Source organism: Epinephelus fuscoguttatus, linkage group LG6 (genome assembly GCF_011397635.1).
Source record: "Epinephelus fuscoguttatus linkage group LG6, E.fuscoguttatus.final_Chr_v1".
NCBI lineage: Eukaryota > Metazoa > Chordata > Actinopteri > Perciformes > Serranidae > Epinephelus > Epinephelus fuscoguttatus.
In genome coordinates, this window is record NC_064757.1 from 16,408,144 (window position 1) to 16,473,633 (window position 65,490).

Genomic DNA, 65,490 nt, shown 5'->3' on the forward strand with positions numbered 1-65,490 from the left:
TTGAAGGAATAGCTTAAAATCAAAAATACACATTTTTACTCTTACTTGTAGTGATATTTATTAATCTACATTGTTTTGGGGTGAGTTGTTGAGTTTAAGAGATATTGCCATAGATTTCTGCCTTCTCTTGCTCAAAGCACCAAAACAATACCTTTGAAGAAGTCAACAGCAATGTCTGTATCCATAAACCATGACCCGGTTACTCATGATAATCCACAAACCTTAGTGTGAGCAGTTTCATGCAGAAACTATTTTCTGTCTACCAAGCTACACCTGCTAAGTTCATCAACGTGCAGAGGGAAGCCTTTGACCCCTTTAAAGCCTAATTGTTAATGTGGCTAACACAAAATTGTTTTATTGGCGAGTCTGTGATTAAAGATTTAGTGATATAAGGATCCATCTCAAGCTTTGTTTCAGCCAAGCCTATACAGGTACAGTTGTTACCTGAAGAGGATGGGTTAACCAGATTTATAAAGGCTAGACAGGTGATTACAGGCATGGTTAAGGTATAGCCCTGCTCTGGAAATTAAGTTGATGTCATCAAGTTACAAATTAGAAATTTAGATGAAATTAACTTAATTAACTGTGTTTTTTGTCACATGCTTTTCCTAAAAACACACACACACTAAAACAGATCAACACATTCTCTCAGTCTGGTGCATTCAGAATAGAACAATTTATTCATAACAAACATATAAAAATGACAAAAACAACCAGGTGGCAAGATATAAAATTTTCCAGTTTGTACAAAACTTCCAAAACCATCATCAGAGATGCATTACTCACTCCATATGAAGACTTCATCTGGGTTATTTAAGTAAATATAGTACAAATCTTGAATCTTAGCTACAAAGTTATTCTTTTAATCTGTTGTCAGCTAATGTAATAAAAACAGCCTTTGTCATTTTTTAAGTAAACAAAAAAAAGTAGGCTAACGGGCACAAATTCATTACAGACTTCACAGCAATTCAAAAACAGAATCAGAAGTCGATGGTATATTCACAGTGTTATCTTCACATCAGAGATGTGAATTGTAAACATTGTTGCATATCATAGCTCACCTTAATAAATATACAGAAATACTCATGTGAGCAAAACTTGTGTAAAAAAAACTCCTCAATAATTTTTAATCCTCTGATCATTTTTGACTTTAGCTTGTTAGGTCAAACCTCCCGTGGTCAATCGACTAGTGCGTGCTTGTGACATTAACAAAAATAAGGCAAAATCATTTTCCCTGTGTTTCTTATCAAGTTTTATCTGTCATTTAATCACAGAGGCAATGTTTGATCAATTCAGGTGGAGTGAAGTAGCATTTTCTCATCTCATGAAATGATGAAGTGGAATATACAGTACAGCAGGGTTCATTCACATTAAGGTACATATAAACATTTGTACATCTTGAACAAATACTGGGAGGCTATTTGAAGTGATTTGGTTTATAAACTCAAAACAGGGGAATGTTATTGTCAAAGAAAAATATGCATAAAACAGGAAATGAGTTTAGGGATCCAACAGGAAGACCAAATAACAAACAAATTCTTACTTTCAAGACAGTAAATTACTCCTTAGAGTAACAAAGTTAGAAACTAGAGTTGCCTAATCATGTGATCCTTAAGTCTTATTATTGAAATATTTTTGTCCAATTCAGTGGGAGATGGTGGTGAAAATGCTTCGAGCACTGTTTGACTGGTAACACAAGCAACATAACAGATAACAGACATTTCCACATACGGATGTTAAGTTGGACATAGACCTACATAATTGTCATTAGCATTCCTTTATCATTAAAGGGAGGTTGTTGATGCGATAGACAAACACTTGAAATACAACGTTCACCATGTAGCATGCTGCTGCTTTTATAAAGCAGATCTTTCTCTACTATCAACTGCAACTGTCTTAGTCAAGGGCGAGCATTTCATTTCTCAAAGGGGCCCTGTGTGCCTGATTGTCAAGGTTTGTTTTTTTTTTTTAAGAAAAAATCCCAAAATACAGTTGCACAAGCTTCTTAGAAAAATAAATAATCCCTTCTCAGCTTCATTATGCAAAGCACAATGGAACAAGTACAAGGAAAAGAATTAAGTCATCTGGTAACTGAGGAGTTGCAGTCTGTCACATTTGATGGCGTGCAGCATATGATGCTGTCTCTTTAAAATGCTCTACTTTAGTCTGCTGTAACAGAGGATAAAAACTTTAAACAATGAGTTCTTTCACATGAGAGAGCTCCAGTGAGGTGTAACAGTGTCCAGGACCACAGTGCTGTCGTCTGTTCATTAAAACTGCTTTTTGGTTTTTGTCTTGGATATACCTGTGAAAGACAGAGAGCAGTACAACATCAGACAACAGAATAAGGTTAAAACATTTCAGCTGTAAATTGAGGTGCACAGATTTTGGCATGCACAAATCCACAGCACATAAATGACAGAGCAGCAGGCAAGAAAAGGATGCAGGCAGGCGAGCAGTGAGAGGTGGAAAAAAGAGGGAAGAGGTGAGCGGGCAGGCAGAATCACGGACCGAGTTAAGCTGCTAGAGCAGCGCTGAGCTGGAGTCAGAGTCTGAATCGTGGCCAGGGGTGAGGCAGGGCTCACGGGAACAGATGGATTCCTGAGCCTGCCTGTACTGTTGGTACTCCTGGCGGAGAGCGTTGAAACGCGCCTCACTTAGGGAGCGGCTGTACTGGCAACGAGGTGGGTTGGAAACTGGCGGGCTGACTGAGGGACACGGGCCTGGGGAGGGCATCAGGGACAGGAAATGCATGGATGGGCACATCATGGGACAAGCTCACAATAATCACAGCACAAGGGGTGAAGACATGCAGCACCATCACATCAAGCGTTACACTCACAATGACACATGCAACATCAAAAACATCACACACGAAATGGGAAAGTGGTAAATAAATGATCACCTTTCTGTCGCTGGTCCTGGAGGCCCCCAGCTTGATCATATCTGAGCTCCGACCTGCCTCTCCGGAAACCCATTTGTGACTGATCAAACCTCATGGCCTCCAGGACCTCCGAGTCCACACACGCATCTGCAGAGTCCCACTCATAACTCTCATCTACTGATGTGTTCCTTCTAATGAGATACACAGAGCAAATGGTCAGATAACAGTTATCACAAACAAGAAACAAAAACAACATTGATTTTATTTTGGCAACATAAATAAATCCCTCTGCCAAGAGGACACTCCAGTGTTGTCACTGTCCAGGTGTGGTGGTGTTTCACCTTTTCGCTCTCCTCTCAGGCAGCTCCGTCTCAGCTCTGTGCCGCTCGCTTTCCTCCGTGGTTTCTGGGGAGCTGAGTAGCGTGGGAGTGATTGACAGGGACTGTCGGAAGAGACCAGCGCTACCTCTACCACTGCTCTGACTGGCATAACTGGTCCTACCTCCCTCCCTGGTCTCTCTAACCTCCCGAAACTCTGTGTCCCCTCCCCTCCTCATCATCCTGTCTGGATGTCTGTAACTCTCTGCCTCTCTGGGTGGGAAGGGGGCATAGTAAGGTGAGGGCCAGCTAATTCCCCTGGGCAGGTAGGACCTCGGAGGGCCCCTGCTGGGGTCCATGGGTCTCATGCTTTCCCCTCTGGATCCTGGCCAGTGTTGGTACTGGGCGACAGGGATGGAAGAGGTCATTGGCATGGGGGCATATTTATGCTGGGCAGACCTAACGGTAACCTCATAGGATGGAGACCACCTGGAGGACTCTGGGAAAACAGTGGCTTGCCGTCGTGGATCGGAGGGTTCCAGCATCGGGGACATCGAGGTTTGTCTGGGTGGGTACATGGAGTGAGTGAGGTAGGAAGGACTAGCTAAAGATCTATGTGCGTGGTGAGGCCTCTCTAAGCTCCCCATGCTGGGGCGTCTGAATGGGACATACTCCCTCCAGGAGGGGCCTGGCCTTGGAAGGGAAGACGGACTACGACCCAAACTGTAGGACTTCACCCTGATGTCAGGGTTTGGGAACTCGTCCCAGTAACATTTCTCAGAAATATATGTCCTTGGGCTCTCAAAGTGCTCCCACCTCTGTGAGCCTAAACTGATGGATTTCTTTAGGAAAGGACGAGGCTGTCCCATACCTGAGAGCGTCCTACAAGGGCCTATGCTTAAGGACTTCTTTAAAAATGGCACAGGGGCTTGACATATTCGTGATGCAATGTTATTAGTCCTGCTGCCCTGAGAAGCTTGTCTTTGGGATTGCTCTGATAAAGACTCACTACTGTCTACAAAACTCTGTGAGTGTTTTGACACTATGTCTGCCATGCCTTTAGCTGCACTGAACAAGGTGTGAGCTGACCTGGATCCAAGTCTGGATTCAGGTCTGTCTGTGCTTTTGTTCCCAACTCGAGTTTGTGTTTTCTCATTATAGAGCTGTTTGCTAGTTTTTTCTGGACCGGGTGACAGTGGTCTTGTCTCATCTGGAAATCTTACTCTATGTGCAGAATCTCTAGGTTCCACATAATATGAGCGTTTATGGTCTTGTTTTTTTCCAGCATAAAAACTGGCCTCTGCAGCACCCGCAGAATGGTGGCGCAAGTGTGCTTCCTGGTTTTCCTGAACATGAACCTCCCAGTTGCTAGGAACTACATCAGGCTTAGGCCCCGGGGATTTTTCTGGCTTTAGTTCAGAAGTTTGTCCAGCAGTGTCTGTGACTGCAGCATCTTCCACAGGCTCGTCCACGCTCATTTCAATGAAACCTGGAAGGCTCAGGTATTCAAGAATTGCACTTGTCTGCAGTGGGGACATTTGGGGAGATGGAGCTGCAGGCTTGGCCTTGAAGGACCCTGACAATCCCGGGACAGAGAGTTGGGACTGCTCACTTTCGACCTCTTCTACAAGTGTCAGTGTTGAAATAGGGCTTGGACTATCAGAGAAGAGACATTTGTCGCTCCTCCTGGAGCGTGTTCGCACACCCTCTCTTTCGAACTCAGAGTAAAACCCTGAACTCCGTCGGTCATCCTGGGTCTGAGTGTCTTTTTCTTTGGCCTTTGCCCCTGCTTGATGATGTTCGTAGGGTAAGGTAGAATAACTTGAGGGACTGGTATTCCCTGTGGCTGTGTAGCTTTTTGCAGTTCTCTCAGGCTGATTATACGGTGCAGAGGCTGAACACTCAGGCCTCTCATTGTCAATTAAAGGACCTCTGGCAGCTGAATCCCAGGGCTGACTGCCTGCATAAGCATATGAATGTCTGGACCTTGAAGCAACACCTCCATTCTTTGTCTTTTCCCTTAAGCCCTGCTCAGTCGTGGACCTACTGCATCTATCTGGCTCACTCTGAGGACTCAATGACCTGGCTCTATCTGGTGTTTCTAGACAAAGGACAGGGGGGCCTTCTGAGGTGGCATCAGGGGACAGCATAGGGAGGGAGGTGTTCTGGGTGACTGGAGAGCGTGATGAATCAACAGCAAGAGAGTCCTCTGTTGCTTCCCTACATATGCGAGGATGCTGTGGCCTGGGTGATGTGGTCTCCCGGGGGCTCTGGATAGGAATGAGGCTGGTGACCGATGTAACAGGGCTGATGTCCCACTGTATGCGAGTGGTAGAGAGCCGATCCATAGGACTGCTGGTGTTCCCAAAGTAGCATGCTCTTCGATAGTCAGATACCCGACTTGTCTGGCCTGAGGGCCTGTGTTTCTGTCTGATGGTAACATCTTGTGGCTTCCATACAGGTTCTTCCTCTGACTTGGGTGAGTCCCTTTGAGGGCTTTTTGTCTTATTAGAATGTTGCTCGTCTCTCCCACGACCTCGACTTCTTTGATCAGCTGTGTAGCTCTCCAGCTCCCTCTCCATTTCTTCCCTCTCCTTTGCCAGCTGGACACACTTGTTAATACTATCCCTCTCCAGCTCACTGTCAAGTTGTGAGACCACAGTGCTGTTGTTAGTCAGCTGACTCTCCATAGGCTGGTAGCCAGAATTGGGTGGTCTGTCTCTGTCTCTATCCAGCAGCTTTGTTCTCCTCCCCAAATTCGGAAACAGATCTTCAGTGTGGCCCGGCACGCGATACCTTCTGAGTGAATCACTGGTTTTTTTCTCACTGTTGTCTGAATAGAAGCTGGCCCTTTCCAATAGAGCCTCTGAGCCTTGTTCATCGTCAGAGTAAAAGCAGCCATGACGGGAGAAGTTTCTGGCCATGGCCCGTACTCTTCCAGGAGAGGATGGAGGTCTGCTCAGCTCTGGGACGTCCACAGTGAGAGGGGAATCCTTCCTCTCATCCTTCTCTGAGCTCAAGACGCTTGACTTTGGAGAGTCCCTGAATGATGTCCTGTTGCTCCCTGAGCCACTTGCCCCACCATTACTTTGCAGGACCTCCTTCCTTAAGTTTTTCTTATTGGAGGGACTTGAATTCTCTAGCAGTGGTTGGACAATGAAGCGTCCATCTGGGCCCCTGGAGATGGACTCCAGAGCAGTTGGCGATGGAGCTTGAGAGCCCAGGTGACTCTCAAAGAGTGTGTAATGTGGTGGTGGAGATGAGTTAGACAGGAGTTGTTTCCTCTGGTCGTGGTATTCCCCACGGCTGCCTTTATCAAAGGACGAGCGATCAGACTGTGAGGAGGAGGAGTTGGGGAAGAAGGGAAGCGGAGGACACAGCTTTAGCTTTAGGACGCTGTCGGGGCTGCGAGGAGGTGAGCGAGCACTGAGAAAGAGAGACAAGACATTTTTTTTACTCAAAACAAGCTTATAGCACCACAGATTCCAGGAAAAAATTATCAAAGGTGCAGTTTATAACGTTTTGCACAAACACCACGTCAAAGATGATAACGCAATGATATGTTTGTAAAGGAGTTTCAGTTCATTGCTGGTTTCTAGTCCAAATGTCATCAGGTAATATAATTAAATCATTTACTTAAGTTATTTAGTTAGATAGCTGGTAAAAGAGTATGCAGAAAGTGTGCTTTAGTATTTCACCACAGTCGGCCACAGGCTATAATAAAAACCTTGAAGCATTACAAAACGAAAGCCAGAAAAAAGCAATAGATACTGTACCATCACATGAACTTTTAAAATCAAAATTTAGAACATAAATGTTCATTGAAAATATATGGATATACTGGTAAGGACACTTACTCTGGAGATGAGCTCTTCTGGAGGGCAGATGGGAGATCTAGGAAAAGGTGAAGAACAAAGGATTAAAATAGTCAAACAACTGCACGGTTAAAATTGTCCAATCATGACAAAGTGTACGTAACATAAACTTGGAAATCAACAATTGCACTTTCCACATACCGACAAGGTGGACAACGCTGACATTTCTTTAAATCCAAAGTTTTACCTTGTCTTCTCTTTCTGCGTCGGCGCTGTCTCCTTTGACTCATGTAGCATGCTGTCACCAGTGAGAGGATGATGGCCACGAACAGGAAGCATACTCCTCCTAACACACCAGCCAACAGAGGCTCAGGGATGAACTCCAAGAAACTTGGGCGCAGAGGGTAAATCTCCATCCCTGTAATCAGACCCAAGTTAATAACGGTGGTCACAAATTCCATTGTTAATTTTGTGATTATCCACTCATACACATATGCCAGAACCTTGATTTAATATCCATGTGACGTTCATGGTAACCTACACACAGCCACTTACCTATGGTGGATACATTGACAGACTCGCTCGGTTCACTGAGTACTTTGTTACTGCGGGACATCAGCCTCAGATCGTAACTGGAGTCCTGAGAGAGAGACAGATCAGGCGTTTGATTGACTATAAACTAGCATGCTTGTGATTAAAGTTCATTATAAATCACAAAATCAGTTTGATGTTACAAAATTATTAGGGACACACCGATAATAGAAAACGTGTTTGGGAAGAACCCTATTTTTTCTCTGATAATGCTTCATTGTGAACAACAGATATGTGTTACAATCAGCAGGAGGAGAGCTAGTATACGTTAGCTGTTAGCAACCATCGGCTCGACTTAACAGCTAACAAGAATTTCATAATCTGTACATCCCCACGGTTCTTTGGCACAACTGATCTACATGCAACCAGGTTGTGAAAGCGAGAAACCTTGAGGCCATTCTGACTGACCTTTAGGAAATACAGATGCTAAGAGAGGGAAAAAAACACGATCATTACCCTTAGCAGTCCTTGTACAAGCAGTTCACTCTGATTGGCACTGATGTTGCTGCTGAGGATGAGCCACTGGCCCTGATCCCTACGGGCCTGCAGCACATAGCCCGTCAGTGGAGAGGACGGAGCCTCTGGGGGCGACCACTGGAGGAGAAAACCTCGGTCAGTCCGGTTGGTTGAAAGGAGTGTGGGAGGATCCAGGATTGGGACACTGGTGACGACTGTAGGTGCTTCTGTAGGTACCGCTGATAAGAAGAATGAATGTTACTTCAAACTGACAGATACTTACAGCAAAACAGCATTGTAGAGAGTGAGGGAAACTCCAAACACAGCAATCACAAACCTTGTGTTCGCACAGAAACAATTTCACTGAAAGCTCCAGAGCCGAGTTTATTCTGAGGTAGGACACTGAACTGATAGCCGGTGCCAGCAAGTAGCCCGGTCACCAGCAGGTAGTTTTTGGATGTCGGCACAGGCAAAGACGCCCATTCATGTTTCCCTCTGGATGCCTGCTTGACCCTGGACAAAATTAAAAACAGCCAAAATAAAGACAGAGCATAAACTAACAGGATTGTTGTTTACAGCTGAGAACTGTATCATACAGTATGATCGTATGTTACTGACCATACAGTAAACTTCTGGGTGTATCCACCATCAAAGCCAGGCACCCATGACACATTGGCCTGGTTCATCTCTGTGACGACGGATACTGAGGACACAGCGTGAGGACTGGTGCCTGAGGAACATAAAAACCCTTTTGTAAGTTACGGATGAATACATTTTAGTGTCACCCATCAACATATAAGTTTGCAGAAATAGGGTTGGCCCACTCACCCAGCACCATGACCACAGTGCCTGCACTGACAGTCGCCACACGATTGGTGGCCAAGCACTCCCAGCCCCCATGGTGATCTTTACTGAGCGGCTGCAGCAGCAGGGAGCCGTTAGCCAACACAGTGTACTGGGAGCGAGGAGTAGGGCCAATCTGGGAGGAAGGACAACAACAAGGTAAAATAACAGATTAATTAGACATGTCCATGCAGCACCTCTTTCTTTATGAGTGGAAAATCTCCTGTACCTTGCTCCAGGTTACGTTTGGAGTGGGGTCTCCACTGGCTTCACAAGGGATAATCAACTCTCTGCCCACCTCCTGGAGATACTCGGGCCCTGGAGGCAGTCGAAATGATGGAGGGTCCTGAAGGAATGAGAGAGCCGTTTTATTTCTGCCTATTTGTAACTGTGTACACTGACCGGAAAGTGTTTTCTCTGTAACTGAAATTGAGCACAAGAGCCTCACCTGCAATATAACCTTGGTGGGTTCAGACTTTCCCATGGTGCCATAACTGTTATAGGCTGTACATGTGTACATGCCTACAGCATTGTCATTGGCTGTTGCTATAAAAACTGAGCCCTCGGAGTTCACCATCCAACCTGGGTACTGGACATGTCAAAGTAGGAAAAACTTATCCACAGTGACTTACAGGTTATTTATAGTTTGCGACAATTTCCTAGTGCATGACATATTGTGTTTCTATGTTGCGTGGCTTACGTTGTCAAGGTTCAAATCATTCCCATCTTTGGTCCAGTTGACATACAGCACAGGGGGATCAGCCTGAACAGGGCAGGTAATGACCCCCTCCATGCCTGCAGGTAAGTACGTTTCCCGGGACATTCTGACCACACGTGCAGGATCTAAGATGGAGGAAGATAAACTGATCACAAAAAGTAACGCAAGAGGCTCTTGCCCAAGTCATGCATCGAAAGGCTGCAGCCCCCTGCAACCCTGACCACAGTTAGGGTGATTAAAAAAGATTAATGCAGGGTTCATACCGACATAAGAAATTTAATTCAAGGACTTTCAAATTCAAGCACAACATTTTTATTTTCAAGGACTTTACTCAAAGCCACTAATTAATTTTTAAATGAATTTTCAAAGGCATAAATCTAAAAAAAAAAAAAAAAAAAAACTCAACAAAACATTTGAATGGCATGAGAGCTCTGGTGCTTATGCTACTATAGTGCACCATTTCCTTGTGCTTTGAAAAGTTCCAAACCAGAGAAAGTTTCAGAGCAAGAGCACCAACGAACCCATAGAAACTCACTACAACTAAACTCAGCAAACAGTGTCCTTCTGCCTGCCCCACAACTACTGACTGCCTGCATGCAGTGCAAGACGAGATGGAGAGACCCTGCCACACTTCTGGAATATCAATCAGAAAGGAGTGCACATTCAAAGAATGAAAAAACCATCTTAACAGTAGATCCATCTGTAGCACAAGGATACAATACCAGCTGGAACTTGAGTTTCAATTTAAGTTTTCAGTGGAGCTATTACTTTGGAGCACTGCTGAGGAGAGAGGAATCCAAATCATGGTAGAAACTAAGTCATGTTAAATTTAGCCATGCCAACATAGGCCGGCTAGTTTTGCGAGGTCTTAAGAGTGGAGTGAAGTAAAAATAAACTATGATGTTTGACAGGATATCATAAAGGCGAGGAGGAAAGGAGAGGGAGTGTCATATCAGAATTTAACAACAACAACAACAACAACAACAACAACAAAAAGAGCAATTTCTGATTCTGAGTAATTTCATAACTTGTGGAACAAAACTTCATTCAGAATTCAAGCACTTAAGCACCTTGTGCGAACCCTATGAATGGGTGTATGGAACCCAACAGATGCTGGATCTCACAGAGGACTAAACCCTTACGTTTCACTTTCAGGTGCGCAGAGGCTGAGGGCGGGGTGAGTAGCCCATTAGTTGGGATACAGGTGTAGTTGCCAGCGTCCTCTGGGATGAGATTAGGAATGAGAAGTGTTCCATCCACCAAAACCTTCACTCTGGACTTTAGAGACCTAAAGCCAAAAGATACAAAATACGGTGCAATTAAGTGATCAGATGTCAAAATAATCTGAGGAGTAATCTCCTTTGTCTTAAGGTTTATAGCGTGCTGATGACCAAACGATACAAGTCTTAGAAATAATCTAATTAGAGCTGATTGTATTAGCAGCAGGCACCCTTAAATATTCTTCTCGGTATTCTACTAAAGTCAATTAAGATATCGTAATTGATTAAATATGATTGAAATAGACACTGCATTTTATCCTGTTTTTATCAGTTGCTGTTTTAACAGTCCTTCTTTTATATTTGTTTTAAATGTGTTTTTAATGTAAATCGGGTGTATTGTCGAGCCTTGTCTCACTGTTGGGACAGACAATAAAGTTATATCGTATTAACTACATTTTACATTCGACAGAAAAAGTATATCAATTATCTTGGGTTTATGAATGCATGAATACTTTAAAGAGGAGAACTCACTCAATATGGTAAACATTCTGTCCTTGTTTCATCCACTCATAGGTGAGGTTAGACGGGTAGGCATCAGCCTGACATTGTAGTACCGCATCCTGAGACATGTTGAGAGTGGTGTCCTCTGGGGAGATGAGGATGATTGGAGGTCCTTTTAACAAAATTGGAAGAAAACACAGTACACCTTAATGTTAATATTGTGTTTATACAGTGATGCAGTCAGTCATTAATGTCTGGAATGAAGAGATCAGTGCTGAGTGTTGTCAGCCTTAAATCAATGCTATAGCAAGGGATGGTCTGTAGGTGGCAGTGTAGACTTTGTAGCCATGATTACCAACCTGCTCTCTGGGTTTTTGGTAGTACAGATCATATAGCTTCTGAGAAGACCAGGACTAAGAAGACATCTTACCCTGGATAGATTTTTTGTCCCAGAAAAACACAAGTGGTGTATGCTATTTTCAAAAAAATAAATTCTGTGTCTTGTTCACCAGGACATCACAACATATGGTAAACATGCGATAAGGAGGAATTCTGTCTTTCCCTGATGATTGACAGTTAGACACTGACCTTTGACCTGCAGCTGTGTAGAGTGGGTCAGATTCCCCTCTGAGTTGGACACGTGACATTTGTACACTCCTGAAATATTTCTTGTGACGGAGGCCATAGACAAGGTACCATTGAGTACCTAAAAGGGGGCGAAGGTAAGAGAATGCGGATCAAAGAGTAAAAGTCGGAGGAAGATCACGAGGCTGTCATGGAGAGGACAACAAAGCAGTTTGCTTCAAAGGAACATCAAAGCTACAACTCCTACAGAAAATGCAAATTATGAAGTATTTAATTAAAATACTGCAAATGCCATCTGTTAATCCACCTCACTTTTATTTTTTCATGTTTCTCGATTCGGCTCTCATCTTTATGCCAGACAACAGTTGGTCGAGGGTTGCCATGGGCTCCACAGCTGAGAGTCAGTGAGTCTCCGAGCAGAACCTCCACAAAAGTTGGTGGTGTCTTGATAAACACAGGTGGAGCTAGAACAAAGACAGCACAGATTAAATATTTATTTCTATTTACATATTCAAATGGCACATGAAAGAATATCAGAGCACTAAATACTGACATTAACAGCCAACCATGGTGTCTTCAAGGTGGACAACTTCTTAATAAATGCTTAAAAAGGAAAACTTAAATAGATTTGGTGTGATTTGCTGTAGCTCAGAGGTACTTCCTGTAGTTCATGGTTTGATGCTTTGGAAATATTTTTTATCTGGATCCAGCAGAATTTCTTCTGTGTGGAGATAGACAGTTGGTGAATATATTTGGATGTAATGTTCTCATTTAAACTGTTCACAATGAAGTTTATGGATGTTGATCTCCACTGTATCAACATGTTCTGTAAGAGATCCTGTTAATACTTCCAAATGTGTTGTTTTGGGTACAACAAATGTATATGAGCACAATAATTGAGATATTACTAGGGCTGCATCGATTGATTATTTTAGTAATCGAGTTTCTACCAATTATTCTATCGATTAATCGGATAAGAAATACCTTTGCTTTATTAAAGAGCAATAGTAAATATACAAAAGAGAAAAAAAGGCCGGTCTCCCGTGTGTATGTGTGACTACTTTGCACAGAGGAGAGCTGACACCAGTACTGGGAGAGAGACCTTTATTTAGCAGGTGTAGCAACTCCCAGCACTAAAGGGCCTTCATTTCAACTGATAGTCATATTGATTTATGTTAGCTAAATGCTAAAGTTAACGCTTCCTTGTGTCAGGTCCACTCTGCAAGTTTTTCTTCATAGGATGGTGAAGGTATGACCTGCCCTACTCTGCCCTACTCTGCCTTATTCGACCTCTGATTGGCTAACCCTGACATTCTTACCCTAACCCTAAGCAATCACTCCTTATGCATAAACCTAACAAACCCAACCATCATAGGCAAGGAGTACCAGCCAATCAGAGGAGTAGTAGGACAGGTCATGCTTTCGCATCTTAGGAAGAGAAGATTGGTATCCGGTCCCGGACTGGATGCTTTTTGCTAAGGTGCTGAAGCACTGACATTGTGCTGTTGTGGTTGGCTAGTTCAGCTTTATAACAGATGCACCGCATTTTTATATTGTTACAGCTCAAAATGATCCCAAAAGTCTCCCATACTTTCTGTTGTTTTCTCTAGCCTGTCTCCTCTCTTCGCCCCTCCCTATTTTCTCTCTTCTTCCATTTTGTGATTCCATGCAATCAAATCATGTCACCTGTCCACAGCGTAAGCATGTTGTGTCACAGTAATAATCATTTTTATTGACCAAGTTACTTGAGTTTCTCAAGGCATTGATTCAGCCACAGATACCACCAAACCTCAGCAAATCCCACAAAAAACTATCTGGAGTGACATAATTTTATGTTTTACTGTACATTTTTTATTTTGCCCGCGTTACTGAGAGGAGAATATGTTTTTTCCCCCCAAATGGGACCATCATTGCCAAAAATATATGCACTCATTGAATTGGAAAAGGATTTGGATAAAATATCTCTCTGCGTACAAGGCTCTGTATCAAGTTCGGTTTTGAGATTGCAAAAAATATTTTTAGGTAATGTGTTCATATGATACTCAATACATGCACTGATGTAATGCTATTATGTACAAAGGTGTCCAGTGTTCACCTGCAACCTGATGCAGCACATGTAGGCCTTTCATTCACTGCAGTACAATCATATCAAATCCCTACTTCACACTTACAATGGAAACCTCACACTCCACTGCAGCATAACTAGTGTGTGTGCGTGTGCGTGTGCATGTGTGTGTGCGTGTGTGTGTGTGTGTGTGAGAGAAAGAAGAGAGAGACAGTGAGTGGGAAGTAGTTAGGTTAAAGAGACACTGATTTAAGCATTTAACCTTAATCTTAGGCCCACACAAGCTACACTTCCACTGTCCTGCTCCTATTATTCTTAAGACTAACTCCTACGTTGACATCAGCTCAAAGCAGGCTGGGCAGAGACAAACACAAGATGTGATCACCGTGTCCACAGAACGTCACACAACGCCCTTATATGCTTCTGTAACACTACAGCTTGCCAGGGCCTTCGGAGACCCAGCCAGGCTCCATGCTGTGGCTGTTCAAAACAACAACAGTGCCAGTGATGAGCAGTGAAAGAATCTGCTCCCGAGCCCCCAAAACCCTGCAGTGCTGCACCTGTGATGGAGAGGAAGGTCCACGTGCCGTTTCGAAAGTCATCTTTTTCTCTTTCCAGAAGCAGGATGCGGCATTCGAACCAGCCCTCGTCCTCCAGGGTCAGCCGTTCCACAAGCAGAGAAGCCCCCCGGGTCAGAGACACACGGCCTGTGGGAGGAGGGGTGAGGGTGGGAGGGCAAAGAGGAAGGGGTGAGAGACAGGAGAGAGAGAGAGAGAGAGAGAGGGTCAGCACACACATACACACACACAACCAGACAGGCAGAGTCAGCACATGCAGGAAGAGGGCTTACCATGCAGAGGACACAGGCATCCAGTGTCACAAAGGCCACAGTTAAAGTCAAAGACTTTATGCTAGCAGTCAAATCCACACACAGTGTGAACATCAACTGTAGCTTGAATGTTTGTAGCAAATAACCAACCACATAATTAAGACTTAAGAAAGTAGGGGAGGTGGCAGACAAAATATGCTGCTCAGAGGATGAGAAGTCAGAGGCCCTAAGTGCAAACACATGAATCACTCAAGTGATGATTGTAATGATGCAAGATTACAGATGAAGCTGGTGTCCTGTCATTTAGGGTTTGGATGGTGGTGGAGTGCAGAGTTGGGATGCCAGGAATACTTAAAGGCGGCTTCATTAAATCACTCAAATAGAGAGTGTCTCATTTCTTCTTTTGATTTTTGTGGTTTTCAGCAAGTCACTGGTTTGTATTTATCAATGAGGGACACTGGGCAGAGATAAACACTGAGAAGGACGGCAGATGCACGCTCTGAACGTGTGTGTGAACAGCCAGAAACACACAGATGGATTCATGCACAAGCACACACACATCTCCCTATCACTCACACACCCGTACCACACTCCCTCTCCTCCTCTCTGTACTTCTTACAACTCCTTGTCAGGCTTTGAAACTTGATCTGTTGGTTGCCTGGTGACTGCAGCCTGGTTTTCAGGGTACTGAAGTTACCCTTCCCCACCCAACCCCCCTCCTTTTATTCTGCCTCTCAATGAACTCTTTTTTCCCCCCTTCAATCTCAGGGCTTTAAACGACAGGAGGATGCGTGCAGGGGGGAAACACACACGTTGCTCATACCAGGCCCTGGCCAAAGCCGTTTGAAAGTAAACAGGGGAATGTGGAGAGGTTTCCGGAATCTCCTCATACTTTGCAGCTAACAGGCTGCTTCGATGATGCGGGCATGCTCCATCACATTCAATCCTCTGTGCAAAGTAATTAACTAAAAAATAGAAAAATCCTTAAATTCTCGCCCAGTAGACATTCTGTATGTAAGAGCAGAGAACTCTTCAATGCCCTGCAATCCTGAAGCAATAATATCACGGGAAACACAATATCCTCACCATTCACACTGCTTTCCCTCCAGACAGCAGTGTCTGGAGCAGAGCCTAAAAGCTATGAAATTCATTCAGCTCTATACATGGCCTTAAGACAGGGTGAAACACACACTGAGAGTAAAGGCAGACACAATGGCTAACAATTAACCCTGCATTCCTGACTGGGGCTGTTGCTGTGCTTAATAGTTAGGTTTAATGTTTGACTGACCTCCTAAACGACAGACCAGCGTTTGATGGGCGGTGTTCACTTAGAGGCACCATAAAATGAATGCCTCTCATTTCAGGCAGCATCTTTCAAACAACTGGGCAGGGCAAGGAGAGAGGAAATGTGCAGGCAGATGATAACAGGTGTGGGGATAACTTTAGGCATTTTCCTCTTATCTCTCTATGAGAGATCCTCCCTGAGCTGCCCATTTCCTAATATGCAACCTTTTCCAGTCAGACGTGGAATTAACTGCCACACTGCAGGCTAAGAGGAAAAACACTTTCACGTGCAAAATCACACAAACCCTCTTTAACATACACCTAATCCTCGTGTGGCTCTATATTATGGGATACTTAAAGATCATTGTGGCTTATAGCACCTCTTGTTATGTTTTGTAATATGACTGAAAGGCAGCCTATGGAAATCTGTCTGACTGACCATGTGCACTGATCTCGTGGGTTCAGAAGCACGTGGGTGTGTATACATGTTGATTTTCAAAATCTGAAGAGCGCCCTGCCCCCTGGGTCTCCACAGGGGGAATTCTGGTTTCACTGTCGAACACTTAACCCTTTCCCAAAGCCTCCCACTTGTCCATCACTACAAAGAGACGGCAGCCCCCCACTCCTCATTCTCCTGGGTTACCATAGTGATGAGACCAAGAAAAGCCCGGGCTGTAGGTTTAGATTTGAATTCAGTTGCTGTAGAAACACGACGGGGCCAAACATGGTTAGGGGAGGGCTGATCACACGGGGGGGTGGGTTTCTACTGTCAGAGATTTGAAAAATTACAAGTGAGGGGAAAACATGTTTCTTTCAGCCTGTGGACAGACAAAAGGCTGACGCTGTGTGACAAATGTTGCTTTATTTAAATTTGAATGTTGCATCATAGGACATGAACTGAAATCTCGAAAGGCACTTGGCAGGTGCTCTGCCCTAAAGATGTTGACAAAAAGGCTGTTTTTTTCACTCTGATGGCCTGATGCACAGAAACAATGCAAATATGCAGCAATAACAACAACACTAAGGTTGAAAAATGATCAGCCATATCAGGATAAAACCCACCCTGTTTTTAAAATCCAAGAGGAATTGAGCGAAAGGTTACAGGGAGGTTACATGAATTGTGTGTGCATCGATAATCCACTGACAGCCTATGAGAGGTTGACCTTTCTGACCTCTGTGCTCCGTAACTCCCCAGCAGACACATTCATCACTCCCCCTGGTCCTACATTTGCACAATGTCCACGAGTCCTTCTCAAGAGACAAACATTATTAGACTCTATGGTGGACAGAGAGAATGGCTGAAACAATAGCTGCTGCTATTTTCTCGTGTCCTCCCTCCTCCTCCTCCTCCTCCTCCTCACTGTTTTTCCTCTAGCAGCTATCACATGACAGCTCCAGTCTACCTTAAAATGAGCCCTTTTTTCCAACAGGTCGATGCTGCAGTGTAGCCAAGGGTAGAAAATGGAAACGCTAATCCACCAGTGCTGTGTGAACCTCTAAGATACACCCTCTTCATATCAGCGAGAGTCAGGTTCTTGCCCAGTGGGTGGCAGGTTAGGAATAACTCAGCTTTCAGAGCCGTGCCACTGGCCAGGAGCTGGCCTTGTCTCACGGTTTCTGATCTCCTATTCTTTTCTTTTTTTTTTGAGGATAAGATTGATGAGGCTTTTTCTGCAAGTGATACCGCTGCAATGCAACCGAGCTCAGGACGCTTTACACCGAATACATTTTTACTCGTATAATTCTGCTTCACTTTTGGTTACGTTTAAGATTTACAACACTTCCCTGGCACGTGTATTGTATTTTCTTCTCTGGCTTGGGGACAAGGATTTTATTGCTCCAGAGGAATGAAATCAACATGTGATTTTTGTGTTGGGGGTTCCCACTGGTACTTACTGACACAGTAATACAAGGGGTGTAGTGAATTATATGTGATACCATCGCAGGGGTAACTGTGGAGGAAGACAGATTATTCTGTTTGGAGAAGCATCCGCAGTGCTTTTCTTTGTCCATCCGTATGTGCATAAGAGAGCCGAGCGGAGGTGCATTGTGGGATGTGTTTTGATTTGAATACAATCATAAGTCTGGGACCGGCCCCCTGCCTCTGACAGCTCACCCCTCCCGCTCCCCCAAATTTCTCTCTTCAATCCTCCTGTCTCCCTAATCAGTTTAACCCTCTTATGAATAGCTCTTTGTCGTGAGATAGATTACAGTTAACTCTGTCCCTCTCGCTCTGTCCAGCTCTGTTAACCCTTGCACCAGCAAACTAACACATAGCTCACGTGCCAAATTTTACTGCAGTGGCTACTCAACTTACCATGGGCCATTAGCTCTCAAAAACGATCACGGGCCAAAGCATATTATAGTATAGTAGTGGTATTTGGTCCAGTGAGATTACGAGAAGTGTTTGAACATTTTTCAGTATAGGACTTGAGCATTAACCTCTGGTCAGGAAAAGATAACACTGATGGTAATAATTAATAGTTACCTAAAATTTTACTTTAGTTTCTGTTAGTAGTGACCATAAGGAAAATGCTTAGTGTCTTCACATTAGTAAACATTGATTTTTTCAAATTATCGTAATAAATGTTAATTACAAAAAATGAAACCCAACGTACAGGAGTAGATATATGACAGAAGAGACACTTGGACAGCACTGATATGACACCTCAGCACAGCACTGACTCTGATCTCATGCTCCTCATATGAATCTGGACAGTGACACACCTATGGCATGAGGTAACAGAGCTTTTGTAATGGCCTGTTGCACTAAGCCTGGGAAAATTCCCAAGTGGCAGCCATCTATTCTTCTTTCATGTGTCATTGTTTGCCACACACCATCCTGGTCTAGTTATAGCAGAAAAACTGGTTGGTGATGGATAAAGGTCAGATCCATCAATGATCAGTTTCACCTTTCAGCTGGGCCATTTTGTGCAATAAGATGTATGTTTGCAAAAGCTTAGTTCTTCAAAGGTTATAGAGTTCAGGGTTTGTGTGTGTGCATTGGTAGATTTAAGTGTGTGTGTGTGTGTGTGTGTGTGTGTGTGTGTGTGTGTGTACGTGACTTGTGCATGTGTGTGACAAATGCAGGCCTTAACTTCTCCAGTCTTCAGAGGTCACACTGAGAGCGTGATGAAGGCCTGCTGAGATCTGGGGGATTGCCCATTGTCGTTCTAACCTAAGGTCAGACTCCCCTGCTCACGGTCGCTACTGATTTACTTCAGCACACAGGAGACATTTGATCTAGCCCTGCAACAGTAAACCATCCTGACACCGCAAGACTTCAACATATTGTCTCAACAAATACAACTCAAACAGACTATAATAGTATGTCAGTCAGAGTTTATCCGGCTGTTTCCTCTTTGTTGTGAGTTGACTAATGTTCAGCCCTGCAGGGCATGCTGGGTGTGAAACAGAGAGGAAGCGGGATGAGCACTACCTTCCCGATGAACAGACAAGAAAAGCTCTCTGAGACCTAGACAGGCTGGTGTGGCATCTAAAGGGGTCGACAGGAGAATGCCATTCAGTAGCCTTGTCACTCCTCAAATAAAGAGTGCAATCTCAAATACACCTGATATCGTATCAAAAAATGGTGGTTTAATGGACGACTGAAATAGTCCTCCAAGATATCGCTTGCTTTATTCTTTCATCTCAGTTTCTAAAATTGGCCAATAGCATCAGTGAGTTTGAGACAAAGCAGCAGACCAAGGACAGACAGCCTTTGGGAATGCTTTTTATGTTTTATTTTAGCTCACTTAAATGTGCAGCATTTGCAATGCAATAACTCCACCAAAGGAAGGACAGGAGAGCGCTTACATTTAGCAATACATAGTGAAGTCTGACACTTTACTTAGCATTATTGGAAGCAGCCATTATGCTGTAAATCCACCCAGCTCTTAACAACAGTACAGGCCTCATCCCGCTTGTTCCTGATCTCAGACAAGCCAAGACAAAAATCAGGAAATGGTCGCCTACGTGACTGTCTTGCAGTTAAATCTGAAATCCCCCAACATTTTAATTTGAGGGTAGAATACATTAGACCCACAGCGCTGACACGCTTCACATGCTGCCATCTGCCTCCAGTGGGAGGGGAGATATGAGGATCTGAGGCAGATAGGGGTAAAACCCAGATCAGACAAGTGCATACAAGTACACACAAGAGATACAAATGGCAAAATATTAGGACATCCCAAACAGTCTTCTACTCTGAGCAACATCTCTGCAATGTTGTTTACTTCATTATGGCTGCTTGTGCATCAGATGACTGCCCCGAAACAATGACATGGTTAACGGCCTAACATGCCAAACACATGTAGCCCAATTGCCCGGTGGAGGCAGCCTGTTTGTGGTTCAGCCCATGTAGACCTTAAATGCAGCTCCTGAGTTATCACGATGCTGCAAACGTGTCTGAATCAGAGGCTTTCATTCTCTGTGGGAGTTCCTGTTAAAATAAGTTCTAATACGACAAATGCAGAGGGCTTTTAAGCCATGTTCCCTGCTGTACATTTCAGTGACCTAGTTGGGACAGTATGGGATTTTGGGTGTCCTAGTAGTTCTGTTGGCTTTGGCAAAGCAAGGGGAGGTTGTGATACCCCTCTTTGTCTTTTGTCCTCTGCTAGACAATGACAGGATTATAGGGCTCCAGCAAGAAAACTCCCATTATTCCCAATGCTTCATCCATCCTCCTTCCAGCACAACAATCTCCCCTTACTGGGTCACCCCTCAGCATACTAATAAAACACTGTCATCAGACCACCGAGCCCCCACCTACACTCCTAATCCCCCAATGCACAGCGTTACTGGTAGCCCCCTTCTTCCTGCTCAGCTACCCCACCCCCCTTTAACAACCTCCATTAAAACACATCCAATCTCGCCCTTCCTCTTCTCCCTGCACTGCAACTGCAGCCTGGAAACATACAGACTGCAACACCAACAGTAATTAAGGGAATTGTGGTTTAGATGGATTACCTATTTGGGATTTTGTTTCATCCAAACTTCCCCTTCCCAAGTCTTCGTAAATACCAGTGTCACCTCCTTATGCCTACCTTTACCCACAGAGGACAGATGCATGTAACTCGAGGTAAAAGAGAAATGTAGCCACATGGATACTTCGCCTCTCCTCACTGAAAACTACTGAACCATAATTAGAGAAATCTGTCAATTGGCGGTCAGTCTAATTAATCCTTTCAAAAAGAAACTGCTATGATAGCTCCAGAGTCAGTTCTTTGTTGTCCTACTGAGAAATGTTTTCAAAGCACCACTCTATGATCTGTGAGTAGTAAAATTGCTAAAGCACTGAAAAAAGATTCAATCAAAGAAAGGTCTTACAGGTCTGCTTCAGTGGAAGGGACTTCAAGTCAAGTAACACGTGTTGTTACAGATACAGCATGTTTTTTTTAATGTGTGTTTTCTGAAAGGAGTGGCTGAGCACATCTGAGTAACTCTTACCCTTGTAGTTTGGATGAACACGAGGAGCGTACACTCCAAATTTGATGAGGATAGGAACGTTGTAACCGAGGCGCACCCACTCCACCACATGCAGAGGAAAGAGGTTTGGGGTGGTGGCTTCTATAGATGTAGGAGTGAGATTGCAGCTCAGTTCCGCAGAGCCCCCCTCTCTTGCACGAACCAATGTTGCCGCACCTTGAGACACACCTGTAAAAGCAGCAACAACATATCACCAGGAGATAAAGCATGAGACTCACTGTGGACAGTCACTGATAGCACAGAAGGCAATAAACAGTGAAAATGTGACTAAACACATAAATCATGTTTTACAAGGGCTTGAGAAATATGGGCCTTTTACAGAGAGTTATGGCAGCCAGAGAGGCCGGATTAACCTCTTTGGAATTTTTTTGGTCATTCATTCATGTGAAAATTGTTTGCTATGCTGTGAGCAGTTCATAAAGCATTAGCAGCAATATCTTGGGAGGGATAAGAGAGAGCAGGACAACACAGACAAGAAGAGGTCAATGTTGAACTGGATCAGTCAGCAACTACGACATCCCCAGAGTGTTCCCTGATAAAACTGGGGCTGTCAGAGAGCATGTAAAACAATCGTGTGCCATTTGGTGACAAGATCATATAGCTGCAAAGCCTGCAAACACACAGCAATCCCATTAGTGACACCTGGAGCAGTCTCTCCTCTCCCTTGCTGCCATGTGCTCACGTGGGTGTGTGCGCGACTGGGTGCCAGTGTTTGCTCTACTACTCATCTGGCCTGGTGATTACTTTAATCTCAGAAGGGGGGGTTGGTGGTGATACTCTGATGCAGGGCAGCAGGACCCTCTGTGCTCTCTCCAGCCGACCTCCCACCACCCCCTGGGGTCCACACATGGTCTGCGGACCAGCCACAATCAATCCCACCAACCCCCCTTACAAACACATGCACGCACACAGAGAAGCGTGCCTAGGGATGGGAGTAGCATAAATCCCAGATTGATCTAAATCCACACCCAGAGATATTATTTAAGTTGGATTTTGGCCCCATTCCCTCTCGTCCACTCATGTCTATGCTGCAGCCCCTCCTCATTACTTTCCCCAATGTGAGGCAATGGGAGCTGTGCCAGATCCATCACGGTGTCACTCCGACTGCATGTAGGCAGCTAAACGGCGACATATGCCAACTGCTTTGCGATGCTTTATCATAACAAGGGACAGACTGTAGGTCTTGTTGAAGTTGGTAAACAATGAACTTTTGGTGAAGCAATGCAAACAAATGGCAAAGAAAAATAGAGGAAAACAACTGGTTGCCTTACAAACTAAAAAATGCTTAACCAGACAGTCTTTGCAACTTTGTTTGAATATATGACATGATATAACCAGACAAAGCATTTTATATCGTTTATGTGATTTAATTTTTCATTACCACTTTGCCCAATTGGTAAAACATCTTGTTTTGTTGAACAGTTTTCAGCTGATTTTAAACAAAGATAAATGTGCACAAATTCAACCAATTATTTGACTAAACTCAACGTGGACTCATTTGTCACTCATCATCACCCACCAGTAAAGGTGTATCTATAAATCGATTAGTTGTCAACTATTAATTAATCGCCAACAACTTTGATAATTGATTAATCTGTTTGAGTAATTAAAAAAATGCAAAAAGTCTCTGACTCCAACTTCTTAAATGTGAATATTTTCTGGTTTCTTTACATTTAACTGAATATCTCTGGGCTGTGAACAAAACAAGACAATGTCATCTTGGGCTTTGGGAAACACGGATTGTCTTTTTTTTTTTTTTTTTTAAACCATTTTCTGATATTACATAGGCCAAACAATCGAAACAAACAACAATCTAATCGATTAATCAAGAAAATAATTGACAGATTCATTAAAAAAAGTTTGGTACAGCCCTTCCCACTAGTAAAGCAGTGTACAACAAAATCTGCCAAACTCATAATCCAAACCTAACATGTACAGTTAAATGTGACAGCACTTTTATAAATAATGTATTAATGCTGCATAAAAGACCAGCAGTGACATACTGTAAAGCAGTGCCACCATCATGTTCATGTAAATATGATCCAACAACAGCTGCTAATCTGTTCTGTACATGTGAAAGTCCTATAAACACATGTTGAGTAAATTTTCTACATCTGTATTACATAACAGTGTCATAATTATTTTGCTGTGGGTGTTCGGACAAGTAGGACCTACAACAATTATGTTTTGTTGTTTGTGTCATGCTGTAATACCTGACAAAATGCTTAGCTCAAAACATCACAGTTCTTTGGATGAGTTATTCAATTTTGGAAAAATGTATGTAATGTTTTAGTAATATTAATGTGCTTTGTGAGTGATCAGTTTGTTGAAAAAGCATTTAATTGTTGAAAGTAGTATTACACAGCTTTGACCAACACAACTCAGTACTGAGAAATGCCTGCAATCATTTGAGGAAGACTCTAAAAGTTCAACAAGGAGAAATTAATTATGGAAATGTATTGTAAGTGTATGCAATGGATCCATATTTGCATTAGCATACTTACTTAGCAGACAGATGGCTACAGCAGTGGTGACAGCCTGAAGCCACCGTCTCTCCAGTCCCATGGCCGTCCGTCACACTCCTTCACACATCTCCCAACCTGAAGGAGAAGACCACACATCCCGTTCACTCTTTAACAGCAAACTACTGCACTGTTCAAAGATTCACCGCTGCACAAGGACATCTCTCACATCCCCCCAGGACGAATGTAATCCCTAAAGTTAACATCAACTCATAATCCAACAACTACACTACATTCCAGATGCTTCTTGGTTCATAAATAACTGTATTCTTTGAAAACACGTAATCCTCTAGAAAATTGCATGTCTGAGCTGTGGTTGGATTAAGGCAAATAAGCTATTCCAACAAGTGCCCACAGTGTATGCGTGTGTGTGCGTGTCTGTGAGTCCATAGAGAAGACAAGGCTGTACTGTAACTGTGTGTACAGATTAACCTTATGCTTGTGATTGGTTCAGCTCACCCAGAAGGTCCCATCTCACACTTAACAGGCCAACGGCAATTGACAGGTGACATGAGCAATATTAAAGTTGTATCTAACCAACTCCAGATATTATCTGATTACCACTGCTTAAAAAAGAAACTTAGCTGGCACAAACAGACTGCCATATGACAACACTCTTAAATTAACCTGAATTCAAGACTCCCTCGAGTACAGTACGTGCCAAGCAGCTGACGGCAGCAACTGTTGTTCACCTGACTATTAAACGCACAAACAGCACATGCAAACACACCAGCACAGCCCACTGATGTGTTCAGTATCTCCTAATGAGCCCCACAAACAGGACTGCAGTTACATAAATTGTGGGCCTACTTCACAGTCTGAACGTTGAGAACAGCTGCAACAATTCGTGAGGCCCTCCACTTTAAATTGGAATGGAAGCACAAATTTAAGTTGCTGCCCTTCAGACATAATGGAAGACATCACCCCCTTCCCTTAAGTCACTCCATTCAGTACCCCTCATATCAGCTTATTACTTTAAGTTCATTTAAGTAATATAAGAAGGAGGCTATTCTTAGTAACAAGTAGGTGTGGGATATTAGCTGCTGCTATAACCACAGATGCCCTGTAGAAAAGGAGGATAACTGAATCCCACAACGGCCATGTTTAGTCTCTTAGCAGTTATGTTTGCAATTGAGTAAACAAACATCCCAGAAAAGAGCAGCAGAAAGATGCATTTATCTCCTTGCACTTGACCAACATAAGGTTGAGAATGTTGCTGCTGGAGCTGGCCATGAAGCACTGTAATAACTTCTGTTTAGCACCTTTCCAAAACAAGCAGAAATACAAAACCAAGGCTACACAAGCACTGAAGAGGAGAGGGACAAAAACACTTCAGTGTGGGGTTGGCTTTACAGTAAAAGCCGATGAAGAGGGGAGGATGTTAGGGCACAAATAAAGGCTGAGGTTAATAGTTTTTACACGACAGTTTGTTAATGAGGAAAGGATTACTCCAACTGAGCAAACATTATTCGCTCAGTGGGGGTGTCGGAATAAACAGGACTCTTATAATGGATTCAAGATAAATAAATAAATAAATAAATCTTTTCCGTCTAATCATCACCTCCAGCAGTCACAAGAATGATGGAAGTGATTGCACATCACTGCATCATCTCGGCTGTCATCTTCACAGTCATTTTAACAACATGACAGCACAAGTAATGAGCAAATCCTATCATACATCTAAAATTCCAGCTCAGATCCAGGCCTCAAGTAACTTTTGACAACCTCAAAACATAACAAATCCAAATCTCTTTTCTCCTGCCTGCTCTGCTGCGCCTCCACACCAGAATATATGACTGGCTTGTGGCAACCAACAGACAGGACTGCACCCACACTGAGCCAGCATATTACAGAGGAAGCCTGGAGGGCGGCTTTGTCTGCAGGTGCAGGAGTAGATGGAAGACAACCAGGTTATTTCCCCAGGCAGCAGAGCAGAGCAAGGGCCCATTTAATTGACACGTACAAAGATACCCCTTTTCCACTAAATTATCTCTGGTTCTTGAACCAGTTTTGTTCAGCACTCTTGGTACCTTGGTGCTATCTAGCGAACCAGCCCATGTTTCCACAGGTTTTGATCAGAACCACTGTAATCAAGCATACCTTATTAACAGAGGGTGTTGCACAATGCACAACGGAAGTAAACAGTAGTAGCAAGATAGCAAATCGCACCAACTACCTGTGAGTTTTTGTTCTGGTATAACATATATTTGCTTTTATCAAAAAAACAAGCATGGGCCAACTATTGGAATGAATACTGCACTCGTTTTTCCGATGATTTCTCAACTAACATCTCTACTGTAGCCTTCTCCATCCACTATTTCCAACCTGTAGAATATGACACGCCGACTAATGTTGCCACACTTTGCCCTTTGGGCCAAGGAAAACCTGCTTTTTTTTGGTTCCAGCTGGGAACCAACTTTTCGGGTTCCAAACCAATTTGTTTTTGGTCAAAATGCTCTGAATGGTTCAAACGTAGGTACTGGAAAAGGGTTGAGAGGCCCCCAGAGAACAGCCCAAATGTTTAAGACAGAACACGGATTCTGTGACAAATCATAAACACTCAAGCAGCAGCAGTACTGTTGCTATTTACATGACAGCAATGTAATAACAGACATGTGCAGCAATTAAGATTTTCATCACTTAAGTAACTTACAAAGAAAGAAAAACTGTAGACAACTCCTATTCAAACTTCAGCATGTGAGAAGTGAGAGGGGTTTACTCCTGCACACTAATCTCCTCACAAGTATATCTGAGAAAAAGGACAGAATTAACAACTTTGCAAGTTGCACACAACCATACCGAACTCAACATGTGCAAATGGGACGAACATTGGCAGTGAAATTTTTGGAGGTTAAAGGTGCAAAGTGATGACACAAACAGCTTAAAAGATAAAAGAAAAGCTTGGAAAACCCAACATGAACCCTTCTCGTCATAAGGTTAAGAAAGGTTAATTCACCTGGGGAATAGACATTTAGCTCTGCTGTCTAATGTTTCACTGGATTTCAATGACACAAATTGCTTTAGATCTAGGCATGACTTAGCCTTCTGGTCTGGATGTTTGTAACACCCAGTCTAATCCCGCTCTGCTGCTCTGAGTGTTAATAGTCTAATTGAATTACAGATCAAATTGGTGAGACAACTCAAGGACGCTCTTGTCATCTGGCTATGCAGTGATCAATCACTTGAAAATGAAGTCACTAAACACTCCAGATTTGTCCAGCCATTGCTGGAGATAACATGGCTGGTTTATTTGCTGCAGAGTCAGCAGGTTATGTTGACCTAAGGCTGGGCGCTGAGAAGACAATCAAATACATCACAGTAATTTTGACAAAGTATGTCATTATCGGTATTGTGACAATATTGTAGGTTGACTATTGATGTTTTCACAGAATATTTGCACAATGATATTTTTGATAAATAATCATCAGTAATGTGAATAATATAATAAGTATGTAGGTGAGGACAAATAATAGAGCAGCTAGAACAGTCTGGTAAGTTCAGGAAATTACATCACTTTACTGTAATGCAGCCTTAAAAAACAGGACAAGACAACACTTACGCTTACGATATTACCATATCCAAAATCTAAGACAATATCTAGTCTCATATCTCTACAATAACACTATATTACCCAGCCCTATGCTGACCGCATTTTATGGGGACCACACACGACAGAATGTGGACACTGACTCAGTAAAAAGCAACTTGTGTATCGGTGATCTTCTCTAAAAGATCACTTATACACTTCTGATCTATTCTCTGTATTCTCATCTCCACTGCTAAGCAATACCTTTACAAATGCAGACTCAAACCATCATTTGCCAAAAGTGGAAATCTGTAACACCCTCTAAAGAACTCAAATTTCACTAAATAATAAGCAAAAACAGGTATTTCCAAAATCACTTAGGTGGATGGATGTGTTGTGTAGACTGCATGTAAGAAGCAGATTTTAAGCTGTCGGCTGTAACAGCTGGTAAGCCTGATCGCTCCATATGCATCTCCTCTGAATCACGCTAGAATAAATTGATGAGGAGGCATAAACTGAATAATGCAAAAGTTAAGGAGCACTTTGTGATGAGTTACACTGTGCAGGAGTAAACTCGAGCAGTCTTTCAGCTATCTTGTTCACTTGATAAGTGACAATTAAACTGTCACTTTCTCTTTTCAGTCTAACATCTTCTCTGACACTTACAGAAAACCCAACACAAAAGTTCAACTTTTGACCTACAGTCTGTGTGTGTGTGTGTGTGTGTGTGTGTGTGTGTGTGTGTGTGCATGTGTGCGAGTGTTATCCCTCAGTACCTAAGCAGAACCATCAGTGATGCCAGTGACAGATACAGGCCTGATAAGAAGTAGCATTACTCTCTTAGTAATCCTTGTTAATCCTGACAGAAGCTGTAGCCTCAGTGCAAACAAGCCTGTACCAAGACCAACAAATGTTACTCGAGCAGAAACTTTTACAGGTGAAGAGAACAATCTCATACCAAGGCAGAAATGTGATGCAAAAGAACAAAGTAAAGATAACAGATCTGCACAAACAGTACATGTGACAGTTGTTTACATGGGACTGGGTTGTAAAACCCATCAATCCAACCTTGACTGGTTAGACCAGCCCTTGCAACTCTGCAATCAATCAATGGATTTTGTCCCTGGCACTGCAACCCAATTTGGTATCTGTATTGATGTTTTTTTAACTAAAGGAAATGAGCTGGGCACACACTGGGCAAGGGTGAATACTAGTGTCGTGAGGGGGAAAGTCTGCTGTATGGATTAACATAGTGATCGCTAGTAGTCTAACGCATGCTGCTACAGGGAATACTCTAACAATATTGACTGATGAGCAGTGATTGAATGCTTTTAATTTACTCACACACAAAAACTTGAATAATGCTACCTTTACTATGCTATGCAGATTTGTAGAAATTTAACTGTGCTGCAAATCATATACATGCATATATGCCCCACACATATAGCTCAGTGGTCTCAGGGGAGTGGGGAAAGACATGAGTCAAGAGAAAGTAAAGCAGGTAATATCCTTCTTGTAAATCCTGTGTCTTTGTCCCTCCCTGCTCCCGACTCTAAGGAACAGGTCAGTCCCATAAAGCTACTTTCAAGACACGACAGTGAGAGGAACTGAGGGTCAAAAACCAAAGGTAACGAACTCAAGAGCTGAAGTCTACTGTTGACGCATAGCGCTGGATTTATTTAAGGACTTGGACATCAGTGAGAGATGTTAGATCCTTAAAGAAAACATGAAATATTTCATTAAAAATGTCAAGTGATATGGTTCTCATGTCTTCACTTAGAGAACATCTGCTATTGGCCAGATGTAAAAGGCTCTTTCAGACAGGTCATTACTAATGAGACGTAAGACACACAATGGTAACCTTTTATGGTACGGTGCATGGCCCTTAAAATCTATGAGGCACTTTCTCTACTCTCCCTTCGCTTTGGTTTACTACATTTAACTTTTATGTGTGTGGGTTTTTTTGGGTTTTTTTTTTGCAATATTTGTATATTCTTTGGTAAAGCATGAGCTTCGACACAGTGCCACTGCATGCTTTTACTGTACAAGAAAAAGAATCTATCTTCACTAGCAAGAGCACAGCAATTCAGAGTAACCACCTTCACCTCATGAATAATTTGCTTCTCAATACAATCAATTTCCTCCAGCATCACTATCTGCCTACAGGGCGCAGTTAGCAACAGTGTTCTGAATAGTGCAATACACTGATGAAACGTCAAGGCGTGCTAAATGTTGAAATATGTGGGATATTATTGTGTAAAATGACACCTGGGCTGGTATCTGACGTGCGCAGACTTTGTTAAGCTGGAGGGCCTTGATGATATGCTTAATGTTTACTTCAAGGATTCTTAAGGAAAAATGCAGAACGGCTTCTTGAACGTTCATGTCACCCAGTAAATAATGCAAAAGCAATCACAAAAACGGACTTGCACACTAGTGTTTGCCACAACGCCTAGACTGGGAGTATATATTTTTCTCTGGCGTACTCTTTGAGAAAAAAACACATTACAATTTATCTTTTCTAGAGGTTAAAGGCAACTGAAACCTTTGACAACCTACAAGCTGGTTAAGGAAGCTTATTTTTTCAAAAGGAAACAGTGTTCCTTCCTATACAGTCTTACATCCAAACACAAGACGTTACAGACATCCAGAGTGATGTGTGTCTCTGTGCACCTCATGTCTTACCAACCAGTATCAACAAGCACAACAAAAACAAAGGATGGGAGACACTAGAGCAGGGAGTATCTATCATGTCAGAAGCACAAGACGGCTGCACTCATTGCAAAACAGCTTAAATTAGGTTCTGCCCAGCACACTGCACTATGTGGAGCCGCAGACAAATAAACTGTCTGGTACATATAACATACACCAAGCCTCAGGCTCTATATTTATGCACCCTTACAGTGAATTGGGATGCTCAGCCCTCCATGTCACCATACAGATCTCCTGTAATGCAAAACAGGTGCATCTTTTGTCTGACTCAGTGAGTCTGACACCAGCTGAGAGGAGGGAGCTGTGAATGAAATTAAAAAGATTAAAAAAAACACTATTTTGGCTGACTGTTGTTCTCATTATTTTAATCCTGGGAACAGAGTTCACTTTTGGGTCATTACAGCGTGTTAAACCTATTCACTATGGTATTAGAGAACCCCCCCCCAACACTCATTCGGAGATTAAAAGTGGCGCATGTGATACCATAAAACATAAACAAAGGCGCGACATGACAGTCTGTCTCAGTAGTACTAGAGTACATTTTGCAGGAAAACTAAATTAATGTCATAGCAAAATACAGGGCCTGTTGGGGATGATTTTGGCTCTGCCTGCACAGCTCCTTACCTTGCTTGAGGCACTTTTCTCTTGAAGCTGAAAGTATAATCTTTCAATCCATTGATGCTCTTCTTTTAGACTCGTATCACAGACCAAATTTACCCGATCATTCCTATCTCTTCAAGGAGACGTCAGATTAAAAACACGACTAAAAATAAAAAGAAGAAAGTGTTGGATAAAACGCAGGTGGTCACATTTTTTCTTCTCAGTCCGTGCGTGGATCAAAATAAAATATAATTAATCATCGGCATCCATGGTTAATGGACTTCCTGGGAAAAAAAACACTTCAATAAAATCCATAAACCCAGGCCACCTTCATAAGTCCGACATCAGCCCATTTAAAGTCCATTTAAACTTTCCACGCCTTGGCTTTTATATCGGCAATCCTCTTTGTCCAAACTTGCTGGAAGTAGCTTCAGTCATAAGTGAGAGTTTATAATTAACATCATAGACGTATAGAAATGGCTCTCGGTCGACGCTGTGCACATTTATCATCAAACAGGCGCAAATTTCATCAGAAAGAGAGCACACACTGCACGTTTAGTTACAGCCCTGCTGTTGATACTCTCTGTGTCTCCCCTCCCATTATCATCAGTCCCTCCTCCTACTACAGGCGCTGCTTGAACCCCCAACAAGTCACACACAGTACAACCACTACACTTCCTGTTTCACCTTTCAGAATAAAGCCTCTGGTAAGGAACAAAACGGTAGCAAGAAATTGATTAAATTAACGCTAAAACGATTAGTTAGTTACGCAATTTGTAGAGCAATTGAGTAATTAATTGAAGTTGAATTTAATTTCAGCCATTTATAAAGAGTAATTGCAAATATTTTTGCTCTTTAGCTTATCAAATGCGACAAACAGCAGTGGGCTTCTTTATATCAGTGTACATTAAACGTTTATTTACATTCTGATGGTTGAGTTGGACAATACAATCAATTTCAAGATGTCACATTGGGCTCTGGGAAATTATGGTGGGCATTTTCATTGTTTTCCACGACATAAATCACTGATAACTGCAAAAGTAATCAGAAAATTAACCAATGAAGGCCTTTATTAATGGAAGGCAATTACAAAAGTCACAGGTGTATAACTAGAATCAGTGGTGGCTGGATTACATCTAGCTGCATCAGTTTTAGGGTGCTGGTGTTACACCTGCCAAAGCCTGCTGGCTCACTGTCACAGAACAACAGTAACTAGGACCCTTGAGCAGTATGGAGCCATCATTAATGCCAATACCAGCTTCAGTCTAAAATGAAAATTGCTGTGCTTTCCATACTTACTCTTCACTTTTTTTTTAATCTGGGGCCATGTGGGCTTTGTCGCTCAGCACTGGATACAATGTAAAATGCTGCCAAAAACAAGACCAAACCTTGAAATTCTAAAAAACAAATCACTTTTTTTGTAAAGGCTGCAAAATAGTGTACTGAGTTTATCTGTAGTCAGAGCATACAGCCTGGGTAAACGCAACACACAAAACGCTTTTATGTTGAAGTTAAAATAATCCACTTCCGTTAGTTGCCACCTGTCATTGTGTGCATTGATGCTGCTGGTACTTAAGCGCCTCAGACAAAAGCGCCTTTTCGTGGGAAAGACTTGCTTCCTCTAACAAAAGGCAAACACACACCTAAAGGACAAATTTAACTCAGACCCGTTTGGTACAGCATCCAGCATATATATAAAAATACATGTTGTTTAGAGATATCTTCAAGCCTCCAGCGAAGAAAATATTTCTTCTGTATGTGATATGAAAAACGGGCGTTAAATATTAAAAATGTTTCAAATACAAGATTCCTGACAGGTTTTACCCACTACCAACACCAAATCATTACAGTCCTACAATGACTAACATTAGTGAGGATAACGTTAATTAATACAAAAAGCTAACGCTAGTAAGCTATAACTTAAGTTAGCCTTAATTGTTAGTCTTCCATAATATTCAGACTATCATTCCCTACATGGGTATAAGATGCCTTCTTCACAATTAAGTCTAATATTTGACTAATAACATTATTCTAAAAACCTGAATGCCAGTGAAATATGTATGTTCGGGGAAAAGCTAATTTTTGTAACATTCTTTTTTCTTTTTTTTTTTAGCTAGCATAACGTTACTTCACCCGCCGTTACAAACTGCAACTCAAATTCAAATTTTTAGCTAAGCTAACGCTATGGCTGGCTAGCTAGCTTCCCCTTAGCTAACAGCTCGAGCTAGCAAGAACCGCCTTTTATTGTCTGCATAAGTCTTACATTAGCTAATGGTTAATTATATTAACTAATTATTTATTAAATATATAATAATTATATATTATCATTATACAAAGATGTAAAGCTGCTAGTAAGTTAGCTATGTTAATTTAGATGTTATTTTACCCTTTAAGTTATGCCAAGTTAGAGGAGTAACTTTAGTCCCTAACTTGCCCACTGTTTCTTGACTCTTCTGTCAAAACTATTTCTTCTTTCTTTTTACCGTAATGCTGTCAGAGATAAGAGTAAGATAAAGTGCTTGTCATCTTTTATTCAGTCTAATTTGGATGACATTTAATATAGTTGTAATGATGGGCCACCCTTTTAAAAAGAGAGAGAGAGATAAAGTGGGGAGTAGTATAAATAAACTATCAATATTTTCATAATCTTACCTCAAAATTATATTTCCTTAAATGAGCTGGATGATACTCACATTTACTTTGATATGAGCTGATGGAGCTGTGGTCGGTTGGGTCACTGGGGCTCTGTCTTGTTTACCCCCCAGTTTAAAATAGCCAATCCAGTGCCACACAGACTGTACCGCCACAAGGGGGAGACACTGTCCATCACTAATAAACCACTTGTGTATTCATGCAGGGTGACAGACACACTGAAAATATAATATACCGGTAGCTTGGGTATGGTTTCACACTGTAAGCTTTAATTACAAGTTTACAGGGATTTTGCCTTGATAACTTGTTGTGATGACAAAGATATAAAGTAATGTGATCTCCACTGTGGACACACACTGTTAAATTACTATAAAATTCGTACAATATAACACTCTACAACACTTTATATAATAAATAAATAAATAAAAGGTTTTTAGAGAGCAGCAGACATTATTAACATATAGAAAATATGAGATTGTTCAGTGGTAAATTGTTCAATCTCTGTATTCAGTAAGTGATGTTTTGTATGTGTGTGGGAGTGCTTCCTGACAAAGTAGGAAGCATTCAGACAAAAAGGATCCTGAACTCATATACAGTCTTTTATCTGGTCTGACTAATGCCAGGTAGTTTGTGGTTGGAGGCTAATTGAGTGGACACATTTGTTAGAAACAAACTGTCCTTGAAAATATCCACTAAAAACAGCTGGTTGCCAGGCATCCAAAAGGATTACACAAGCACAACCTTTGCTGACAATGTGCTTTACATGTGACATTATCCTGCAAAGGAAATGGAGGTGGTAGCCTTGCCTTTCACTAGCACACTTTCCAATTATGATGAAATTGATGAGTTAGATTAGAGGAGGAAAGGTTTTAGGCGCAGGTTAATAAAATGTCAGGTCTTAATAGCTTGTGTACTTCCTGCTTACTCTCACAGGCCAGGTGCACCATATGGAGATCAAAGGATTGGCATTAATCACATGAAATCCTCCATGAAAGACCAACTCTGAGCAGTGAGGAAGAATTAACCGGAGGTTAAGGCAAACTTTGGTGTACAGTATAATGATCCTATTGTGGACAAACCAATACTAGCCTTTTACTAAATATCTATTATATGCTAGACAAGAAACATAATATGTTGTATGATGCAGGTTTATCACTTAGTCTGGTGTGTATAGCCTGAAACATTTTTATCTTAATCTTACTGTAAATGAATTCATTGCAAGCCGGTTTATATGAGTTTTCTCTACCATTAAACAGACATGTGGATCAACCCAAATTAAAGAGTCCACTGAATAGATTTTTGGTTTCATTTGGCATGAGAATAATCTGACTTTAAGAGTTGGCTTGACTTTAAAAAGTGTGTAAAATTCTCATGTGTTTCAGTGTGTTAGAACCACATTGGTTAGATCCCTCTTTATTTTAAGCTACAGTGTGACCAACTCAGTTTTTCCACAAATGATCTTAATGATATAAATATCAATATGCAAATAAAAGACACTCATCAAATTACAGTTTTATTAATTTGTCAAGCTAACAAAACATATACAAAGTCTGGTACTGATTTGGCTTCATAACAGCAGGCTGGCAACTACATAGGAATGCTACCCCATGACAATAACAGCAAAATCATTCAGATTTAGAGTAAGGTGATTTATAGACTCTATTTTCTTATAAGATATCAGTGCATTTAAATTATTACAAGCAAAATATTTGGAGTACATGTGAGTACAGGAAGACAGTGGCTGTAGCTGTGGTGTTTGTCAGTCATCAAAGTCTGGGATGTCATCATAGGAGTAACCACGGTAGCCCTTTGATGCATAGTAAGCTATTCGTAGGTGGTAGATTCCCGGCAGGAAGACAAGGATCCCAATGATGAGAACAGGAATGGTTCGGTCTGAGTGCTGACAGAGGAAAAAAAACCCATTCATTTTAACAGAGGTAAACAGAGGTATTGTTTATACTGTAACCTCTGTGCATATACAAGTACTCACAGGGACTCCAAAGTATCCAGCCAGAAGGAGGGAGCCGATGATGATTAACAGAGAGCCGATTAAGAAGAGGACTGCAGCTAGTGCTATGGCTTTGTATGGGACTTTGGGTGGGCTCTTTTTGAACTGCAGAGGAGGAGAAATATTTAATTAAAAACACTGTTCTCAGACACAGCAGGCTCTGTGGCAATGCCTGTTTTCCCACTCATGTACTGGACTGGACAGGCAAAATGAGTCTGGCTCATAATGTACTTGAACTTCTTGGGAAAGTTAAAGGTTGTGACTTGTTGACAGATAATTTATATTAAAGCAAGCTGATTATATGTGCCATGAAACAGTCATGCTATATTATGCGTTTAAAGATGTGAATGTGTTGGTTATGCATTGCAATCCTTGTGACTAAATACTGTCGTGAACATTCAACAATCATCATGACAAAGTCCATTGATTTGACAGGGGTAACCACCAATATTACACACAGACACTAATTTTCAATCATGGACAAAGGTGTAGATTTCAAGGGGACATGCCCCCTTCAATATGTAGAACATGTACATATGTCACCACCACAACAAAAACATGACCTTTATTTTGACATTTACACCATTAATTGAGGCAGGAAAGACACAAATTGGTGCATAAAAATTCCCAAGAATGAAGGACATGAAGTGTTTAATGCTAAACTCCCATGTTTTATATGATTGTTGAACTTAGTCATAAAGACCAAACCCATTTTTTACTAGGCTGTAAACATGTTTATTTCTGATGTAAAATTGGGCATTTTGAAATGGGAGTCTAAGGGGATTTACCCCATTTTGGAGCCAGCCTCGTGCAGCTATTCAATGGACTGAAGTTTTTGACACTTCCCCATTGGCTTTATTTTTCAGCCAGCGTGTGTTTGGGAGGCACTAAGCATATGCCTGGATGAACGAGACTTCAATTATACTGTACAAGTTGTGTAAGTGCTTGTGAACAGATGTTTAGATATAGTTTTGCTGATGTTAAACATCAAATCAATCAATAAATCAATATGTTCACAATTCAGAGGTATGCAAGGAAAACAGTTGTCTTCACAAATCAAGGCCACAAAGCACAACACATTGATATACAAATGGTTATTATGTGGGTGAAGTATTCCTTTAAAACAGGGGTGTCAAACATACACCCCGGGACAAAGGGTCCAATCAGGCCCACTGAATGGCTTTGCACATCTAATAGTGATGCACTTGTGAGGGCTAAGAGGTGTCAGGTTTCAGGAGCAAGTTGAACAGTGAGTAGCTTTCTTCCTGTAAAATGCTGCCTCAGAGGGTTTTCCACCCTGATCAGAATACAGTTCTCGGAAAGAGCAATGCATACTTAAAGTGGTCATTTTTTAAAGCTATTGAATATTATGCAAAATATTGTCAGTCAGCAGCTGACTGGATGTACAAAAGAATCTGCAGACTTATATCTTAAAACATTATTGGTGGAGCCCTGTTGTTAGAACACTGCCAATACTTCAGATTTGTTAATGGTTTGATAACTCAACAGCTTCCACTTCAGTTGGGTGTGGTGATGCCAGGATTACTACACAGGAGTGGAAATGTATAGAAAAATGCACATGTAATGACAGTGAGTAGTGGACTGACTGAATGTGGAAAAACTGAGACATTGCTTTTACTCTTCTGAAGGCATCACAGGCTGTTTGTCATCTGTTTTGTAGATTGATGAGTGTTTTAAAAATATACTTCTGTATATTAAGAAAAGGAGGAACATTTGGAAATGGTTTGCACTATATGTGGCCCATGAACTAAAATGACACCTCTGCTTTAAAATCTCTTGCTTCAATGTTATGGACGTGCAACAATAAATCACTGCAGTGCCCCCTTTAAGTTCATTATAGTGTGCTCTAATCCTGTGAAGTCCAGAGTCTAAGAGTGGATGACCTATGACCTTTAGTCTATAACCACAAGGGCAACCATGTTTGCTAAAAACTTAATTACATATTGTTACAATTGCAAGATATATATTCTATTATAACGCCTGAGAAGCACAGCTTTAGTTTGCAACACTTTGGACACATCAAAATAGGTCTTACCTGTAAATCAATGTAGCCATCATCATCAGTGGCCAACCTGGAGTACTTTACTTTACTGTTGGGGATCCCGTTGGACACAACGTTACGAGCAGGCATCTTCTTCAGCTGCCAACGGTTTGTTTTCAGCGTTTCAATGAGGCAGCTCGGCTACAGGAGCGATATCAACACCGTCATCACTCACAAGCTGATAGTGCCAGAGTCAAGTCAAACACGACACCAAATCCGAGATATGATCGTTATTAGCTCCTCAAACTAGTTACAAGAAGATATTACAACGGGGTGTTGTCTGTTTATTATCTTCTTGCATGGGTCTTCCGTGTTTACGACTCGGTCTGCAATGCGCATGCGCAACCCGAATCGTCATATCGGACACTGTAGAAAGAAAACATAAATAAAAATTAAGTGTCATGAGTGCGACGCAAGATCAAAATCGCTTTAAAGGGGATTACATAAAGTCCGAGTTGTCAGATTTATTTTATTCTGACGAATTGTTTTACTGGTTGTTATTTGCATCTCTCTGTGTTCACCACAAGAGGTCACCGTCGAGTCTTATTGCAATGACCAGGTCACAGTGAGCAGCCATTTGACACTTCAGTGTCAAGATTCATCTCTCTGTGTGGATGTTCATTTCCTGAGGTGTTCTCCCGAGCCAGCTTTATAATCACACTGTGTTCTCTGACGATAAGGTTTCTGTCTAGGCTGCAGATTTTTGATGCAGTCCTCACGGGGAGGTTGTTTTTAGCCAGGGATGAAATATTTTATCTCACAAACAAAAATCTATTTCCCATAATCACGTGGGGATTTTTATAAAACAGATAATATGAGCATTTGCAGAGCCATCTGGATTAAAACCACATATGATTACTTAAAAAAAAAAAAAAAAAAAAACCCAACATACTACATAAACCACTTTTCTCCAACAATGACACATTAATTAACATATTTGATTTCCATTATATATCAAATTCATAATTCAATATTATTAATTGCTATATTTAGTTGTTCTATATTTTGAATGGGAACATGTGATCTCTCAGATATCAAATCCGGGAGGAGCACGTTTAATCTTTTGTTTATACCATGTTGTCTCTGCCAGATGTTGTCATGTCTCTAGTCATGCACAGCTGTAGCCTGGCTTGTGAATGGCCAACCATGAAATAGACAAAATACACCAAAAACCAACATTTGCTGACAACTCCCCTGAAATTAATAATTAAAGCTGCTGTGCTAGGTATACTGTCTTTTTTTTCACATTGTTTTTTTCACATCCTCCTGCTGGTCTGTGGAAAATTGGACTGTCACATAGACAAATATAGACTCTCCTGCAGGCAGAATTCAGATAGATCCTGGCCCTGAAGCTACGCAGCAGTGGATCATTGTGATTCTAGTTTTCTGGCAGAGCCGTGCGTGGTACAGTCAAGGATAAATGCCTGCAGGTAGTGAATAATCCATAAATACATTGCTCTGTTGAAGAGCAGTAATAATAAAGTAAATGCATATTGTTACTAGATGTGCTGGCAGCATCAATAATGTTGCCTTTAAAGTACATGTTGGAGGAGAGAGAGTCTCAAGTGATGATTAGTACGCTTAGCGACCTTGAGTGCAAGTCACATTGTTGTAGTCTGAGGCCATACTGTTGCTCTCTGGAGGCATATAAACCGTCAAATCATTTATCTGTGTTTCATATTCCTGTTGTTTCTCACTGCATGTAATATGAATCACTGTGTATTACACTGCACTCTATGTTCTCTCTTCTTGTTCAATCTATTTACAAATATATCCAAGCCTCTGCAAGACATAATCTCAATAAATCTTCCCAGGGTACAACTGGGTTTCATCTTTGTTTAGAGGGGATTAAACAAATATTTTTTCCCTTTACTGACCACTTTAACATGCAGCAGTATGTTTAACATGCAGTGCACACATTTTGAGTGCATTAATCTCCCACATTATGTTCTTTTCCCCTCTCGTTTCAGAGGACAACCATGATATAAGCCATCTATGCATCCTGAAATAACTGTGCAGACATTTTGTCTGAGAATTGCCTGTCACTGACAATGAAAGAGGTAAACTTTGCCCTTTGCTTTATTAGTGATGCCAGTTTTCTTAGTCATATCTTGCCGTGCTGTGTGACTGCTTGTTGGCTGCACTCATTAGCCGACACCAACTCTGCGTCACTGGTGCATACTCCTTTGTATGCCAAAATACTTCCCTCTTATTTGACCCGTCTCCACACTTGGATGTTCAATAGCTACAATGAAGGTCACTGCACAAGCCGCTTACCTTTGCACAGTCTGAATTTAGAAACATGGCTTTCAATTTATCCTCTCCTCAGCCTTAAAACAATCCACAAGAGCGGATAAATATGCAGTTATTCTACATTCATAAATTCGAAATGAATGGGCTCTGATTCAGACTGAAGTAATGTATCTGTAAGTAACCCTGCTGCCCTTTTTGGTCGTTTCCAGACATTACTTCATGTATTGTCTACTTTGTTCTATTTATTTTATTTTTTTTTTCTGACGTAGGCTTACGCGTGGGTTTTAGGATTTCAAAGAGATTTTCCTGTATTATTGGTGCAAAGTACTTCCCGATACAAATTCCAATGCTGCTCAAGTGACATCTGGAGTTGTGATTTATTAATTAGATGACAGGCAGGACTGTCACCAGTCAGAGGGGGCAGAGTGTGCTCCCATGTTGGATAATCTCTGCCACTAGACCATAATGCCTACACAGAGAAGCATCAGCTAAGCACATTGAGCCCTCAGGGTGCGTGTGTGTGTGTGTGTGTGTGTGTGTGTGTGTGTGTGTGTGTGTGTGTGTGTGTGTGTTTGCAAGTCTGCGTGGTGAGAAGACAGCAGCAGTCGCCTCCTTATAACCCCTGGGTATGACACTGAACAGTAAGAGAGCAGCATTTAGGCCATAATTAGAGTCCTGTTCAGAGTGGAGTTCTGTCTGCTGAGATAATTAGGTCTGTCTTCATTACAGCAATTGCAGATAACACCACGACTGGAGCCCAATAAAAGGCTGAACCATTATACCACTTGAACATCATGCAATCTACCCGTGGTATGGCCTTTTTACTTTTAAACCCAGGTTTCAGAAATAATCAGATGTGGCATGTGTGTGGTGCACAGGTGCTACTTAGCAACAAACTCTTCAAAAATTGAAATATGCCCGCACAGACATATGTAATTCCTTTATTTTTAGGCTTGTAGAGCCACATGTGGAAGAAATAAAGGATTGAGTTAATTTGTGCCTCTGTGCTTTTCCTGTTTTTGTTCCCATATGTTGAGCATATGATGAACAGTAATATGTATGTTGGTGGAATGTGGATGTGAATTAGAGATGGGTTGATATATGATTTTTATCTCGAATTATAATTTAAAAAAAAAAAAAAAACAGCAACAACAACAGAATGTGGATTCTTATTATCAGGATAACAGTGAATATCATGTCTAGCAGCAGCACTCAGAGACAAAGCTGGGCTACCAGTATTAAAAGAGATTCAGGCTACATACAGACCAACCTCATAAACACAAAAGATCTTAATCAAGCGTTGGCATATTTAATATCCAAAGATATAATGCCATTTCAAATTATTGAAAGGTGGTTTGTTTTTCACTAATAAGAATGTTCAGGGGAAAAAAATGCGTGTCCTAAATGTGAAGTAATAAACAGTATTTGTTTCTTAACTAAATGTAAGGTAAACTTATTCCATTAAAGCCATTCTAAGAGTTTTAAGCATATGTTGACGATTATCAGGATAATATTGTGATTCGCAATTATTTTTGGCCAGGATCATTGTGACATAAAATGTCCATGCCATCCCATGCCTACTATAGATATGGTACAACCTCTCTCTCTTTTTCTTTTTTTTAATAACAAGCTGCAGTAGCTTCATGGCCCAATACTTGGTAGTGTCGGTTGCTTGGTCCAACATTTTGGTTCAGGTTAAAATATCTTAACAACTATTGACTAAGTGTCGTAACTTTTTGCATGGCCATCAGAGGATGAATCCTGCTGACTTTGGTGATCCCCTGACTTTTCCTCTAATGCCTCCAGCAGGTCAAAGTTTTCACTTATCTACATATCGCAACATTTTTAAATGGATTGTCAAAAAGTTGGTACAAACATTCATGATTCCCAGATGATGAATCCTAATAACTTTGGCGATCCCTGGACTTCTCCTCTAGCATTTGAGGTTTTAAGTAGTTGTCTCAACAACTACATGTTGATTGCTATGAAATTTGGTACATTCATGTTCCCTCTCAAGTTTAACCGTGACAGCTTTGGTTATCCCTGACTTTTTATCTAATGCCTTCATCCAATCAAAGTGTCAATTTGTCCAGTACCTATGTGGCATTGTTATACTGTACTGTACAGTAATATCTTGTAACTCTGTCGTTGCTACTGATCAGTCAAGTGTTCTTTTCTCTTTAATCTGTATTTCAGGTTAGCTGTGTTTGTGTGTGGGTGGGGAGCTGACTGCTGCTGCAGGACGCTCTACATGAGGAGCTTCATCAACGATGACGAAGTCTATCACCTTTATTTCACAATGTCAACTTTTTCCCTTCAGTTAATGAAAAAAAAAAGCCCAATCGCAGCGACTCAGTGGCTTTGAGAATATGATTACAACATGACACATGAAATGGCTGTTTCCATTTTGAATTTGCCTTTGAAATGGAAAGCATTTTATATCAGTTTTCTTCTAAAGCTATATACCATTTCACGGTTACACAAACAAACCAGTGCCCTGCAGCATAATGTTAGCTGTTTGAATTTACGTACTCCGGTGATTGAAATCTGTGCCTCTTTTTTTAAGATTTTGTGGAAGTCACAACCATAGGAGAGGAAATCTCTTGATATGCAATTAAGGTGAATGTCACTGTAAATGCCAACATTAGTTGCGAATGCTCGGCTCAGGTTTGTTGCCTCCATGACAGGAAATGTTTCTTCCAATGCAGAGATATTGATTTCAGTATCTTTCAAACTCAGCAGCCCGCTTCACTGCATGGGCGGCTCAGACAGGTAATTGCTTTTCCAGCAGGTTAGATAGCAAGATAGACCCTAACAAGATGCAAATACACAGCAAACAACGAGCACAGACGAAACATATGAGCATCACATCACCGCTTCATTATGTTTGTAATCTTTAATCAGCCTGGGATTGGTTCATTGGCCTGTTTTGTAATACAAACATAATTACACAATAATTGATCTGTTGTTATAGTAAATACTTATTTTGAAAGTAGTCTGCCTGTGTCAGTGCAATACAGTCATGCATGCACAATAATGAGACAAAATGTTATCATAATTCAAACCTAAATTGCTGTGAAAATTGTCAATTCTCAATCATAAAAACACTCCATGGGTGACATTCACTGTTATAAAAGAAAGAATCATTCATTTTGCAGACAAAATAGAAATGTCCACTTTTGTTGGGCATTTGCTGATGTTACTGCACTTTGAGAGAGTTGGTGTGCCTGTGATCTTCTTTTGGACATGACGAAGTAGAGTTGTCTCCAGGTAATAACAGCATGTACAGTAGGAAGACTCAGAGCACTGTACGATCAAAGAGATTGAGCAGAGAAGCTGTACTGTAAACGGTCAAGTGTTCTCGCTGTGAGCCGGCAGCAGCCCCAGGTAATACCTTCATATCTGGACCCAACTGGAAAACAAAGAATGCACCAACCGGCAAATCCGAGGATTTGTTCACAGTGGGAAGAAACGAATCAGTCCAAAAGAAAAAAACAAAAAATCAATGTAGTGTGTCTATTCATGTGTGCATGTGGGTGTGTTAGTGTTCCTGTTTCTGCTTCGTCTCTTCATCATAGCTTAATTGAAAAAAAGCAAAAGAAAATGTAAGCATGGTTGTTGAATAATAGAGTCCCTGGTGAAACTGCAATGCCAGATGAATTGCTGTTGACTGTTATGCCTCAGGCATCAATAAATGTGTACTGACTGAGTTGTGCAACAGATAGACAAGAGCCATATATGTTGTGTTCATATGAGCATTAGTTATTACCACTGCTTAAACCCGGAGTACAAGTACAAGGAAAGAAGAGAGAAGGGTAAAGGAATAATGGGGTAACTGTCATTAAGAAAGATGTAGAAATAAATCACACTTGTAAAACTATTGAAATGACCTGTTTGATAAAGAGTGCAGTTATATTGCTACTAAATGGAGAAAGGGGATAACATTTACAAAAAAATGTTACAATTTGTGGTGACTACTATCAATGAAAAAAGTAGCAAAGAGGCTGAGTTGGCTCGTAATTGTGACTCACACAAAGAAATTCATCAAGTCCAGAGATGTGTTTTATGTTGGTATATTAAACAAACAGCTGGATAAATAAGGCAAAACAAGATGAAATTAAATATTACATTGCGTTATATTACAGTTAACAGAAAAAAATGGAGCCAAGACCCTCACCCTCTTTCTCTAAAAGCTGCCAAACCAGTGAATGAACAGGTATAATGAAACTATACCACTGTGCCAATTACAACTACTGGAAGTGAAAGTGACCAAAAGTGTGCAGCTTAAACAAATAAGAAACAACAGAGGTTAAATACACATTATGACTTCTACACTATTATTATTTGTCCTGTTAGAAAACAGAATGATAGGTTAAGCCTAAGAAAAGGGTGCAGCTTAAAGGGAGAGTCTCCCCCAAATCAAGAAATACATATTTTTTCTTCTTACCTGTATTGCTGTTCATCACTCTAGACTGTTTTGATGTGAGTTGCTGTGTGTTGGAGGTATTGACCGTAGAGTTGTCTGCCCTCTCTCCAATATAATGGAACTAGATAGCCCTCAGCTTGTGGTGCTAAAGCACCAAAAGTACATTTGAAAAACTCAGCAGCAATGTCTCTTCCCAGAAATCATGGCCTGGTTAGTCTACTGACCTACACCCACCAACAATGTAACTGCCCTGAGGGAGGAGTGCATCTACTCATGGACGGGAGGCTCATGACACTGGGAGATGTAAACATTAATGGCGTCCTCCTTATACAATGGTTCGGTAGATATCCTATGAATTAGCATATTATGTTCTCAATGTAAAGTTAATATCAAGTTATGGAGGTTAGGTTTGAGCAACTCAAGTTACTATGGGTTAGGATCAGGCAAAGAAACATGGTGACAGTTTACTTTTTTATTACTCAAAGACCAACCAAAGTTGTCATGGCTCTTAACACTGGTCTCCCGTGGAAAGTCCTGTATTTTGTGACCCATCCACCACTCTGACCTGACTCTTAACCACTCCTGTAGGGTTTGCTCTTTGCTCCCATCAGCACATTGGTCACATGACTGCAGCCTTCGAAAATATGTGGGTTGTACACAAATTACTGGCTCATTATTACATGGGATATGAACAAATTTTGGTGCCTTACATTTTTTTTTAGGAAATCTTATCAACAGCGCATGAAAACAGCCTGAGCTGTAAACTTAGCTAGCTCAGTGGTAAGCTAGTAGTGGATGTATGCATCCTCAACACATTCTCACTCCAACCTTGTCACATATTGATATTTTGGTCATGGACTTTCCATGTCCACACGATGTGCAAGGTACTCCCGGTGTGTTGGTTGTTGACGTTCTGGAACACTGTGTCAAGTTCTCTTCTTTCAAGATACACCTCCGTTTTCACATTTACATAGAGTCCCTTTCATAATAAACGCGCTCTCTTATGGGATGTGAACACCGCTCACTTGGGTGAGAGTCAGTGTTTGTTCGACCCATCCACCATCCCTCCTGCCTGCCTCACTCAGACTTTCACTGCCATAACTTTCGTCCTTGTCCTGTTGCGTTTCCTCCTGACACTGCTGGGCGCCGTTACACTATAACACCAACTGGCCATGTATCATGCCGATGTTAAAGGACGCCTTTTTTGTTGGTTTCTGACACCGAAAGTCAAGCATTGGATTTCAGCGACTTTGGAATGAGACCGTGCTTGCATCCTTCCGTGTGGTGATACAGTTGACAAGTGTGTTTCGGTAGACAGTAAGTAGTTCCTACATGAAACTGCTTGAAACAAGTACTCTGGATTATCTTGAATAATAGAGTCATGATTTCTGGAAAGAGACACTGCTGTTGAGTTTTTCGAATGTATTTTATTGGCGCTTTGAGCACCACAGCTGAGTGCCATTTGGTTCCATTATATTGGCGAGAAGGCAGACATCTCTACAGCTGATATCTGCAACATCCGGCAACTCACACCAAAACAATCTAGATGTTTTAATAGCAGGACAGGTAAGAGGAAATATGTATTTTTGATTTTCGAGTGGACTGTCCCTTTAATAACTTTAAAATAGCTATCTGCCAATGTTTTTTCAGAATATAATAAAATTCTGGGAACAGTAGAGAAGAATCTATTGGAACTTTTTAGTCATAAAGAATTAAAGGGCAAAACACGAGTTTCTACAAACTTTGGCAGCATTTTGTCATTTCGGAGTTATTTCAAAGCATGCATGAGTAACTCCAGCTGAGGTAATGGCCATTAAATTTAAGTGATAGTGCGCTACCATCAGGTCAAAGCACTGTGGGAGGGAGATCTGCTTAATTACAGAGTCACACGTTTGTCCTGTAATCTAACGCGTCCCCGATACGCACACTGACCTGAGCAAACTTTGCTTCAGTTGACACCGTGATTGACGCTCGTTAATGAAACATTTGTGAATGAAAAGTCCTCTTGGGTAGACAGTGACTGGTTGCGATGACGCACAGGGAGTGATGCTGAAGGGGGGTGAGATGATGTGAGGATGAGGATGGTTGGTTGGTTGGATGGTGTTGTGGTAGAGGGGGCTTACGGGAGGGAAAGTGGTTCGAGGAGAAAGCAGTGAGTCATTTGGTACTCATCATCATTTGAAGAGACTTGGAGCACCTGAAGGTCGGGCGTCTGGACCGGCTGATGTGAGAAGGGCTCTCCATGATGAGCGCACTTGGCGTTCCCGTTCACCGTCTCCGAGTGCGAGTCAGTGATCACAAGCGCGTTCAAATGTAGCTCAGGCGAGTCGTCGGGATGTGAAAATCAAACTCAAAGTTGAGGTGAGTCCCCGAAATTTTGATTTCTTGCATTTAATTGAAGCATTTTGAGTGAATCCAATTATTTCTCCTTTAATTGAAGCGTTTAGTGATTTGCTGTCCGTGCTGCTGATGTTGGATAAATCTCATTGTTTCTGACCATATGAGCGGATTTCTGACTTGAAAGAAGAATTTCTAAGAACATAAGGCTTACCTAATCATAAACTGTGCAATAGTATTGATTTAATTTGTATTTTAATTTCATTTTAAGCCATAATTTGTAAAGTAGTTTTTCATCCCTATATCTGTGATTGTCTCTGCAGTCGGGAGTTGCCTGTCTAAAATAATAGGGCTGGGTCGTATCTATAAATTGCTGATTTATGTTATTCCATCTGTTGTTTTTAAATCTGCCTCAATCAATATCTTACAATTACATCTTAAAGATGATGAGATACTACTCTGTAAATTTCGTGTCAGTGTAGTTTTAAGAGTGTCTATAATGACTGATGACCACCACAGGTGTCTACAAGTCCCTGTTTCTGCCATTTCATTAAGGTGGATGTCACTTTCTGTCAGGTACCACCTATAGTCCTGCAGTGGTTTCATCTTATAGAGCTGGGAATTACCCAGCACACCAGTGAAGAGGCTGAGATAACACCTGAGCCAGAGTGGCTATTTATTCCTGGCCAATTAAAATAGCTGCAGACACAGAGAGGCTGCATGTCTCCTGCTGTCCTCAAAATTATTGTGGATTCCTGTTCAACCCTCAGCAGCGGCTGCACATCAGCTGCTGCATTGTTGAGTGTCTGCCTGGGAAACAGCCAAGAAGAAGAACACAAATTTGTGGCGGAGGAGCATGCTCGTAAGATTTTAAAAGCGAAGACAAATTACTACTACATGCCCTGGAGCAAGGCATCTATCGCCTCCGGCTACTCCATCATGGAGCTGCTCATTGGTTTCGTCTCCCCGGTCTTCCATCGGGAAACACCCTCCATAGATGTCTGTTCCTCTGTGAATTTTAAACAGATCAATGCTGGAAAAAAGCCTAAGCAGTGTGCCTTACTTCACTGCTCCTGGATCCACATGAATCCCAGCTGAAACCCTGTACTCCTCAATCTATGTTTTACTGAAATCAACAGGTTTGTTATCAAGACCCTGATGTAATATAAGCTTTAATTAATCAAAAACACAATAGTTTAAATCAAGCATTCAAGTCTAAACTATATGAGCTGCAAGACTTAATCAAATTAGGTTTGTTAGGGTCAGTGGAAATCTTATCATATGTAACTGGGTCAGCTCTCTTCTAGTTTGAATACAATTTCTCTGATTAAAAAATAAGATAAAGATGATAAGTAACCACTTCAATTCTACTTCCATATTCTTTTTTTTCTCTTGCAATAAAGTTGCTGAGTATAGCCACAAACATTGTATCTACATTGTATTACATTAGCATCCTCCACCTAAAAACCAACAGAGAAGAGAAGCAATATGTGGGTTCAGTCAATATGACTGAACTTATCCTATACTAACTCCATCAAGCTTATTTTCTCCTGTTGATTGTAACACAGTACGTTTAATATAACAAACAATTTGAATGCAGCAGGGACACCTAATATTTTCAGCTGAGGTAACTTAATCTTTTCTCTCGTGCAAAATGAATACGGTGTAATGAGCTCCTGTGGCTCTCCTGCGCATAAACATGTAACTCTTACTTTCATAATTACATTACAAGGCACTAGCCGTGAGTGGGTGGGAGAAGCTCTCAGGTGCTGCGCTATGATGGCTGCTGAAGACAGGCTTTGCCGCACCATGCCAGCACAGGAAGCAGAGATATAACGGTCCATTAAACATGTTAAACAGATGTACATGCAGTGAGGAGCAGAGGTTTGTGGGGCACAGAGGAAAAGGTCAGCCAGTGGTTAATAGCGTGCTGAGGAGCAATGAAGGAAGGGAGGGGTTCTTAAGACTTGAGGGAACTGCATAACGCCCTTACCCTCACTGTCATCTTTGCATGGTCTGTCTTTGTGTGAAGTGTGTTTGACTCCAGCATTGTGAAAGCTGACAGATAGAAAGACAGATAGACAGATAGGAAACACACTCAGAAAAGAGGACAACTCAGATGAACTTTTAATTTAGGCTAGTCTCAAATAAAGCAGCTTAACAAAATCCCAGAATCGTCAACATGGCCTCACTACTTTTACTAGTCCCATCTAATCTATGTTTAGGTAAGGAACATCCACATTACAAATGTCAGTAATCTGCTCAGACAAGATTAATTTCACATCTGTCAAAGTGGAGGACTTCGCGTGGAACCAAGACATTGTTTTAAAGTCAAAGGACAGAACATTCAAAATGAAAATTAAATCAATGCATCAAAGTCAGAGGCAACAATTCAGGACAAAATCAACACTGGTGGAGGAGGGGTGTAGAATGTTATACTTAGAAATTCAACTAAGCAACTGAATTTCTCTTTTTATATAAATAGATACAATGACTTAGTATTCTGGCTTGAAAAAATGTTATTCTTTTTAACAGTAAATGAAATGAGATCATGGGTTGGCCTATTGTAGTATTCTTTCAAAAGCAAAACAGAAATAACAACAATGTACAACTAGGAATCTCGCTGTTACAGGGAAAATACTGACAAATGTTGAGGAAATAGTACAATATTTTAGGAAATACACTTAAGCCTACTCACTTTTCCTGTGTGAGCTGGATGAGAAGATCAATACCATTCTCACGTCTGTGCCATAAATGTGGAGCTAGAGCTCAGAGACAATCAGCTTAACTTAGCCCAGAGCCAGGGTCTGTCCAAAAGAAAACAAAAATGTGCCTACCAGCACCTCCATAGCCCACTAATGAACATGTTGTGTCTGGTTTGATTAATTTGCACAAAAACCAAGAGCCAGCAGACAATTAGCTTAGCATAAAGGCTGAAGCAGAGGGAAACAGCAAGCATGGCTCTGTCCAGGGGAAAAATAAAATCTCCTTACCGGCTTACTTTTGAAGCTCCCAAATTAAAGGTCCAGTATGTAGGATTTAAGGGCATCTATTGGCAGAAATTGTATATAATATTCATAACAATATTGTTTATAATCCCCTGAAAATGAGACGTGTGTTGTGTTTTCGTTACCTTAAAATGAGCTGTTATATAAAGGACCTCTTCCACAGAGTTTGCCATGTTGTTCTACAGTATCCCCAAACGGAAACCAAACACTGGCTCTAGATAGGGGCATTCGCCTTTTTGCCTTTTCGTGTTCGCAACCATAGTTCTCCTACAGGCCATCCACAATCTTCGTGCCTGATGCCACTTAATCCTGCACACTGGATCTTTAACATGTTACACATTGTTTGTTTAATATTTATATTTTTGGGGGAGTAACCATGGATATATAAAGAGAACTGGATACAGCACTGGAGGCGGGGCCCAATGGTAACATGTAACGGACCCAGAGATTGTAATTATAAGCCTTTATGTTAAATATATGGTTTAGCCACAGTGTCAAATTGGCTTTAAAGACCAGCTCTGTTCCTCGTATGGATGTATAAAGAGACCTGGATGTAGCATTGCAGACAGATCTCCATTTATTCCTATGAAAATTGCTCAGTGGTTCATGAAGCCAAAACAGCTTAGTTTACACCATATAAAATTGCCCACACCTGGATTACCCGGATAGAGACTTACAACGGCCTCGGCTTAGTGTCAAACTCATGGTTTAGCCCTCGCTAGCTCCAGTGGGCAGCAAATGATTTAATCGTGCAGCTCTTCTAGATTTTCTGAATGTTATTGGACCAAATGGATCAAATCCCGATACTGAATGATTCATTTCACGGGGGGTGACGCTAAAAAAAATTATTCAATGATACACAGACGTATTTTTCGTAGTGTCAGTCTATGGTAACAAATCTGTCATATGACGGTCCTGGACAAGTATAATTCCACTTTTGGCCATTATGTAAAAATGGCTTCAAAGCTTGGCGCTCTTCCCGGGGTCTTGAGAGTTGCATGCTGGAGCTATTTCTAGACTTCCTGGAGGTGCTGGTAGGCAGATTTTGTTATGTTTGGACAGAGCCAGGCTAGCTGTTTCCTGCACATTTATGCTAATCTAAGATAAGTAGCTGCTGGCTGAAGCTTAATATTAATAACTATATTTCTCAAAATGTCAGACTAGGCTCACCTGAGCGAATACACACATGTAAATCAATGTCAGACTGTCACACTGTGTATTGTTTTGACCTCTATCTGTATGGAGGTGACGGTGTGATATTGATTAATTTAGAGGAGGGATTAAGAGCTTAAGGTCAGGCTTATCTTGATGCAGGGCAGTTGAAGATCATATTAGCATCATGAATGGCAATATAATACACATTAGTTTTGTGACTGAGGCTGTTGCATTGTTGACTCTACAGCTATTCTGGTGTGGCTCATTGCCATCTAGAGTTTTAACTGTGTGATGTTTCCCAGGCTACTCAGTGTGAAAGGCAACTGGTCAGTCCTGATATCGGTTTCTTTATTCCTCAACCTCACATTGTGTTTAGTCAATAAGCACAAGATGAGGCTATGGTCACATTGATCCGACAGCAACCATGGCTCAGACATTGCTCTCGCCTTCAGACTTGATAGATGAGAGACATGAGAGCTGCAAAAAAGAAACAATAGACAAAACAAGGATGAATGCTTTTGAATTTTACTGTATGTGATGGGTGTTTCAATTCTCTCAAAGCAGATTCTTCTGTCTTTCTTTTCAAAGGCGCTGGATACTGTTGCTGTATCCTGTGATTGTATTGAAGCTGAATCTGACCCTGGGTTCAACAGGAAGAGCCTGGATGTTGCCTGCTGCTCACCTACCATCTCACCCAGAAAAGTGGTTTTTCACACCAATTTTTTAGGAGCACGTACTTGAATTTTTTCCCCAAAACTGCAGTTTTTGGTTCACAGCACATACAAAGATTTGTCTGTGTATCCCATCTGTAATGCTTCCTAACAGTGTTTTTGTACCAGCTGCACAATCACAGTTTTAACATGACTAACATTTCCAAGATGGATTACCTGATTACAGCACAGTAGATTTTTGTCTGCATATATTACACCTCTCCCCCAGTGTTTTTGCATGCATCCTGTAGTTTTATTTTTCTTGATGCATCGCCAGCATAATGGTTCATTTGCCAGAGGCATCATCATTCAAATGATGTTGTGACAAGACAGACTTAATGTGATCATTACTCTAATGGCTTTTATGAGAATGCCCTGATGTCCCTTTTCTCCTGTAGTGAAACAAAATAAAATAGGTGTGTGTTACAGTCCACCTTTGCTGCGCAGGACAGTGTCGATTACAGCTTAGTGTTGGAACAGATGGTTCCTGTGCTGGACAATATGACCCCAGCTCCTCTGACACAGAACTGTTCCAACTGCACCCAAGTTTTAGTCCCAGAGCTCAATGTGGTCAAAGCAGTGGTTTTGGGCCTGGTGCTTGGCGTATTCATTGTGTTTGGAATTGTGGGAAACATCCTGGTAATCCTCTCAGTGGTTTGCCATCGACACCTACGGACAGTCACGCATTATTTTATAGTTAATCTTGCAGTGGCAGATTTGCTGCTGAGCTCCACTGTACTGCCCTTCTCTGCCATTTTTGAGATTGTGGATCGCTGGGTGTTTGGAAGGGCCTTTTGCAATGTTTGGGCAGCTGTTGATGTGCTCTGCTGCACTGCCTCCATCATGAGCCTCTGCGTGATCTCTGTTGACCGCTACATTGGAGTCAGTTACCCTCTGCGCTACCCAACCATAGTGACAAAACGCAGGGCGCTGCTGGCAGTGATGCTGCTGTGGGTGTTGTCTATCATCATATCTATTGGACCTTTGTTTGGGTGGAAAGAGCCGGCACCTGAGGACGAGTCCATCTGCAAGATCACAGAGGAGCCTGGCTACGCTATCTTCTCTGCCGTGGGGTCTTTCTACCTTCCTCTGGCCATCATCCTGGCTATGTACTGTCGGGTTTATGTGGTAGCTCACAGGGAGAGCCGGGGCCTGAGGGAGGGCCACAAGACAGAGAAGTCAGATTCAGAACGAGTCATACTCAGGATACACAGAGGCAACACAACTGTATCAGAGGACGAGGCTCTTCGCAACCGCACACATTTCGCTCTGCGACTGCTCAAGTTCTCACGTGAGAAGAAAGCTGCCAAGACCCTGGGGATTGTGGTTGGCTGCTTTGTGTTGTGCTGGTTGCCCTTTTTCCTGGCACTACCCATCGGTGAGTATTGTGTTCATCTTAAATGTGATTCTGAATTTAAGATGATGTCCAAGATCTCGTTAGTAATTGTCTGGGCAAATTATGAAAGGAATCAACACAGTATAATAATTTAATCAATCAGCATATAGGAATAGTTCAGCATTTTGTTTAGTTTTACATTTTTTACACTTATTACTTATATTATTACTTAAATAATTACATCTCTTGCTGAGAGTTAGATAAGAAAATTGATACCACTCATGTATGTGTGGTAAAAAGCTACAGCACAGACAGAAAGCCTGCCTGTGTCGAAAGGGGAAAAAAATCCACCTCCCAGCACTTCTAGAGCTTACAATTTAACATTTTATAGCTTATTTTTTCAATCCATACTAACACCAAAGAGAACATTGTGGCTTTATGGAGAGTTAAATTTTACTATCTCTAGTGAGCTTTAGGGGCAGACTTTGTTACCTTTGGACAGAGCCAAGCTGTCTCCCCTGATTTCCAGTCTGTATACTAAGCTAATAAAAAGTGGATTTAAACACTGCAGACCACTTATTGGAGAGAATCAATCGTCACTAGCGCAAAACAGGGCTTCCTGCATAAGCCCACCATTTTTAAATAGCCAACTTACCATCTATAGTCAGCCACGTCTCATAAAAATACATAAAAAGGACAGACTTGACAACGCATTACATGATGGTGGGCACAAAACATGTTAAAATTAAATGCCAATGCAAAGTCAGTAAGGATCTTTTGTCATGTTGGATACACAAATTTCCATGTAGGGTGGCTGGGACAGGCTGGGACATAATAGACTTTGCATCAGCATTGTTTTGTGTTGCCAGCTTGTAATCTTAGCATATTTCGTGCCCACCATCACCACTTAATGCGTTGTTAAGACTTTGTGTCCATTTGATGTATTTCTGTGAGACTGTGCAACAATAGGGATTGCAGTTTTTTTATCCATACAACCCAGATTTTTAAAGATGGCAGCCCGCAAAACTACGCTTTACGCTACGCCATTCAACTGACGAAGTGCAGACATTCCTCTAGTTGGTTGCCAATTAAAGGATTCAGCAAGTGTCACAATGAAGATGATGTCATGCAGTTTCATGTGGCATCACTATGGAGATCAGCTGAGAATCAACTGAGCACTTCAGGGGTACTATGTGCAGCGAAAAGAAAGTAGAGAAAAGGACCTGGTAACAAAAGTGAGTTGAGTCTAGTTGAACCATGTGGTGGACATGAAGCATAAATTCAGCTGGCTCAAGTTACTGAACAGACACATAGTAAAGTGATGTTCTTATCCAACTCTCGGTAGCAAAGACAATTTGCATGTTTCCAACAGTGTCACTATTTCTTTAAAACTGCACGGGTCATTTGGTTGAAATTCTTAATCAATAAGAAGTTACAAATTAAAAACATACTCATACCTTTGATCATGCACACTCACACATTTGAGTCAGAGCACTTCTAGAAAGTCATTTTATTACTGCATTAATTCATTTTACCATTTCATTCGTCGATTTATGCCACTGCCAGGTTTGGAAAGTGCTGGCTGATTTAATGGTTTGATGATGTTAATTGAATTGCTCCTCTGTGGGCGCACACTGAAGGTACTATCATTCAGAAGAGTCTTGTGGCCACTTGAGCAGCGTAGTAAATGCTTGACTCGGCCAGGTAGATGCTCTATAAATAGGCTCAATGAAAATTTTAGACCTCTGACAGCCTTCAGTGCTCCCCTGTCTGCAAACAAAAGCCTAGCATTTCAGACCAACATATATTTCAAACACAGATCTTTGAATGAAGTGTCAAGCTGTTTTTCACCATTTCTCTGCTTGTTCTTCTCTCTCAGTTGTATCTATGACTCACTTCATCACAATGCCAGTCCAGGATGGACAGATAAAGTCATCGCATCTGTGTCAGACTTTATTTTTATATTGCCTTGATGATTGTTCTCAAGTGTGCTTGAGGGAAATTCACACAGCTTGCCACCTGCTTGCATGCACTATATGTGCTGGTGTCAGTATATGGAGGGAATGAGAGAAGGAAATCTGAACCAAGTATATATAAGATATAACAAAACCCTCACAATCCCTCAGGTCTTCTATTCCATGCTCTCATGCTTGTAAATATAGCTGCCTGTTACCATTTGGCTTTTGCATTTCCAGACTGGGAAATAAGGAAAAGCCTACGCTTACCAATGCTCTCTTACTAAGGCTGGTGTCAGACTGCATACAGCTGCCACATAAGTCTCTGGACAATGAGAGATTTATGAGTGAATCACCAAGCAATAGTCTGGTTTTGACGTGTAGAGCTGGATAAGTTATGATTGTTTGCTTTGGTTGATGATTGGAGTATTCATTATGTTGTCGTCAAAGAAAAATGAATTGTGGGAATTTGATCCTGTCGACAAAAAGATGAGTTCTTTCAGCTCTGCGTGTGTTTGAGGATTGTCCTCCTCTGTCCTTGACATTTCAGAAGTCCTTCTCAGGGACTATAAGGAACTGTAAAGCAAGCCTTGCTAATTTAAAGAGTAACTTCATGGGGTGCCCCTATGGCTTTAAATGTTAAGTCATCAACCATGAACGCCAGTGTCCCCTGATTCAAGTCCAGTAGAGTACCTCTGTTTCATCTCTCATTCCCTCTTCCTTCTACTATTGCTATCTAAAGCCATAAAATGTCTCCAAAATATTAAGATAAATAAATAAAGAGTGACTTAGCAGGCTTTCAGCACCCTGTGATTCAAAGGATTAACTCTTGATGTGGTCAGAAGTGTGCTCTAATGCACCTGTAACCCTGTAATCTCAGAAAAAACAACCTCCAACATGGAAGAGTGCAATGGAACGGTCATTAAAGTCAGAATTCCAAATTGGAAACTCGGGCAAGATCTGCCAAACCACAGTTTAATGTTTTATATAGTGTTTGTGTTGTGAAATGTGCTCTAACAATGTTGTAGCTGCCATTTACATACAGTTAGTTTGTGCTTGATAGAAGTGTTTGTGAGCATGCACATCTCCATCTCCTTCCACACAAAATGAATGCACACAACAACAGTATGCAACTGGCTTTGGTGGCTCACACTATCACACACAATTCTGAGTTGTTGTACATTATTAAAATGAGCAAAGATGAGCAAGACAGTTGTCTTATGTTATGTTCTAGCTTTTTCTCTTCACTAATGGTGCTGTGGTAATTCGTGTGGGTCCTCTGTAGATGCTTGTGAGGCTCATAAACTTACCATACAAAGATCAGTTTGCTGTGGGCGTCCGTGTTTTTCCGAGCAGATGCACTTGGGTGCATTTAGATTGAAAGTCTGGAATTTCGATTTGGGATTATTGACTTCCGACTTGCAATGGATTGCAGCATCACCACACTTAACAGTGATGTATGGTGTACTGACACACCCTGGAGTACACCTCTACATCACAGCAGAGGAGTGAGAAGTTACATCCCTGCGGCTCAGAAAAAGAAAGATTTTCAGTGAGTGTAAAGTTTCACTTTAAAGCTGCACTAATCAGCATTTTTATATCAACAATGGGTCATTTGTGTAATATGTAATATGATGGCCATTTGTAGTAATGAACCCACAGATAATCATCTAACTTTCCCTTAGCTTTACTGAGCTTATTAGCATCTATCAGATCATTTTTTTAGGTAAAGTTTTTCTGTGCTACACTTTGGGTTTATGGAGACCAAAAACAGGGCTAAAAGAAGAGTGAATACTGGACTTCCATATTTGTCAGGTGGACAGAAACACAACTCTAAATGAATGCATTGCTCTGTGTCTGAAGGATGTGTCTGCTAACACGTTCACAACAACTTTATTAGATGAAAAAATGTCGATGTAATGTCTGCAGTTTGTTCTGCTGCTCCCACATCAATAATCTCGACTAGAATGCACCATTTAGTTGCAGTTTGGTCAAAATCGTGGATCTCAAAAGTTATGACAAATAGTCTTTTGCAGGTCATCCAACAGTTATTTTAAAGGAGTTTAATAAGCCAAGATGCCATGAAAAACTGTCAGACGGACAGACTGTCAAAATAACAGCACAACAATTAGAGTTACACAGTTTTCACATGACAACAGCCAGTGATGTTTTATTGATTTTAGACAACAATACATTTATCGAACAGTTGCAGTACCCTTCCTTTTTCTTTTAAGAAAAAAAAAAAATTAATCTCTTAACCGTACCAGCAATAATAGAATTGTTCTTTTTGGCACAGCTGGGAATAAAATGTATGAGCCCGACAGCCAGGCACAAAATAATTTGCTCTCAAACTCTCTCCACCTCTTCTTTCTATCCATCTCTATATCACGACCTCATTTTTCAACAGCCCACGTTTAACCGTCTGCAACAGCCCATCCAATAAAGCATTTCACAAGACAGCTTCTCCCCTTCTACCCTGAAGATAGATAGATAGATAGATAGATAGATAGATAGATAGATAGATAGATAGATAGATAGATAGATAGATAGATAGATAGCAGGAGAAGACAAGAAGAAGTCAGCCATTTAATTATTGTAATGTTTCACTGGCAGTCACTCGGTATATGAAGAGTCACGTTTACAGTGAGTAACAGTGCTGCATGTAATGTGCCTGTTAAGCCATTTTCTCTCCTTTTTCATTAAGGATCCGACTCACGCTTTCTGTCGTTAATGCTTCCTCTTATCACAAGCAGCACAATTTATAACGGCAATTTAGTTTTATAAAATGCTTCACCTTCATGGCAACTGGGGAGCTTTTATTTAACTGGATTAAACTGTTAGAAAAATTAAGTGGATGTAAATGAGAGCAATCTCTCTATCTCTCTCAAGTGGCTGATCCTGTGCTGATGTCATATAAACACAACATTTGAAGCAATAGATACTAGAGCAGGTAACTGGAGCTCTAAATGATTTGAGTTTTCCACTTTGGCCCAGAATTAATAATCTCAATAATTGTTGGATGTACTGTCATCATTTTTTACAGACATTCATGGTTCTCAGAGGATGAGATGATGTGGTGTGTTATTCCTCTTATACAGATTTAAGATATATCTCAAAAACTTTGGAAGGGATTGCCATGAAACTTGATACAGATATTCATGATCCCCAGAGAATGATTCTCTAACGACTCTTGCGATTCTTGTCCTCTAGCGTCAGCAGCAGGTTGTGTTAGAGGAATGTCTCAAATTCTGTAGAGACATTATATTCCCCAGAGGATGAATCCTACTTAAGCCGGACTTAAACCTGCAGCCTACACCGATGTGAGCATTTATACTTGTGTGGTGGTGTGTCTTGTGTTGCTCTGCAGTTACACCTCCAAAACACTAGTTGGCAGTGGGGATTCTGTGCTGTAAAGTTTAGTTGATTCAAAACACACATTAAACATGGCTTAATAGAGACAATTTCAAACACAAATACGCAAATTGGCTTCACTATAACTCGCAGCATTCACAGACAAACACTTGTGTTAATCCGGACACATTTTCCCCACATATACAACATGCTAATGCTAATAGCACAAGCCTATGGCATTTTACATTGTATAAATTAGCCTAGTGGCTAGCAGAGATTTCCTCTAGACCTACTCACATAAAACCAGGGACAACAGCAATATTTAACAAAAGTAACGGTACAATTTCAGCCCCATTACAACTCACCAGGTTCACTGACAAAACAACTGTCTTATACTGAACACGTTTTCCAAACAAATACAACATGCTAACGATATTAGCACAAGCCTATGGCATTTTACATGGTAAAAATTAGCCTAGCGAGGAGTGGAGATTTCCTCAGCTCATATAAAGCCAGTATAAATCCCTGAAGGATAAATCACACACAAGACTTAAAATGCTATTTTTGTGGTGGGTTTTTTCTACACAATTTATTGTTTCTTATCTGTGAAATTAAAGTAAATAGAAGCTCCATTTCCACTGAGGGATATGGTTTCAGCTTACAAAAATAGAGAGTCTGTGTCGTAGCTATGGTGTTGATTCAATGCAGAAGTATAAATTCCGCCTTACACTGAACAAAAATATGAATGCAACATTTGTTTTTGCTCTCATTTTCACAGGTCTAGGAGATTCAAGATCTAAGACTTTTAATGCACTCAAAAGAATTATTTCTCTCCAATTTTGGTCACAAATTTGCTAAAATCCATGTTAGTGATCACTTCTCCTTGTCCAAGATAATTCAGAAACCTGAGAGGTGTGGCATATCAAGATGCAGATTAATAAACAGCATCATTTCAGGTGTGCCTTTAGATGGTCACGATAAAAGGACACTCGCAGTTTTATCTTGGAAAAAAAGGCATTTATAAGGATTTCACATGACTAGCGCAACAGAAGTGCATATTTGGTCGCAGATACCCAAAGGAATCAGTATCTGGTTTGACCACATTTGCCTCAAGCAGTGCGGCACATCTCCTTCCCATAGAGTTGATTGTGGTCTGTGAAATATTGGCTCACTCCTCTTCTCCTCCTCTTCTGTGTGAAGTTACTGGATATTGGCAGGAATTGGAACATGCTGTCCAGAGCCAGAGCATCCCAAACATGTGCAATGGGTGTCATGGCTGGTAAATATGCAAGCCATGCAAGAACTGAGATGTTTTCAGGTTCCTGCTTGCAACACAGGGCCATGCATTATTATGCTGTGACATGAGATGGCGGTACAATGAATGGCATGACACTGAGTATCAGGATCTCATCTCGGTATGTTCAAACTGCCATCAACAAAATGCACCTGTGTATGTTGTGCATAGCTTATGTCAGCCCATACCGTAACTACACTGTCAACATGAGGCACACTTCACAGTGCTGACATGAGGAAACCTGCTCACCCACATGACACCAAACACGCTGTCTGCCATTTGCCTGGTACAGTTTAAACCGGGATTCATCTGTAAGGAGAACACATCTCCATAGTGCCAGATGATATCAAAGGTGAGCCATTGCCTACTCAAGTGGGTTACACTCAGCCATACCTGTCAGGTGGATGGTTTATCTTTTACAAGTGACCAGAATTTGGGATAAAAAAGTCTTTTGTGTGTATAGAAAAAGCTTCTCATGAAAAATGGGAGCAAAAACAAAATTGTTGAATTGTAATCAAGCTCTCTAGAGGAATGGTTCTCAACCAGTGGTCCTTCAGGAGTTCCAGGGGGTCCCCAGAAAAATGGTTAATAGTTTATTTTTACATTTTAATTCACCATAGAGGTGAGCCCAATGTGAGTAAGAGTCCTAAAAGTGACTATTCTGATTACAGGTTTCACTTTCTCCACAGTTATCCCATTCACTGCTCTTCAGTCATATCTAACAACTAATATCTTTTCATGTGGAGGTCCCTGAAGCCAGATCTTATTAAATGGGGTCTGTGACCTGATGTGTATCAATTCAGGGGTCCTTGAAAAAAAAAGGCTGAGAACCACTGTTGTAGAGGATACCAAACACCTGCAAAACCAATGACATTCCAGCGACACCAGTATATGCCTACTGTGTGTTCAGCTAGTTTGCAAGTGTTAGCGTGTTAATAGGCTTAACTAAGATAACCCTGGAAAATATTACCTGCTTAAAGTCAGCGTGTTAGCATTGTCACTGAGAGCACAATATCACAAATCACAGTTTGCCTCAGAGGGCTTTACAGCATACGCCATCCCTCCGCCCTTGGACCCCCACAGCAGATAAGGGAAAAACTCCTCAAAAAACCTTTTAAGCTGACGATAGAATTTAGCTTAAATCACAGATGTGCCTACAGCATCACAGAGCTGCTAGCGTGGCTGAAGACTCTTGTATTCTAATATGTCAAACTCAAATTGCTGTGATGTTAATGTAATGTAAATCACCCTTGTGTGTCTACTGTACCTACAGGCTCCATATTTCCTGCATACAGACCTTCGGACACTGTCTTCAAGATCACCTTCTGGCTCGGTTACTTCAACAGCTGCATCAACCCTATAATCTACCCGTGCTCCAACCAGGAGTTTAAGAAAGCTTTCCAGAGTTTACTTGGAGTTCACTGTCTGAGAAGGACTCCCAGACCACACCATCATCATCTGAGTGCGGGTCAGAGTCAAGCACAGGGTCAAGGCCAGCCCCTCACGCTGGGCTTGGACAGCAGGGGGGCTCCCTGTCGGCTCAGCCCTTCCTCCTCTATGGCCCTGTCCAGAACCCCTTCCTCCAGGGATAGCAGGGAGTGGAAGGTCTTTCCCGCTGGCCCCACAGGCAGATCTGGACCGACCGAGACAAGCAGGGATAAAGTGGCCAAAATCTGCAGTAAAAGCTTCCACCGGACCTGCTGCTGCATCCCCAGAGGTGGGACTCCCCCGCAGGAGTCAAACTGCACCCAGCCCCCTCCCGTTGGAAACCTTCCCACCATTAAAATCCACCAATTGTCCCTGTCGGAAAAAGGAGATCCTGTATAACCACTATAATCCTTCATCCATTAGTCATGACTCCCCTTTCAAGGTCACTGATGAGAATATATTTCCCTTTGCTCTCTTGGATGAGCTGTGATGGAACGGTGGCTGCTTTGAAATTTGAAAGTCTCAGCGTTGATATCGTTGTGTGATTTTTCCTGGATGTAAGATCGTCAAAGACATATCTATATTTATCTTATGCTATATTTTACCCCTTTGATAAGGTGGCTTTTCGGCTTTCGAAACACAAACTAGGCTACTGCAGAACACAGCTTGGGAGGGGTGAAAATAAGGCAAAAGTGTATCAAGTTTTGTAAAAGTGTACAAAGAAAGAGATCCTCTGAGCACTTTCCTGAGGTGGATGGAAAGGGAAAAAAACAATACACAATAAAGAGACCAAAAGATTTGAAAATGTTTACATATTTTATATTACAGAAGAGCAGTTCAAATGTATAACAATGTAAGTGGGAACGTTTTACATATTGCATGATTTCACCAAATATTTCAAACATGCTGGTCAGTGCTGGTGCTCCTGCTGTCTCCAAAGTTTGCCTAATCCTGTTCTTGTTGTCAAAATGTTGTTGGTGTACTGCTCCGTACACATAAAGACCGAGGGACCTTGCATACTCTCATGTCACATTACAATAAATTTGTATGACGTATTCCTATGAAGGGATGTATGAGGGCATTTTTGGACTCTTGTTGTTTCTTTTCCTGTGAGTCACTGAATACATAGCCCCTGAAAACGTCTAGTTCATCTATCCACATTCCCACAATTTTGTGTACCTCCGAGCGGTGCCAGATGGATGTCTTAATATACTTCTGTGGAATTTTAACTGACCTTGTGGTTGCTGACCTCAATCCTGACTGGCCCACAAGCCTCTTAAAAAATCCACCAGATTTAGCGATGTCAAGTTAAGTCATACACAGTCTCAGACATTCTTCTCTCAGGCCCTTGTTTCAGTCCTTTTTTTAGTAGCCATCCGTATGAAAAGTCTTTATCCTGACCTTCATAACATCTTTGCGTGGGTGCTGGGTTTTACCCGAGCAAAGGTTGAAAACTTAGTGTGTTTGGTGTGAGTTCAAGACTGCAAAGTGTCTCTCTGTTTACGCAAAGGCATCAAAGGGCAAGAGGACAACCTCTGCCAACTGTATTGATTTTTCTCCTCCTTCTGTAGTACCAAGATGTACTCCCTTTGCGAGTGCAAGAGGGAAGAGATGCAGTCGCGTGTTAAGTGCAGCAGAAGTGGAGTCGACAGCTCTCCCACGGGGGAGGGACGCGGCGATGCAGCGAGAGTGCCTGTCTGTGTCCGCGTTGTCATTGACTGGCATGTCTGCGAACCTGTAAATCACACCATCTCTGTGCAGATGCCATTAGGAGAGCAAGCTACCAGCCGCAGCAATAAACTACAGATGGTGCAGATGACCTAATTCACCCCTCCCTCTATTGTCTTTTTCTATACAGAGCGGTGGCGTTATGAACAAAAACCTCAGCCTATGAATACCTGTGTCACGCTTTATAAAGATAGGCCTATATCATCTTCCAAATGCAATAATGAATATCATAATTAAATCTGCAGCCTCGCAGGAGTCAGATATAGACCAGAACAGAGTATGAACACCCCCCATGTGCTTCACTAGTATTCATGGTTAAATTATCATTAAGTGTATAATCTACATTTCCACAGTGTTCCTTTAATATTCTGTAGACGCTGAATCACTAAGCTTACAATCATTAACTCTAAAGGGAAATAAAAAACAACCATAAATACTTCAGATCTATATAGATGTTCATGACGATATTGTAGTGATGTCAAATCAGCTCTAGACTTGTAATAGTGGTGTCTGTGTTTCAGTGAAAGAAGACAGCAAGCACTGCTGGTGACTCATGTTTGCACACTTTTCCCAGGAGGGCTTAACTGTGGAAAGTCTTCCTGATGCTTTTTGTTTTCTCTCTAAAGCTCTCATCAGCTGCAGTGGAGATGTTGACATTATAGGATTCCCCTCCTCTCTGGTTTAATCAGTGCGCTCAACATGCTAAGTCCTAATTGGACAACTGCCAAACAGCCAGGGGTGTTCGCTAGTCGCAGAACTGTTGCTGATGTGTGCATCAACTGTGACGTTTTCTTGCTCAGTTCATTTTGCTGGCAGTGTCCCCCGTGGATGAGGAGTCTGAGGAGCTGGAAGAACAAAGCGCTGCTCTGAAGCTGAGGCTGCAGCTGCATCACGACTCTGTGCCTCCACCTTGTGTCTCACTGCCTCACTGCAGTTACTTCATCCTCTGCTGGGATGTGGTGTGACTCAACATAATAGCTGATTCCAAATTTGAGATTAATAACACTTTATTTTATATGTCAAGTAGTTTTAGGAGTTTTATATGTCTGTATCTATTAAGATGGGAACAGATTATAAGGACACTGGAGACTGGGCTCAGTCGATACACATCTAATTAATTGATTCCAATCAATTGCTTTTGTGACCAAGAGGACCATTTAATCAGGGGTGGAAGAAAGATTCAGAGCCTTTACTTAAGTGAAAGTAGCCATGCCACAATGCAAGAATACTCAATCACAAGTAAATTATTCCTGCAAAGTTGTACTGTAGAAGTGTTAGTGAAAGTATTCATGACGCAGAATAATCGCCCATATGAGCATTATATTATTAAAGATCCCAAACAAAAAAACTTTAAAGGTATGTCTGTTTGTGTTGTGATTTGTTTTTTGTTTTTTGGGTTGTTGGGTTGTTAAAATTACATTTACTCCATACTCCCCTCACTGAAATTAACAAATGTGCATATATATATATATATATATATATATATATATATATATATATATATATATATGTATATATATATATATAATAAAAATATTTAATTTCTAAAGTTTAACTACTGGACACAAGATGTATCCTACTTTACTTAAAAAGAACAATCTGTTCTCAGTGTGTGTGTTTGTATGTGTGTGTGCACTAATGGTTTAATTAAATTTTCCACATCACGCTTCCAGCTGGCCTCCAAACTAGCTGTGACGTCACAAAATCACATCTGAAACTCAGATTTTAGGTGAGCACAGAGAAACTTTAATGTGAAAACAGTCTTCTAGTGTCAAACTCTCTATGTACGTCTGCACAGTGAAGCTCAAATATCCAAGAAAAGTAAAGATAAGCAACATATATTACTGAGTGCAATGGAACTTTAGATATTGTAGTGTTTGATTGTTAATGCTGATACAGTGCATCAGTGTGGAAGTATTTATTCTTGTAGCTCATTGAGGTTGAGCAAATGAGAAGTTCTGTAACAATACATCACATTTTATACAGTTATTAAATGTTTTGGTCTATAAAATCTCAATCTGCAAGCAGACTAGTATCTACATCTGTCAACATCTGGGCGCCCCAGGATAAGCAATCAAGCCTGAATGCAACTGAACTGACATCTGGCCCATCAGAGCACAGTCTTTCAGTCTTGCGATATAAAGAAAGAATGAAAACCCCCAAAAATGGCTACCACCAAACGACCAGTTTGTGTAGTTTATGTGCTATTGATTATACATGATCTTTCATTCTTGACTGCTAAATAGCCTGGATGTTGTTATGTGAAAAATTTAGATTTGTACTTTTGATCTGAATTTGACCAATCAAATTTGAATAACCTTTTTTTTTTTAATCTGAAGCTTGAGTTTTGTGGATCTAAATTTGTGAACATTGAAAAAAAAAATCTAGTATCTTTTGAAATTGCAAATCAAGAAATTTCATATTTAAATATAAAAAGGTGAATTCAGAACAAATACATTCAGATACATGGTTTAAAGTAAAATATTTCACTACTATGAATTCAGTTCAATATTATATATTCAGTGGCTGTTAAATTCAATTGTTTGTGTCTCTATTTTGCTTCCACAGTAGAGGAGAAGTCTACAAGTAGTGGGAAATGGAAAATACATAAGTAAAGACTGCACTTCTATATAGTGCTTGGGTACCTGCGCTTTTTACCCCTACTTTTAATCATTGTGCAGTGGGTCACCTTCAAGCAAAAATATAAAAATTGCCTACAGACAAGACTACAATCAGTTTTCCATCATTCATTTATAGTAAATTTTAATGGACATATTAACAAAAGCTTATTAACTTAACCTAAACCTAAATGTTTATGGACAGCATCCTTAT

At 41.3% G+C, this 65,490-nt stretch overlaps 3 protein-coding genes across 6 annotated transcripts; 1 reads left to right on the forward strand and 2 right to left on the reverse strand.

Moving 5' to 3' along the window:
- Positions 1–659: 659 nt before the first annotated feature.
- On the reverse strand, positions 660–33,701 carry igsf9b (immunoglobulin superfamily, member 9b). 4 transcript variants are annotated; one of them, XM_049579221.1, is made up of 22 exons: positions 33,649–33,701; positions 24,100–24,195; positions 21,557–21,763; positions 14,556–14,702; positions 12,243–12,394; positions 11,934–12,051; positions 11,376–11,517; positions 10,767–10,912; positions 9,607–9,749; positions 9,355–9,495; positions 9,136–9,252; positions 8,892–9,042; positions 8,682–8,793; positions 8,401–8,576; positions 8,064–8,302; positions 7,572–7,656; positions 7,264–7,434; positions 7,059–7,095; positions 3,226–6,627; positions 2,906–3,075; positions 2,512–2,723; positions 660–2,305 (listed from the first exon to the last, which is right to left on the reverse strand). In XM_049579221.1, exons 2-21 carry the CDS (start codon positions 24,158–24,160, stop codon positions 2,524–2,526), a joined length of 6,117 nt encoding a protein of 2,038 aa, XP_049435178.1. In that variant the 5' UTR covers positions 24,161–24,195; positions 33,649–33,701; the 3' UTR covers positions 660–2,305; positions 2,512–2,523. The 4 variants fall into 4 exon arrangements, with proteins under 4 accessions (XP_049435178.1, XP_049435179.1, XP_049435177.1 ...); XM_049579222.1 differs by lacking the exon at positions 33,649–33,701 and adding an exon at positions 33,608–33,648; XM_049579220.1 differs by lacking the exon at positions 33,649–33,701 and adding an exon at positions 30,980–31,527.
- Positions 33,702–35,107: 1,406 nt separating this feature from the next.
- Positions 35,108–38,002, reverse strand: tmem230b (transmembrane protein 230b). The gene is made up of 3 exons (XM_049578437.1): positions 37,672–38,002; positions 35,598–35,720; positions 35,108–35,507 (listed from the first exon to the last, which is right to left on the reverse strand). Exons 1-3 carry the CDS (start codon positions 37,765–37,767, stop codon positions 35,367–35,369), a joined length of 360 nt encoding a protein of 119 aa, XP_049434394.1. The 5' UTR covers positions 37,768–38,002; the 3' UTR covers positions 35,108–35,366.
- A 14,041-nt stretch (positions 38,003–52,043) lies between these two features.
- adra1aa (adrenoceptor alpha 1Aa) lies at positions 52,044–61,710 on the forward strand. Its single transcript, XM_049578918.1, has 2 exons — positions 52,044–52,944; positions 60,776–61,710. Exons 1-2 carry the CDS (start codon positions 52,047–52,049, stop codon positions 61,327–61,329), a joined length of 1,452 nt encoding a protein of 483 aa, XP_049434875.1. The 5' UTR covers positions 52,044–52,046; the 3' UTR covers positions 61,330–61,710.
- The last annotated feature ends 3,780 nt before the right edge of the window (positions 61,711–65,490 follow it).

Coding starts and splice junctions, on each gene's coding strand:
- tmem230b (XM_049578437.1), bottom strand. CDS start 37,767: ATGCCTGCTCGTAACGTTGTGTCCAACGGGATCCCCAACAGTAAAGTA. Junction 35,721..37,671: donor ATGGCTACATTGATTTACAG/GTAAGACCTATT, acceptor CCTCCTCTGCAG/TTCAAAAAGAGCCCACCCAA. Junction 35,508..35,597: donor CTGGATACTTTGGAGTCCCT/GTGAGTACTTGT, acceptor TTCCTCTGTCAG/CACTCAGACCGAACCATTCC.
- igsf9b (XM_049579221.1), bottom strand. CDS start 24,160: ATGGGACTGGAGAGACGGTGGCTTCAGGCTGTCACCACTGCTGTAGCC. Junction 9,750..10,766: donor TGCGCACCTGAAAGTGAAAC/GTAAGGGTTTAG, acceptor CCTCCATCTTAG/ATCCTGCACGTGTGGTCAGA. Junction 8,794..8,891: donor CACTGTGGTCATGGTGCTGG/GTGAGTGGGCCA, acceptor TATGTTCCTCAG/GCACCAGTCCTCACGCTGTG.
- adra1aa (XM_049578918.1), top strand. CDS start 52,047: ATGGTTCCTGTGCTGGACAATATGACCCCAGCTCCTCTGACACAGAAC. Junction 52,945..60,775: donor TTTCCTGGCACTACCCATCG/GTGAGTATTGTG, acceptor CTGTACCTACAG/GCTCCATATTTCCTGCATAC.